This window comes from Hemitrygon akajei, chromosome 25 (assembly GCF_048418815.1).
Source record: "Hemitrygon akajei chromosome 25, sHemAka1.3, whole genome shotgun sequence".
NCBI lineage: Eukaryota > Metazoa > Chordata > Chondrichthyes > Myliobatiformes > Dasyatidae > Hemitrygon > Hemitrygon akajei.
The window spans coordinates 27,655,947-27,725,647 of NC_133148.1; the positions used below are offsets into that span (position 1 = coordinate 27,655,947).

The 69,701-nt window shown below is 51.2% G+C and overlaps 3 protein-coding genes across 4 annotated transcripts; 2 read left to right on the forward strand and 1 right to left on the reverse strand.

Annotated features, from left to right (window-relative positions):
- The first annotated feature begins 5,749 nt into the window (after window positions 1-5,749).
- On the forward strand, window positions 5,750-12,368 carry LOC140716477 (type 1 phosphatidylinositol 4,5-bisphosphate 4-phosphatase-like). Its single transcript, XM_073029240.1, has 7 exons — window positions 5,750-5,921; window positions 7,350-7,549; window positions 7,635-7,741; window positions 8,523-8,634; window positions 8,740-8,792; window positions 9,343-9,433; window positions 11,045-12,368. Exons 1-7 carry the CDS (start codon window positions 5,777-5,779, stop codon window positions 11,186-11,188), a joined length of 852 nt encoding a protein of 283 aa, XP_072885341.1. The 5' UTR covers window positions 5,750-5,776; the 3' UTR covers window positions 11,189-12,368.
- A 2,791-nt stretch (window positions 12,369-15,159) lies between these two features.
- On the reverse strand, window positions 15,160-28,293 carry apex1 (APEX nuclease (multifunctional DNA repair enzyme) 1). Its single transcript, XM_073029243.1, has 4 exons — window positions 27,886-28,293; window positions 27,172-27,380; window positions 24,627-24,819; window positions 15,160-16,437 (listed from the first exon to the last, which is right to left on the reverse strand). The coding sequence occupies exons 1-4, from the start codon at window positions 27,914-27,916 to the stop codon at window positions 15,923-15,925; spliced, it is 948 nt and encodes a 315-aa protein (XP_072885344.1). The 5' UTR covers window positions 27,917-28,293; the 3' UTR covers window positions 15,160-15,922.
- A 213-nt stretch (window positions 28,294-28,506) lies between these two features.
- osgep (O-sialoglycoprotein endopeptidase) lies at window positions 28,507-52,556 on the forward strand. Of its 2 annotated transcripts, none has more exons than XM_073029242.1 (12): window positions 28,507-28,672; window positions 35,199-35,318; window positions 35,960-36,079; window positions 36,662-36,837; window positions 37,163-37,258; window positions 38,580-38,629; window positions 38,862-38,940; window positions 39,410-39,475; window positions 42,104-42,194; window positions 43,649-43,724; window positions 46,719-46,817; window positions 52,369-52,556. In XM_073029242.1, exons 2-12 carry the CDS (start codon window positions 35,204-35,206, stop codon window positions 52,406-52,408), a joined length of 1,008 nt encoding a protein of 335 aa, XP_072885343.1. In that variant the 5' UTR covers window positions 28,507-28,672; window positions 35,199-35,203; the 3' UTR covers window positions 52,409-52,556. The 2 variants fall into 2 exon arrangements, with proteins under 2 accessions (XP_072885343.1, XP_072885342.1); XM_073029241.1 differs by lacking the exon at window positions 28,507-28,672 and adding an exon at window positions 28,771-28,854 and having other exon boundaries at window positions 35,195-35,318.
- Window positions 52,557-69,701: the final 17,145 nt, after the last annotated feature.

Consider the following 69,701-nt stretch of genomic DNA (forward strand, 5'->3'; position numbering starts at 1 on the left):
CAGCCAACTGGCGGGAGTATTCAAGGACATTTTCAACTTCTCACTGCTTTGGTTGGAAGTTACCACCTGCTTCAAAAAGGCAATAATTCCACCAGTGCCTAAGAAGAGTAGAGTGATCTGCCTTACTGACTACCGCCCAGTAGCACTCACAGCTAGTGATGAAATGTTTTGAGAGATTGGTCATGGCTAGAATCAACTCCTGTCTCAGCATAGATCTGGACCCACTGCAATTTGCCTATCGCCACAATAGGTCAACAACAGACACAATCTCAATGGCTCTCCACACGGCCTTAGGTCACCTGGACAATACAAACACCTACGTCAGGATGTTGTTCATTGACTAGAGCTCAGTGTTTAACACCATCATTCCCACAGTCCTGATTGATAAGCTACAGAACTGGGGCCTCTGTGCCTCCCTCTGCAATCAGATCCTTGATTTCCTATCAGAAAATCACAATCTGTGCGGATTGGTGATAATACCACCTCCTTGCTGACGATCAACACTGGTGCACCTCAGGGGTGTGTGCTTAGCCCACTGCTCTACTCTCTCTATACCCATGACTGTGTGGCTAGGCATAGATCAAATACCATCTATGAATTTGCTGATGATACAACCAGTGTTGGTAGAATCTCAGATGGAGATAAGAGGGAGATACAGGAGCGAGATATACCAGCTAGTGTGGAGATGTCGCAGCAACAACCTTGCACTTAATGTCAGAAAGTGCCGATTGTGGACTTCAGGAAGGGTAAGATGAAGGAACACACACCAATCCTCATAGAGGAATCAGAAGCGGAGAGTGTGAGCAGTTTCAAGTTCCTGGGTGTCAAGAATTCTGAGGATCTAACCTGGTCCCAACGTATCGATGCAGCTATAAAGAAGGCAAGACAGCGTCTGAAGAGATTTGGCTTGTCATTAAAATACTCAAAAACTTCTACAAATGTACCGTGGAAAGTATTCTGAAAGACTGCATCACTGTTGTATAGGTTACTACTGCACAGGACCGAACAAAACTACAAAAGTTTAAAATTAGTCAGCTCCATCTTGGGCACTAAGCCTCCATAGTAACCAAGACATAGAACATAAAACATAGAAATTTACAGCACGTTACAGGCCCTTCGGCCCACAATGTTGTACCGACCACACAACTCACTCTAGAAACTGCCTAGAATTTCCTTACCACATAGCCCTCTATTTTTCTAAGCTCCGTATACCTATCTATGTGTTGGCACATGGCCAAGAGGTTAATAGACAATAGACAATAGGTGTAAGAGTAGGCCATTCGGCCCTTCGAGCCAGCACCGCCATTCAATGTGATCATGGCTGATCATCCGCAATCAGTACCCCGTTCCTGCCTTCTCCCCATATCCCTGATTCCGCTATCTTTAAGAGCTCTATCTAACTCTTTCTTGAATGCATCCAGAGAATTGGCCTCCACTGCCTTCTGAGGCAGAGCATTCCACATATCCACAACTCTCTGGGTGAAAAAGTTTTTCCTCAACTCCAATCTAAATGGCCTACCCCTTATTCTTAAACTGTGGCCTCTGGTTCTGGACTCCCCCAACAGCGGGAACATGTTTCCTGCCTCTAGTGTGTCCAATCCCTTAATAATCTTATATGTTTCAATCAGATCCCCTCTCATCCTTCTAAATTCCAGTGTATACAAGCCCAGTTGCTCCAATCTTTCAACATATGACAGTCCCGCCATCCCGGAAATTAACCTCGTGAACCTACGCTCCACTCCCTCAATAGCAAGAATGTCCTTTCTCAAATTTGGAGACCAAAACTGCGCACAATACTCCAGGTGGGGTCTCACCAGGGCCCTGTACAGCTGCAGAAGGACCTCTTTACTCCTATACTCAATACCTCTTGTTATAAAGGCCAGCATGCCATTAGCTTTCTTCACTGCCTGCTGTACCTGCATACTTGCTTTCATTGACTGATGTACAAGAATACCTAGATCTCGTTGTACTTCCCCTTTTCCTAACTTGACACCATTCAGATCGTTAAGGCGTCGGTCTAGTGATCTGAAGGTCGCTAGTTCGAGCCTTGGCTGAGGCTGCGTGTTGTGTCCTTGAACAAGGCACTTAACCACACATTGCTCTGCGACGACACCGGTGCCAAGCTGTATGGGTCCTAGTGCCCTTCCCTTGGACAACATCGGTGGCGTGGAGAGGGGAGACTTGCAGCATGGGCAACTGCTGGTCTCCCAAACAACCCTGCCCAGGTCTGTGCCCTGGAAACTTTCCAAGGCGCAAATCCACAGTCTCTCGAGACTAACAGATGCCTATTATAATTATGTAACTATCTAAGTCTCTTAAAAGACCCTATTGTATCCGCCTCCACCACCTTCACTGGCAGTGCATTCCACGCACCCACTAAGTTTTTCTTGGTGTGAAAAGCTTGGCTCTGACATTCCCCTTGTATCTGCTTCCAAGCACCATAAAACTATATGCCCCCCCCCCCCCCATGTTAACCATTTCATCTTTGGGAAAAAGCCTCTGGCTATCCTCACGATCAATGCCTCTCATCATCTTATACCCCTCTATCAGGTCACCTCTCATCCTCCGTCGCTCCAAGGAGAAAAGGCCAGGTTCACTCAACCTGTTCTCATAAGGTATGCTCCCCCATCCTGGCAACCCCCTGTAAGTCTCCTCGGCACTCTCTCTATAATGTGCACATCCTTCCTGTAGTGAGGTTGGTGCCTCAGAAAGGCAGCATCCATCAGTAAGGACCCTCATCACCCAGGCCATGCCTTGTTCTCACTGTTACCATCAGGTAGGAGGTACAGAAGCCTGAAGACACACACTCTGCGATTCAGGAACAGCTTCTTCCCCTCTGCCATCCGATTCCTAAATGGACTTTGAGCCCATGAACTCTACCTCACTTTTATATATATAATTTCCGTTTTTGCACTATTTTAATCTATTTAATACACACACATATATTTATTGTATTCAATTTACTTACTGATTTTTCTCTCTGCTGGATTACGTATTGCATTGAACTGCTGCTGCTAAGTTAACAAATTTCACGTCACAGGCCGGTGATAATAAACCTGATTCTGTCTATTCCCCTCCATCGATGCTGCCTGACCTGCTGAGTTGCTCCAGTGTTTTGTGTTTGCATTTGCCTCTGAGCTCACTATGATTTGCAACATAAAGCAAAAGGGGAACAGTGAGGTCGGGCTCATGGACCATTCAGAAATTTGATGGCGGAGGGGGGGAAGGGCTGTTCCCCCGCGTTCCCTTCAGGCTCCCGAACCTCCTTCCTGATGGTAGCAACGAGAGGAGGGCGTGTCCCGGTGAGTGAGGGTCCTCACTGCCTCTTGACGATGGTCTCAGTGGTGGGGAGGGTTGTGGCCATCAGAGGCTACAACCTTCTGCAGCCCCTTGTGCACGGGATTCCCTGCCCTAAAATTGGATTTATCATCACCGACACATGCTGAGAATTCTGTTGTTTCGCAGTACAGTGCGGTGCATTAAAAATGTCCATCAGTGACAATAAGTTCAGGTGGCAGGGTGAGGATACGTCTCTACCAGAGGAGGTGTAAGGCATTCCTTCCCTCTCTAGTCTGCAGGTCACCCTTGGGCAAGGAGTAGCACCTGCTTAGCCCCCCCGATCAGGGTCACGTGGGAGCGGGTGATGGACGGTCGTATGAGCAGCCGGTGCAGATCGCAAGTCCTGGTTATGTGACCACTGACTCCAGGCAGACAGTCTCTGAAGGGTATTGATAATGGCTGGGGTCACCCGTCTTCTAACGACACACTGCCCAGAAGAAACTGCTTCTGCGGAGGAACTTGCCAAGAGCAAGCTGGTTCTTGGAAAGACCATGATCGCCCACGTGATACGACGCGGCGCATAATGATGATGTCATATGACACGGTGCATGATGATGATCAGAATCAGATTTAATATCACCGGCCTGTGTCGTGAAATTTGTTAACAATGAAATATATGATAAAATAGAAAAATGGGGGGGGAAGAGAGAGGGTGGAAGAGGGAGAGAGAAGGGGAGGGAGGGAAAGGGGGTGAGGGAGAGAGGGGGCGGAGCTAGAGGGGCAGGGCTGGAGCGAGAGGGGTGGTGTGGAGGTTGAGGGGGTAGTGAGGGGAGTGTGGTGAGGGGGTTAGTGAGGGGAATGGGCAAGTGGGGGGACAAGAGTGGGGTAGATTTAGAGTTTGGGTTAGGTTGAGAGTATTCGGGCAGTAGGCGAATCAGCCCTCTTGTGCTTTTTGATCTTGTCACTTGAGATTCAGTGTCATGCAACCCTGCCTTCTTTGATCTGGCCCGTGCCTTCATTAACCAGGCCCAACATTTGCCTTTCTTGGATCTTGCCCCTCCTGACACAGGTCATCGGGTTGGTGGGGGTGTGGCCGGGGTTAATCAGGATGTGCCTAGGGTTTGTGCCCCTTTTGGACCTTAGGATTAGGTTTGAGTGTTGGGTTGGTGGATGTATGTATGTGGCTGGAAGAGGTAAGGCTGTGGAGTTTTGAGTGGTGAGGTATGAGGTGCTATGGTGGATAGGCTCGTGTGTTGAAGCCAGGTTAATCTGGCACATACCTTTCATTATCGTGGTCCACTTGGTTCAACGAACCGGGTGTGCACTGGGACACATCATCAGTAATGCATCCTCGGATTGTTGGGCGTTTCGGGTCTTTAATCATTAGACTTTCTCCATGAGGCAACCCAGACAGGACTGATCAGGTCCGGCTCGTGTTTATCCCAGGACCAGGATAAGGAAAGGCATGTAATTCTGAGGGTAATGATATTTTTAAACATCATTACCTGGCATCTGTATGCCTGGGATTGCATGGGTTAAATTGACAGTGTTTACAGGGTATTCAGTATCACTCCACCTGAATTTATGGTGAGTTGCTTTCTGTGGACCCAGCCTGGGTTTCACTGATTGGTTCCCTCTTGCCTTTTGGGTATCTGGGCTTTTTTATTGGCGTTTCATGGACCGGGAGAATGAAGAATGTGTCACTGTGGGTGGGGCGGTGAGAGAGATGGGGAGAAGGGGTGAGGGGGAGGAGGAGGGGCTGTGGGGAGAGAGTGGGGGAAAGGAGAAAGGGGGCAAGGGGAAGGAGTGGTAGTAGGAGAGGGGTGAGAGAGACAGGGGTTGAGGGGGTGGTGGAGAGGGGGTTGGTAGTGAGGGGCTGAGAGAGATGGGGATGTTGGTGTGAGATGGAGAGAAGGGGTGAGAAGGGGGTTTGGGGTGAGGGGGAGAGAGGAAGGAGTGGTAGAGGAGGTGGGAGTGCAGAGGAGAGGGGGAAGTGGTGGTGGTGGTAGGGGAGAAGGGGAGGGAAGGGGGTGAGTGGGGAGAGAGGGGAGGTGTGAGGGAGTGAGTGAGAGAGTGGGGAGTAGGTGTGGGTGGGAGGGAGGGAGGGAGGGGGAAGGGTAAGAGGGGTGAAAGATGGGTGTGGTGATGGGGAAGAGAAGGAGTGGGTGGAAGGGGGAGTGGGGAAGGAGGAGAGGTGGAGAGAGAAGGGGGTGAGACAGGTGAGGCAGAGAAGGGAATGAGGGAGAGAGAGGATGAGGGAGAGAGAGGGTGAGGGAGAGGGAGGGTGAGGGAGAGGGGGGAGAGAAGGGGTTGAGGGAGAGAAGGGGTTGAGGGAGAGGGGTGAGGGAGAGAGGAGCAGTGAGACTTTTCCTGTCGCCACACTTTAAAGGGATCAGCTAGCTGGTCTCGCCCACTTTAAAGGGATGGGATCTCTGGGGCGGGGCGATACCGCTGACGTCAGGGGGCGACGACGCGCTGAGGTCATACGCCAGCCGCCATGGCCGGGAGCGGGGAGCGATCGCCGCTGCTGCCCGGCGGAGGGTTGGAGGAGGGCGGCGGGGTCCCGGCCTCGGCCCCGGCCCCCGGCCCGGGCCTCACCGGACTCCCCACCCCGCCCTTCGTGCACCTCTCGAAGCCGGCAGGTGAGGCGAGGCCGAGACTCGGGGTACGGGCCGAGGGGAGGGGGCGGGTCACGTGAGCGTCGGGACCTGGGGGCGCTCAACTCGCCCTCCTCATTAGCCCCACCTTTCCACCCCACGTGGACACGCCCACTACCTGCCCCGCCCACCACTCGCCCCTTCCCCATTAGACCCGCAAAGTCAGCCCAGGGGACCTGCCCCCTTTCTCATTAGCCCCGCCCACTGCACGCTTCTTCCCTTTAGCCACGCCCCCGCGACCCTGCCCCTTTCCTGTTAGCCTCATCCAATCCACCCAGGAGACCAATGGACTTGCCCCTTCCCCATTATCTCTGCCCACTACCTGCCATTTCCCTATTATCTCTGCCACCTCCCCATTTGGTTTTGCTCCTATAGATACGGCTGTGGGGCTGCCCTGTCCTGTTCAGCCCTCCTCCCCCGACTTTATAAACCTGCTCTTTCCCTACGGTCACACCCCTCCAGTGTGGACCCACCCTCCTCTCTGGTGACCCCCGGCTCTCCTATCACTGATTGGGGCCCAGAAGAGATGGGATAGGTGAGGTTCCTGCCACCCGCCCTCCCCCCCGTCTCACCACCTTCCCCCTCCCTTCTCTCCCGTTTCTCCACTTCTCCTTCCTCTTCATCACCTAGGTGTGATACCAGGTGGAGATTGTTCGCCCGTGTTGCCAACGTACAGGGTTGTGGTGGGCAGGACCATGGTTGGAGACCAGGATCAGTTGGATGGGAGGGTAAACAGCCAGAGGTTCAATCTATTCGCGAGTGATGGTAGGCGCTGCAGGAGGGGAGTAGGATGGGAGAATTGGCACTACTGATGCCCACACTGCCTGTACAGTGTGACTGACGTCTCCTGACTCTACTACAATGTAACTGACATCCCTTTGCTTGTATGGAGACTGTGTACAGTGTGACTGACATCCCCTTAGCCTGTATTATCCTGAGACTGTTGTGCAGCGTGACTGACATCTCCTTAGCCTGTACTGTATCCTTTGTATTGTACAGAGACTCTGTAGAGTGACTGACATCCCTTAGCTTGTACTGTATGGAGACTGTGTACAGTGTGACATCTACTCAGACTGTACCGTACAGAGACCGTTGTGCAGTGAGATTTACAACCCCTTCCCCTGTACTGTATATAGCCTGTTCAAGTGCAGAGCCTGCCAGTCTGCATGCCTGTGTTATATGTTGGTTGTTCTGCAGTGCGACTGTTGTCCCCTCTGCTTGTAGTGTATACATTCTGTTCACCTGTAGTGACTGCCATCATCCCCGCCTGTACTGTATGGGCCTGTTGTACAGTGTGACTGACACAGTACTGTACTTAGCCCATTGTTGTGTGGTCTGAAGCCCCCCCCCCCCCCCCCCCAGCCAGTTGCGCGGTGTCATTGACGCCCATCCTGTGTTCCTGTTGTTTGCCAGGTTTCGCGGAGTTCCCCGAGACACCGGCCACGGCCCCCACACTCCTGCCCAGCGAGGACCCCCCGCCCTACTCCCCGATGACCAGCCCCGAGAGTGGCAGCACCCCGATGATCAACTGCCGGGTCTGCCAGTCCCTGATCAACGTGGAGGGCAAGATGCAACAGCACGTCGTGAAGTGTGGCGTCTGCAACGAAGCCACGGTGAGGGCTGCCGCCGAGGTAGGGGGTGGGGGAGCTCATCAAGTCGCGCACCAGGCTCATCCTCCTCTTTCTTTCCTCCGCTCAGCCCATAAAGAATGCCCCCGTGGGGAAGAAGTATGTCCGGTGTCCCTGCAACTGTCTCCTCATCTGCAAAGTCACCTCGCAGAGGATCGCTTGTCCCCGGCCGTACTGGTGAGAGCACCGTTAAAAGTACAGGTATCGGCCTGTGGTGGTGGGGGGTATAGAGAGTGACAGACAGACAGACACGGGTCAGTGTACAGATCTCCCCCTGAGAGACACGGGTCAGTGTACAGATCTCCCCCTGAGAGACACCGGTCAGTGTACAGATCTTCCCCGAGAGACACCGGTCAGTGTACAGATCTCCCCCTGTGAGACCCCGGTCAGTGTACAGATCTCCCCCTGAGATACACGGGTCAGTGTACAGATCTCCCCCTGAGAGACACCGGTCAGTGTACAGATCCTCCCCTGAGATACACGGGTCAGTGTACAGATCTCCCCCTGAGAGACACCGGTCAGTGTACAGATCTCCCCCTGAGAGACACTGGCCAGTGTACAGATCTCCCCCCGAGAGACACCGGCCAGTGTACAGATCTCCCCCTGAGAGACACTGGTCAGTGTACGGATCTCCCCTGAGAGAGAGGGAATGAGAGACACTGGTCAGTGTACAGATCTCCCCCTGAGAGACAACGGTCAGTGTACGGATCTCCCCCTGAGAGACACTGGTCAGTGTACGGATCTCCCCTGAGAGGGAGCGGGAAGGGGAGAATACCGTTCAGTATACAATATAGGGAGAGGCACTGAGATACACCATGTGTGGGGGAGTAGTGATGGACCACGGGGGGGGGGGGGGGGGGGGAGGGGGGAGATGGTGGTCTGATGGGCTCACCTGTCTGGGGTATACACCGCGCTGACTGCTCTCTGTGTTCTGCTCTCTGCCCCCCCCCCCTCCCAGTAAACGGATCATCAACCTGGGGCCTGTGCGTGCGGGGCCCAGCAGTCCTGAGCCTGAGCCCCAGCCTCCTGGGGTCCGCGTCATCTGTGGCCACTGCAAGCACACCTTCCTGGTGAGTGTGAGGGAGGGGATGTGGAGGTGGAGGTTTGGGTGAGGGTGAGGAAGGGCGACGTGAGGGGTGAGGGACAGTCTCATTGGCTCTCTCTCTGTGTTGCAGTGGAGGGAGTTCACGGACCGGACTCTCGCTCGCTGTCCACATTGTCGTCATGTGTGAGTATGACATCGCTCCCCCGTTCGCTGGACCCAAGCCTGAAAACTCCGCCACCCCTTCCCCTTCTCCCCCAAGGCAACTGCCACACCCCTTCCACTCCCCTCCCCTCTCCCTTCCCCCATCCCTACTTGCTCTTACCACTCCTCCTCACTTCCCTCCCCGTCCCAGTCCACCTCTACCCCCCTTCCCTCCCCTTTCTCTCGCAACTCCCCTCCTCCTCCTCCCTTTTTTCCCTGTCTACCCCTCCCTTCCCTTATGGAGCCTCACAGCCACCTTTCCCCCACCCCACAACTCTTCACACCTACCCCCACTCCCCCCAATCCACCTATTACTCCTTGGCTGTCTGTCACCACCCCAAGTAACTCTGTCCCTGCCTATGTCTCTCCACTGTATTCCCATAATGAGAATTGGGAGAGGGATTGATGGGCTAAATGGCCTTCCCCACTTTCAGACCCACTGCTCGCTCTCAGTGCAGCCGTCTGTCCTGACAGGGTTTTCTCCTCTGCTTCCTTTACATCACGCACTGAACTCTCCCCTCTCGTCTCCCAGATCTTCGATCGGGAGGAGGTATCCCCGCAAACGGTGCCTTTGGATTTTCAGCCTCGGATTCCTGTTGGCCGTCGTCTCGGCTGTAGTGGCAGTAAGTGTCCGGTCGTGTGGCCTGTCGAAATTTGATCAATTCTCAGGTATCACTCTATCCTTTCTCGCTGAGGTGTCTGATTAAAACTCTGCACTCTGACCCTGTCACCTGATCAATACTCTGCTCTCTGACCCTGTAACTGATCAATACCCTGCTCATGACTGCACTAGAGTGGGATCTGACCAGGATGTTGTCTGGTGTGGGGCTCCTGGAGAGGCTGAAGATGCCTCCTGCTGAGGTAGGTCTGTGATGGTTGAGGGGAAGGGGCTGTGGGAACTGCTTGAATTGAACTGATGACCTGTCTCCAGAAGAGTCAGTGATAGGTGGGAGGTTGTTTCTCGGACTGTAACCACCCTCCCCCAGAGGGCCCTAGGTGTTCCCTAGGGCTTGGGGCTGGGACCTTTGCTCTTTGCCATCTGTATCGACGACTCAGGACGAGCAGGTTCAAGGCAGGGTTAGTACATTTGCAGATGACACTCCAATAGGTGGTGTCGTTGACAGTGAAGATAGTTATCTGGATTTACAGAGGGACGTTGATCAGCTGGGTGAGCGGGAAATGGAGTTTAATTTGGATGAGTACCAGGTGTTGCACTTTGGTGGGGGGGGGGGGCAAATGGGGCAGGACTTTCACAGTGAACGGCAGAGACCTGGGGAGCGTTGTAGAGCAGAAGCACCCAGGAGTACAGGTACATTTTTCCCTGAAAGTGGAGTCACAAGTAGACAGGTCTTGGCCTTCATCAGTCAGGGCACTGAGTGCTGGAGTTGGGACGACATGTTGCGGTTATAAAAGGCGTTGGTGAACACAACATAAGAAATAGGAGCAGGAGATGGCCATCTGGCCCGTCGAGCCTGTTCTGCCATTCAAGAAGATCATTGTTGATCTAACCATGGACTCATCTCCACCCACCTATCTGACCTTTCCCCGTAACCCTTAATCCCTTACTGTGCAAAAATCTATCCAACCTTAAATGTATTTACTGAGGTAGCCTCCACCGCTTCATGCAGAGAATTCTCTGGGAAAAGCAGTTCTTCCTCTTCTCCATCTCTACTCCCTCAAGTCTTGAGGCCGTGTCTCCTAGTTCTAGACTCGCCTACTAGTGGAAACAACTTTCCTGCCTCTATCTACCTTTCATAATTTTTTCTGTTTCTATGTTTGAGGCCTCACTTGTGTTCAGTTTTGGTCGATGCCATTAAGCTGGAGAGAGAGCAGAAGACGTTGCCAAGACTCGAGGGACTGAGTTATGGAGAGGGGTTGAACAGACTGGGACTTTATTCCTTGGAGTGTGGGAGACTGAGGGATGATCTTTTGGAGGTGTATAAAAACACGAGTCTTTCTCCCCAGGGTTGGGGAATCAAGAACCAGAGGTACAGATTTAAGGTGAAAACGGGATGATTTAACAGGAGCCTGAGGGGTGGCCCGCATATGGTATGAGCTGCCAGAGGAAGTGGTTGAGGCCGGTACATTAACAACATTTAGGAGACACTTGGACAGGTACATGGACGGGAAAGGACGGACAGGCTCAGTTGGGAATCTTGGTTAGCATGAAGCATTTGGGCCAAAGGGCCTCTTCCCCTGCTGTGTGATCTTTGACCTCTGAATCTGCTCTGCAGGCGACGACGTGGAGGAACGCCAGACACTACCATGGGATCTACGCTGCCTGGGCAGTGCCCATCACCCTGAGCGTCTGTTGCCTGGTGCGGGCCTGCTACTGGGGCTGCATGAGGGTCAGTCACCCCATCCAGAACTTCTCCTGATCAGAGAAAGGGCCCCGGACCCTGGAATCATCGGGAAACTGCACATCCTAGACGGAGCCACTCAATGCACTGAGGAGCAAACTGACGGACTGAGGGACCACGCAGCCATTTTCCAAGGAGCCTGTGTCCAGTGACCCGTACTACAGTCCAGTGTCCGGTCACCCCCTCGTTCCCCACCCTGTCTGGTGACCTGCACTACACCCGGGATCCAGTCACCCTCTCTCCCAACCCTGTCCAGGGACTCATTCCCCCCCTCACTCCCCTGCCCAGTGTCCAGGGACCCACACTACAGCCTAATTTCTGGTCACACCCCCCCCCCCCCCCCACTCCCCTTCCTGCCCTGCCCTGTGTCCAGGGACTCACACTTCAGCCCAGTGTCACTGGGACTGTGTCTCCCTCTCCCCCAGACCATTCACCCTGGCCACTGTAGAGTTCGGCCTGTCCCAGCTTGGGGCAGGTCTTGCAGATGGACCGTGCTGTGCAGGTGGGAGTTCTGTCCTCGTGTGACACCCAACCCAGGACAAGGGAATGGGCAGGCACAGGCCTATCCGCTGCGCGCAGAGTCGTGGGATCGGTGTTTCCCCATGGCAGATGCGGGTCTGTGTGGCTGGAAGGTATCATGGGTAATTGGCGCTCCTTTAAGGGTGTCTGGCTCCTATTGGTTGATCGGTGTGTATCTGTCTTCCCCATTGGTGGATCGACGTATCTCTGTTCCCCCATTGGTAAATTTGTGTATTTCTGTGCCCCATTGGTGGATCAATCTATCTTGTCTCTCTTCCCCCTCTCACCCCCCCCCATCCAATGGTGCATTGGTTTCTGTCTCCCCATTGGTGGATTGGTCCACCTTTGTGCTCCTTTGGTGGATCAGTCTACCTCTGACCCCCCTCCCCATTGGTGGATTAGTCTACCTCTGCTCTTCCCCCCACCGATTGGATTGGTTTATCTAACTCCCGATTGGTGGATCAGTATTGCCCTCCTTCCCCCCCCCCCCCCGTTCCTGTGGGGTGAGGGGGTGGGTGGTGCACTCTATGGTACTGGACTGAGCTGTGGCACTGGGTTTGCACACAGCTCCTTCGCTTGTTGGATCACACTAATCACTACGCTTGCTGTATCATGCCTTCTATTTAACAGTGGAAATTAATTTTATGTTGATTTAACAATAAAGGGTAAATGATTTTAACCCTGGTTTGGAGCGCTGTTCCGTTTTAGACAAGACAGCATAGGGATGGCGTTCAGCCCATGGTGTCACCACCAAATCCCTTCTTCCTGCATGTCTATAACACCTCTATCGTGTCTGGCCCCACCATCACCCTCTTTTGAACTTACCCCCTTCAACTTAACCATTGCCCTCCTGGTTTTGACATTTACGCCCTGGGAGAGAAAACCTGCATGTTGCAGATCACCCCTCATTCCTGTCTGGCCCCCTCACAGCAGTCAGCAAATCAGGTTGGTCAGTCTGTGCCGAGCTCCCACTCCATCCTGGGCTTCAGGTTCTTCCTGCTGTCTAATTAGCTGCAGGAGTTGTGTCCTTTGGAAGGTCAAACTCAAAGACACAGGATTTAAGGATTTTTAGCAGTGTGGAGGAAAAGAGCAATCTTGGGCTTCACGTCCAAAGATCTCTCAAAGTTGCAGCGCAAATTAATATGGTTGTTAAGAAGACGTATGGTGTGTTGGCCTTTCTTAGTTGGGGGACTGAGTTTTAAGAGCTGCACTACAGCCCAGTCTCTGGTTTCCCCCCCCCCACCCTGTGTCCAGGGACACACATTACAGTCCAGTGTCACTGGGACCCTGTCTCCCTCTCCCCTAGACCATTGTAGAGTTCGGCCTGTTCTAGCCTGTAGATGGACTGTGGCGTGTAGGTGGGAGCTCCCGGATTTCTGGAGCTCTGTCCTCATGTGACTGGATCACTCACCCAACCCCGGACAAGGGAATGGGGTTCAAGAGGTAATGTTACAACTTTATAAAACCCTGGTTAGATCACACTTGAGAGTATAGTATTCAGTTCCAGGTGCCTCATTATAGGAAGGATGTGGAAGCTTTAAAAAGGAGGCAGAAGAGATTTGCCAGGATGCTGTCTGGATTAAAGATGGCATGGGAGTGTAGTGGTTAGCACCAAGCGCTACAGTACAGGCATCCTGGGTTCAATTCCTGCTGCTGCCTGTAAGGAGTTTCTATCTGTGTGGGTTTCCTCCCACAGTCCAGACAAAGCAGTTGGTAGGTTAAATGAGGAAATCTGCAGATGCTGGAAATTCAAACAACACACACAAAATGCTGGTGGAACGCAGCAGGCCAGGCAGCATCTATAGGGAGAAGCACTGTTGACATTTCGGGCCGAGACCCTTCGTCAGGACTAACTGAAAGGAAAGATAGTAAGAGATTTGAAAGTAGTGGGGGGGGGGGGGGGGAAATGCGAAATGATAGAAGACCGGAGGGGGTGGGGTGAAGCTAAGAACTGGAAAGGTGATTGGCAAAAGGGATACAGAGCTGGAGAAGGGAAAGGATCATGGGAGGGAGGCCTAGGGAGAAAGAAAGGAGGAGAGCACCAGAGGGAGATGGAGAACAGGCAAAGAGAAAAAAAGGGGGGGGGGGGGAGAAACTAAATATATCAGGGATGGGGTAAGGAGGGGCATTAACGTAAGAGAAGTCAGTGTTCATGCCATCAGGTTGGAGGCTACCCAGCCGGTATATAAGGTGTTGTTCAGGTTAACTGGTTACAGTAAATAGTCTCATGTCTCATGATAGAGTGGACAGCCAGAAGCATTTTCTCAGCATGGGGAGGGTATAACTTTAAGGTGACGGGAGCATAAGGGTGTGGGATTTAAGAGGCAAGTTTTCTCCCCAACAGAGTGGTGGATGCGTGGAACACGCTGCCAGGAGTGGTGATAGATCAATTAGAGACAGTGACCTACTCCGAGATCAGTCTAACCCTCCATTTTACCTTCACCCCCTGTTTACTAACCCTCCATGTGCCTATACATAGCAAATGAACACACTGATTCCGCGTCTGTGGGACGTGAGAGGGAACCAGGTCACCAAGTCACTAGGCATGTGAGGCTATGTCTTTGTTTGATGCCTCAATCTGTTAAGGGGAAGGAGTCAGAATGATCACCTCCATGACTGTGCATTAGCCTCTGGCATTGGACTGTCCACAGATGGAAGCACCCCTTACACAGACTGAATAGGGGCTGCCTCCCACACCTCTGCTCGTGAAAGTGGCTGGAGGAATTGTGATCGAGACACAGCCACAACTGAAAAATAGTGTCACAGGTAGACTGAAGGGGGGAGTTGGGATGTCATGGTGCGATTGTACAAGACACTAGCGAGGTCACACTTGGAGTATTACATTTGGTTTCGGTCTCCCTGCTATGTATTATAGGAAGATTGGGCAGGCTAGGTCCTTTTTCTTGGGAGATTAGGAATCCACATAGGCTTATGATGGGTATAGACAGCATGAACACATTTTTTTTCCCCCTCCAGGGCTGGGGAAATCAAGAACTAGAGGGCACAGATTTAAGGTTGGAGGAGAGAGATTTAATAGGAACCTGAAGGGCAACTTTTCTTTTACACAAAGGGTGGTATTTATGTGGAATGTCAGAGGAAGTGGTTGAGGCAGGCACATTAACAATATTTAAAAATTCTTGGACAGGTACATGGATAGGAAAGGTTCAGAGCAAGGGTTCTCAAGCTGGGGTCCATGAACCCCTTGCTTAATGGTATTGGTCATGACACAAAGTAAGTTGGGAACCCCTGGTTTAAAGGCATACGGCCTGAATGCTGAAGGGTTACTGCTCTGCATGAATGCAGTCCTCGCCAAGCTTTGCTGGACAGTTCTGGGCATTGCTTTGTGGCTGGGGGAAGTGGGGGTCACATTTAAAATCGATCTAAAGTGCTTAAAACCGTCAGCATTTGCAGAGCGAGGAGCAATGAATAGTTTCTTTTCCATTCACACACACACACACATACACGAGACATTTCTAAAAATGGGTCTGTTTTATTAACGTGATCCGGTTCCAAACACATTTCAAGCAAAAGCACCACTGAACAGCACCCGGTGCTGAGTTACACCACAGTAGAGGGGACGTCTCCACTTAAACCAGGACCTTGCTCTCCCAGACAGCCTCCCCGGACCACAGCCGCAGAAATGCAGCTCCTGTAAAACGACGTTTCAGGAAAAAAACCCAGCCGGCATGTTGCTTAAAAGAGGTGGCGAGATCAAACCCAACGAGGAGAAACTTGTCCAAACGCAGGGACCTCCATTTCAAACTATTCCCTGAGGCAAACCATACCCCAACCTCATGCCCAAACTGAACCCAGGATACCCCACCCCCACCTGTTCCCAGGGTAAACTGTACCCCAAGTGGTAAAGCCACAGCTGACCTGGGCATGATTCTCTTGGCCACCTCCTTTCAACAATACGAAGGTCTCCCAGCTCTGGTGCTTGAACGGGAGTGATGGGGAAGGGTCGCTGGGTGATGGAGGGGTCTCACAGGGTGACTGGACACTGGACAAACCCCGGCATCCCTGAGGGGGAGGGGTGATGGATGGATGGGGTCTACCTCAGCAGGACGGGGAGGGCGGTGAGGCTCTTGGAGATCCATTAGCAGGACGGAGGTGTCGGGATGATGGGAAGTTGGTGGCAGAGGCCACTAGGGCCTCAAGGTAACGGGAGGCTGACGGGGACAGATTGGGGCCTCAGAGGGCCATCAGCAGGGCGAGGCGAGGTTGGCGGGGTTCTCAGAGAGCCATCAGCAAGGTGATGGGACAATGGTCAGACCCCAGCGCCTTGGAGCGGATCTTGCTGTCGCACAGCTGGGGGAGCAGAGCCTGGGACAGCAGGAAGTAATCCAGCCGCCAGCCCACGTTCTTGGCCCGGCAGTTGCCCATGAAGGTCCAGAAGGTGTAGGCATAGGGAACGTCGGGGTTGAGGTGCCGGAAGGTGTCCACGAAGCCCTCGGACAGCAGGGTGCTGAAGCCGTCCCTCTCCTCCTGGGTGAAGCCAGCCGACTTCTTGTTGCTCTTGGGGTTCTTCAGGTCGATCTCCTGGTGGGCGACGTTGAGGTCCCCGCAGACGATCAGTGGCTTCTTGCTCTCCAGCCCCTTAAGGTAGGCAAGGAAGTCCTTGTCCCATGTCTTGCGATAATCCAACCGCACCAGCCCCCGGCCAGAGTTCGGTACGTAGACCGTGACCAGGAAGCACTTGCTGAACTCCGCGGTGATGACCCGGCCTTCCTCATCGTGCTCCTCGACTCCTAGCAACCGGGCAAAAAGGCACAAGGTGATTGGCTCACAAGCACCATTACCAGGGCAAGGACTGGCTCCCAAGGACTATTGCAACAATTGGGACTGGGTGCACAGGGTCGAAGTGAAGCCGGGACTAAACCCGCTGACCCTGATTCAATTCCACTCTCAGTCAAGTGTTTCTGCACATGCAAGACAGAGTGGGAGTGTGTGAGGGGAATTGGTGGGAAGGGGCGGGGGGGAACGGTGGGTGGGGAGGGAGTGAGGAGAGTGAACGAGAATGTGGACGTGTATTGAGCAGCATTTAGCGAGGGATCTTGGTCGGCTGGATGTGTGTGCAGAGGAAAGGCAAATGTAGTTTAACATTCGGGGGTGAGTTCGCAAATAGGATTCATAATTGGCTCAGTCGTAGCAAGTAGAGTTAGACTGGAGTCCCGCATCTAGTGAAGTTGCACAGGGGTCAGTGCTGGGTCTTTTGTTGTCTATAATCCATATCAATGATTGGGGCGTGAATGTACAAGGTATGGTTAGTAGTAACAAAGACAAGAACATCTGGAGATGCTGGAAATCCAAATACTGGAGCAACTCAGCAGGCCAGGCAACATCTGTGAAAGACAGTGCAAGGTTGACGTTTTGGGACAAATCCTCTCACCAGGACCAGGAAAAAAAAGATGAGAAGTCAGAGTAAGCAGATGGAGGAGGTGAGGAAGAAGTACAAGGTGATAGGTGAAATTGGGAGAGAGGGAGGGGTGAGGTGGAGAGCTGGGAAGTCGACTGGTGAAAGAGATAAAGGGCAGAGGGAGGTAATGGGCAGGTAAGGAGATATGGCGAAAGGGAACGGGAATAAGGGAATTTTACCGGAAGTTCAAGAATTCGATATTCATGCTTTGGGTTGGAGGCTACTCAGATGGAATATAAAGTCAAACACGAGGAAATCTGCAGATGCTGGAAATTCAAGCAACACACACAAAATGCTGGTGGAACGCAGCAGGCCAGGCAGCATCTATAGGGAGAAGCGCTGTCAACGTTTCGGGCTGAGACCCTTGAGACCCTTTGTCAGGACTAACTGAAAGGAAAGATAGTAAGAGATTTGAAAGTAGTGGGGGGGGAGAGGGAAATGCAAAATGATAGGAGAAGACCGAAGGGGGGTGGGGTGAAGCTGAGAGCCGGAAAGGTGATTGGCAAAAGGGAAAAGCTGGAGAAGCGAAAGGATCATGGGACGGGAGGCCTAGGGAGAAAGAAAGGGGTTTAAAAAGGACTAATTCTGCTAGACAGAGGAGAGTGGTGGTAGAGGGGAATTGGTTAATGGTTGGGTTCCATGGCACCAAAAAGCAAACACGAGGAAATCTGCAGATGCTGGAAATTCAAGCAACATACACAAAATGCTGGTGGAACGCAGCAGGCCAGGCAGCATCTATAGGGAGAAGTACAGACGATGTTTCGGGCCAAAACCCTTCGTCAGGACAACGCTTCTCCCTATAGATGCTGTCTGACCTGCTGCATTTTGTGTGTGTTGCTGGAATATAAAGTGTTGCTTCTCTAACCTGAGCGTGGCCTCATCATGGCAGTAGAGGAGGCCAAGGACTGACATGTCAGAATGGGAAGTGGAATTGTAATGGGGGCCACCGAGAGATCCTGCTTTTTTCGTAGGTGCTCGGCGACGCAGTCTCCCGATCAACACTGGGTCTCACCGATACAGAGGAGGCCACAGCTGGAGCACTGGATAGAGTAGATGACCCCAACAGACACACAGAAGTGTCGCCTCACCTGGAAGGACTGTTTTGGGGCCCTGAGGGAGGAGCACTTGTTTTGCTTGCCAGGATAAGAACCAGGAGGGAAAGATGAGCTTGGTGGTGGGATCCCACTGGAGATGGCAGAAGTTACAGAGAGTAGTGGGCTGGATGCGGAGGCTGGTGGGGTGATAGGTGAGGGCAAAAGGAACCCTATCCCTGGTGTGGATGGGGTGAGGGCAGCGTTGATGGTGGAGGAAGGAAAGCCCCGGCTTTGGAGGAGGAAATCTCATTAGTTCTGGAATGAAAAGCCTCATCCTGAAAGCAGATGTGGCAGAGATAAAGGAACTGAAAGAAGATGGCAGTTTTACAAGTGACAGGGAGGGAAGAATCATAGCTGTGAGAATCAGGGGGAAGGTCCGCTATTTGAACACCGGGGAAACTTTCGATGATTAGTACCCAGTTTACAGATGACACTATAGTGTTATAGACAGTGAGTAGAAGGTTATGAAACCTGACAGGGGTATCTTTTCAGCAGGTTATGTGCTTGGTCATACGAGCAGCCGGTGCACATCACAAGCCCTGGTTATGCGAACACTGACGCCAGACAATCTCTGAACAGTATTGATCATGGCCTGGGTCAGCCGTCTTGTGAAGACACTGCCCAAAAGGCGGCCAAGCCACTTCCGTAGAAACCTCTGCCAAGAACAATCATGGTTATGGAAAGGCCACGATCGCCCACGCCAAACAACAGGGCACACTGTGACGATGATGTCGACTGAGGATTGGCAAACGGTTTTCAATCCAGTGTGAGGTGTTACATTTTGGGAGGTCAAGTCGGAGTAGGGCACTCAGAGTGGACGGTGGGACCCTGGAGAACGTTAGGGAACTGAGGTGCCTCAAAGTGCAAATGCATCGCTCCCTGAAAGAGTGGTGAAGAAGGTATTTGTCACGTCGGTCTTCAGCACTCAGGCACTAAGAACATGACTTTGGACGCTATTTTGTGGTTGCACAAGAATTTGGTGAACCCACAATCATAGTGTTGTGTACAGTTGAGTCTTGCTACAGGGTAGATATTATTAAACTAGAAATAGTACAGAAAAGATTTACCAGGATGGTGTCTGGACTGAGTTACAAGGAGAGGTTGTGCAGACCTGGACTTTATCCCTGGAATGTAGGAGATCGAGGGGAGACCCGATAGGGTATACAAGGTCACGATGGGCACAGACAGGGTGAAAGCACAGATTCTTCTCCCCAAGAAGGGGATGCTAAAAACAGGGCAAAGGTTTAAGGTCAGAAGTGAGAGATTGAAAAGGGACATCAAGGGCAGCTTTTCCACACAGAGGGTGGTGCACATTTGAACCGAACTGCCAGAAATACTGGTTGAGTCGGGCACATTGGTAACACTTGTAAACCTTCCAGGTAGATCCATGGATAGGAGAGGTTTAGAGGGTCAGGGGCCAAGCATGGCCAGATGAGAGTAGCTCGCTGTGTGGCACAGTCAGACAAGAACCGGTTTGGTCGAAGCGCCTGTCTGCGTTCTGTGTAACTCTGTGACTGAGGGTGAGGTGTTGCATTTTGGGAAGACAAACCAGGATAGGACTTCCCCAGTGGCCCTGGGGAACTTTGTGGAACGAAGGCACCCATGAGCAGAAATACACGTTTCTCTGAAAGAGGAGTCACAGGTGGTGAAGAATGCGTTTGGCACGTTGGCCGTCGTCAGTCAGGACATAGAGTACAGGTGTACGAGATGTGGGCGAGGCCGCACTGTCTTCAGTTTTGGTCGCCCTGCTGCAGATAAGATGCTATTAAGATGGAGAGAGTGCAGAGGGAGTTTATGAGGATGTTGTCGGGGTCTGAGGATCTGAGTTACAGGAGGAGGTTGGGTCTTTATTCTTCAGACTGATGGGTGACCCTGGAGAGGTGTATAAAACCACAAGGGGCACAGACAAGGTGTATGCACACAAGTCGCTTTTCCCCACGGTTGGGGAATCAAGAACTAGAGGGCACAGGTTTACGGTGGGAGGGGAGAGATTTAATAGGAACCTGTCGGGCCACCTTTTCACCCAGAGTGCGGCCTGTATCTGGAACAAGCTAACAGTATTTCAAAGACACGGGCAGGTACATGGATAGGAAAGGCTTAGAGGGACATGGGTCAAACGTAGGCAGAGGGGCCTGTTCCCATGCTGTGTCCTTCTCGCTGAGGGAATGGGCTTGCTGTGCTATAACCCCTGCACGTGGAGTGTCTTCCTCCCTGACCCACAGAACCCAGAAGCTGATTTACAGGGAGCTCCTCACCCATCTGATCTGAACTAGTCTGTGTCCTTTCACCTCTCTGAAGAGTTGTACAGATACTTTGCCCTAGGCAATGTAGTGGCAAATCCCCTCTGCTCCTTCCCCTGGACAATCACCTCCTTTCTATAGAACTGTACACGGTGCCCCATGAACCAAGGCTGGTCCCTGTACACCTTCACCCACCTCACTGCCTACCTTAAGAATGCCCATTTTGTGTTAAGCTACAGAATGGCAGTGATTAGCCAATCACGAGCAGCAATTGGTCGACCAGGTTAAAACAAAGGTAGCGATCGATCACCTAGGGTTATATAGCATGACATTAATTGGTTGAATGGTGTTATAAAGAATGGCAGTGATTGGCCCATCGGGATGAAATAGCCTGGTAGTGGTAAAGTTTAAGGGAATTGGGGGAATTTTCAGATTCCTGTAAATCATGGGTTAAGTACCGACTATGTCCGTGTATTTTGTGAGTAACTGCAGCGTGTTTGAATAATGTCTCATGGCTGCTTCTTTGGAGCAAGATAAGGGTTAAAGTTCACACAGATCCACATACGATGTCTCCTGATTTTTCACACCTTTTGGGTTCGACAAAAGGCAGTACCTGATGGAAATTAGACAGTATGTTCCTTTCTTAATTAAAACATAAATTGGTGGATGTTCTTATATTTGGCTCCAATAAACCAGGTAGGACATTCCTTTCTTCAATTAAAGTGGATGGAGTGTCTATCAAACTGATTGTTCTTTCGTATCAATAGTCCATTGACTTGGCTGGAATGTTTATCAAACTGATTGTTCTTTCGTATCAGTGGCCTTATAAATTGTAGCAGTTCTGGAAGGCGAACAGTGAACTTGTTGAACCACCAGAGGGATGAAAATGCTTCTCCCCTGATATCGGGACAAAGTTTAGTCGCCGGATGAGCTCGAAGAAATAAACTGGTGAAAGGATAAGTAACAATCTTTTGTGCTGTCGTTATTTGATCTGGCAAATTTACGTTTATATTTGGTGCCGTGACTCGGATCCCAACATAGGGAACGTCTCTCCGGGCCGAGTAAGTGACAGGGGGCTTGAATCAAACACAATTGAGAGGCAGGATGCCCCGAGGTAGTTTACCTCCGGCTACTCGTGTCCGACCGAGCATTCTGTCTCTCACCCACTGAGACCGGTACCTTGACGGGATCAGACGACCCATTTGGATACAGGATTTAAGGTAAGCAGTTGTCTCCTTTACGTAGCTGCGGGTGACAGGATATGGCCGGTTGAAATTTGATGTTTCGGAAAAGGGGTTGTGCATGCCTCAAGATACGGCCAGTTGAAATTTGAAAATGATACGAGACCGGCAGCCCAGTAAAATCCTCACTATGGTAGTGGAAATATGGCCGGTCGAAATTTAATGAGACAAGTTCAGGGCAAAGGAGGAAAGGCCTCCAGAGTAGGTAAGAGTTGTTTTTTTGCGAGTATTAACGGAAAATAGGCTAGCAGTTTTTGTGAGAATTAAAGTCTGCGGGTGACAATGGGTATTCTGTATTGTTCTTAAGGAAAGAGTCGGGACTGGGGACCCTGGTCAGGAGAGGTGTCCACTGCTACCTGACGGATTTGACCATATCAGCTGCCTCCTGATAATAACGGCTGGTTGAAATTGATTACGGCGGGGAGGCAGGCTGGCTAAATTTCTCACCCAGTGGCATAAACAGTGACTATTTTTTGGCTCGTGCCCAGGCCCTTGTGTTGTGTATTTTGTGCCTATCAGCTGTTTGCCTCGTTGGTTTGTCTGTGTTCCGTGTATTTGTGATTTTAGCTACTTGCTTTGCTTTATACAGCACTTTGGTCGACGTGGGTTGTTTTTAAATACACTTAATTTGACTTGACAAATAAAAATAACCGGCAGAAAGGGACAGGCCCTTGATACAGCTGGAAAGGGAACTCCCCTTCAAAGTATGTGTAAGCAAATACCAGATAAGGACAAGGATCTTCAGATGTTAAGTGCTGCACTAACTAAGCGACTGGGAAATGATACATGGCCCCTGGGTGGAACTTGGGATATAACCTCTTGTGAACAAGCAGTAAATTTAATTTGGAAGAAAAATTGCGCTAAAAAGTGGGAATTATTGATTAAAGAGTGGGAAGATAGAGCCGATACTAAGTGGAATACCACCTCACCGGCCAGCTGGAGGAATAATGCATGTGATAGAGGTATGTACGGCAGAAGGGACTCCCAAGGGTTGGGAGGCACTGAAGGCAGAGTGTGAGTGGGTAGATAGGCAACGAAAGAGAGCAGGAAAGGCAGCATAAGCAGGCAAAGGCTGATATGGACAGACAGGAAGGATTAGAACGACGACAGTGGAAAACCCTGAGGCCTGATCGGGATCCCGTGCCCATGTCTGGCATATCGACTCTTTTTGATGATTCGGAAGATACCGATAGGGATGAGGAGTGGGGATGTTACCCTAGGCTGCCACCACACCAAGCCCCTGAATGGTCGAAATGTGGCGCAGCGAGTGAAGATAATTCCCAGAAAACAAACCCAGAGGGGATCCTGGCCAGGAGATTCTGGCGAGGGGAAGTCTGAACTTTGTGATAAACTTGGAGGAATCCAACTGAGTCCCCAACAGCAGTGCCCTATTAGGCAGTTGCCCAATCCCTGAGCAGGTGAGGGGGGCAACCAACCACCAACGATTTAAGAATATGTCCCCTGTAAACCCCAGGAGATGATAATGATAATGAATCAGGCCCCAGATCATAAGGAGAAACCAGCCCAATTTGCTCAGTATGTTCGAAGTACTATTCTGATGTATAATGCCACTCCCCAGGACCTGTTTGGACTATGCTGCATGATACTGTCACCTGAAGAGACAACAAAGTGGCAATAATGGTTAATGATGATTTTAATTACCCTAACGGGACCTGCCCCTGTTTCGGGAGGCTCCCAGGCTAACACTTTTCTGTCCCTCTACCATACCTACGCTAAGCAAGTAGAACCGGGAACATGCTGGGTACGTTTTGTATCATGTAGAAGCAACAATCTATTCTGAAAAGTTATCATGTAATGATAAAAAGGAGGGAACGATAAAGTTTAAGGGAATTGGGGGAATTCTCAGATTCCTGTAAATAATGGGTTAAGTACTGACTATGTCTGTGTATTTTGTGAGTAACCGCAGTGTGTTTGAATAATGTCTCACAGCTGCTTCTTTGGAGCAAGATAAGGGTTAAAGTTCACAGAGATCCACATAAGATGTCTCCATATTTTTCACACCTTTTGGTTTTGACAAAAGGCGGTACCTGATGGAAATTAGACAGGATGTTCCTTTCTTAATTAAAACATAAATTGGTGGATGTTCTTATATTTGGCTCCAATAAACCAGGTAGGACATTCCTTTCTTCAATTAAAGTGGATGGAGTGTCTATCAAACTGATTGTTCTTTCGTATCAGTGGCCTTATAAATTGTAACACTTCTGGAACAGTGAACTTGTTGAACTGCCGTAGGGATGAGAAAAATTGGGCTTGTCTACACTGGAATTTAGAAGGATGAGAGGGGATCTGATTGAAACATACAAGATTATTAAAGGATTGGACACGCTAGAGGCAGGAAACATGTTCCCGATGTTGAGGGAGTCCAGAACCAGAGGCCACAGTTTAAGAATAAAGGGTAAGCCATTTAGAACAGAGTTGAGGAAAAACCTTTTTCACCCAGAGAGTTGTGGATCTGTGGAATGCTCTGCCTCAGAAGGCAGTGGAGGCCAATTCTCTGGATGCTTTCAAGAAAGAGTTAGATAGAGCTGTTAAAAGATAGCGGAGTCAGGGGATATGGGGAGAAGGCAGGAACGGGGTACTGATTGTGGATGATCAGCCATGATCACAGTGAATGGCGGTGCTGGCTCAAAGGGCCGGATGGCCTACTATTGTCTAGAACGCTTCTCCCCTTAAGTCGGGACCAAGTTCAGTCACCGGCTGAGCTCGAAGAAATAAACCGGTGAAAAGATAAGTAACGATCTTTTGTGCTGTCGTTATTTGATCCGGTAAATTTACGTTTACAGTAGTGACTGGTCCATTGAGGTTATGTACAGACTGGACACTGCACATAAGTATGGACAGACACAAAGGCCCACGGGGGTTCATACACCGGAGGGAGGCGGACGAAGGTTCACAGTGCCACTGAGAGGGCAGCGGGATACTCACCGATTCCGAAGGTGACGTTGAGCGGTTTGGTCTTGCAGAGCATCGCCACACCACTGTAGCCGTCCTTGGTCTGGCAGGAGGCCCAGTACTGGTGGGGGTAGTCGGCCAGGTCCTTCACCTGCTCAGGCACCTGCTTCTCCGAGCACTTGGTTTCCTGGAGGCACAGGACATCCGGATTCTCGGAGCAGACCCACTGCGAGAGGTTGAAATGGGGACACTGAGAGCAGATCCCAGTGTGCATGATGCACTTCACTGTAAAACTTCGATGTTCACGTAACAAGTAAAACCGGTCTCTTATCTTTTATACCCCCAGCGCAGCGCTACCTCAGGCACTGCCTTCCACGCCAGCCCTACACCGACGCCAACCCTCCCCAGTCGCAGCAGATTTTGTCGTTGCAGAAGTAGAAAGGGCGAGCTGGGGGAGGTGCAGGTTGGCCAGCCTGATATCAGTAGTGGGGAAGCGGCCGAAGGGAATTCTTGGACAGACATGAGTCTGATTAGGAGTCAACGTAGTTTGGTGTGTGGGAAGTCATGCTCGACGAACCTTATTCAGAAGGGGTGAGCAGACAGGTAGACACGGGCAAAACTAAATGGACGCCGTCCGGTTGGACTTCGGCAAGGCCCGTGACCAGGTCCCGCTCGGTGGGCTGGTCTGGAAGGCCAGGTCCCATGGAGTCCAGGGAGAGTGAGTTAAAGATGGATTCGGAAAAGGCTCGGAGGTAGGGCGGTGATTGCAAGTTGATTCTTGGAACAGAGGTCGGTGATGAATGGTGTGCTGCAGTTGATGTTGGGACCCTCGCTATCTCTTTCTTATGTCAATGATTTAAATGCGAGTGGCTACGGTTTGATCAGTAATTTTGTCCTCCAATGGACCACAAACTTGTCGTAGGGTTTGGAGGCTCGCGTGCCTCAATGACCCGGAGACCTGTGTTGGCTGGAGTCAGGGACCTGTGGTTTGGCTCCTGGTAAGGTCACCCACACCAAAAAGGTCAAAGGGTAGAGGTCAGACTAAGAGTGATCCAACAGTCAGCTCAGGGTTAACAGCCCCTGATGGGTCAAAGTAGTTACAGAAGCAGTAAAGAGGAATCCTTCTACATCTGTGAGTATTGGAGAATAAAATTGCATTGTTCGCTGTGTAACCAAAACTATGTAACCAGCCTTGTGTTTGTTATTTGCTATGTATCCAATTTATTAGCCAGAATTAAATCTCTGTATTGTCTCTGTACTATTGAACACATCAGTGACTTAAGAATGTAGCTAGCCTTAAGAAAGTAGCTAACAGTGAGAAACCAGCCTTATATTTACTATGTATCCAACTTATTAGCCAGAATGTAATCTCTGTATTGTCTCTGTACTATTGAACACATCAATGCCTTGAGAATGTAGCTAACAGTGAAAATAAGCATGTAGAGATAATGGTGGTAGACGGGATCGTGGAGTGGTGTGATGGTATGGGAACCAGTCAAAGCCAGGAAGGGGGACACGTGTTCCAGGGAGTAGACTAGAGCAAGTATGGGCTATGGGGTGGTGTGATGGTATGGGAACCAGTCAAGGCACTGGAACAAGTATATGCTAATGCGACTAAGATAAGAAATTACTATAAAGAATACTGTGAACTGGGGCTCTGCGGACAATTAGTGACACGCTCATTAATTGTCTCAGCTTTTGTTTGCAAATAAAGGCTTAAACTTCTCGAAGAATCTTCTGCGTCTCCTGGTTATTTCAAGAAACCATGACGAGTAACAGTACCACAGAGATTGAGGACCTTCATTGCTGCCCTCTGCCCCAGCAGCCTAATGGGCTGAAAGCAAGCAGGCCAGTAACTCTGTGGGTGGCAGGGACTTAGTGAAGGTGATCTCAGAGGGACTTTGATCAGTTGGGGAAGTGGGTTGAGGAATAGCAAATGGATTTCAGTACCATCGAGTAGGAGGTGATGCATTTTGGAAAGTGTCCTCATACCACTAACAGTAGGGCAATAGATGCAGAAGGACCTATGAGTACATATGTGAGAGTCGAAGTAAATTAAGATGTGCGTTTCTGAAAGAGGTTGGGGGTCGGTGCAGAAAAAATGTGATTTAATTATGTCGGGGTTAAAGTCAGTAAACAAATGTGATTTAATTATGAATGCAGAAGCCCTGACAAGATTAACTGTTTGTGGAATCATTGAAGTCCTGAGATATGGACTATTGTTTTACAGAAATGTGTAAAAAAACAACTCCAAATATGGAATGGGAAAACACTGTGTACCTCCCGAGTCAGGGAGGGGAGGGGTAAGGAAGAAGGATAAAACCTGTAGCCCTGTGAGTTTCAGGGTTCCCTTCTCTGAAGGCACCCAGCTCTGCAGAACTGTTAATAAACTTTGTTTCCTTGAATTTGTCTTGAAGCCATTATTCGGGAGCGTGGCTCGTTTCTGACACATAGTTCATTGAAAATGGTGCAAATGGCATTTAGCCTCTGTCAGTCCACGCACTGAGTACAGTGAATTCACCCGACCCCCCTACCTCCAAATATCTATTAAGATCCACGTTCACTGGACCTCCCCTACCTCAAGGCTGTTCTTCTTGACCCAGGCCCGCAGCCCGTCGACGTTCCAGGAGCAGATCCTCAGGTTGCTGGGCTGGCCGTCCTGGGTCAGTGATTGGTCCGGACTGTCTTCGAAGGTGCCGGTGCCATCAGGGGGGGCTGGGGCTGGGGCCGGGGCCTCGTCCTTGTTCTTGGTCTTGCCCGAACCTCGACCCTTCTTGGTAGGAGGTTCTGTGGAAGGTTCAGAGGGTAAAATAATAGCAGGAAAAAAAATAGGGGAGAAGGAGGGGCAGAGAGGGAGGTAGAGGAATGGAAAGGGAGGGGTGTGGGGGAGAAGGGAGTGGGAGGGAGAGGCAAGGGGGTGGGGTGGGGGTTTAAGTGGGGTGGGTGAGTGGGGAGAGGATAAGGAGGTGGGGGAGTGTAAGTGGGATGGGTAGGGTAACGGGGGTAGGTGGGGGAGTGTATGTGGGGAGGGGAGAGTAACGGGGTGGGGTAGGGTGGGGGAATGTAAGTGGGGCGGAGAGGGAAAGGGAGTAGGGGAGTGTAGGTGGTGCAGGGAGGGAGACGGTGTGGGGTAGGGAAGGGGTGGGTAAGAGGTGTAGGATGGGGGCGGGGAGGGTAAGTGGGGTGATAAGGGGTGTAGGATGGGGAGGGGGAGTGTAAGTGGGCCGGGGAGGAAGAGGCGGAGACCTGGGTTATGGGGAGTGGGAAAGTCCGGGGACTGTTCCCCACCCACCTGTCTCCGCCTCCTGCCGCCGTTTTGGCATTGTGCAACTGCGGGTGGTTCCGAGGAACCGGAGCAGGAGACCAGAGATGCGGAACAGAACTGAAGCGGGGCCGCCGAGCGGAGACGGGGGTAAATCAGGTCCGGCCACGAGGTGCAGGCAGCTCGTCTCCCCAAACAGCGCCGCTCCTGGGAACCTCCGCCATCCCCCTCTCCCGGTCCTCCGCCGACAGCGCTCCCCCTCTCTCCCGGTCCTCCGCCGACAGCGCTCCCCCTCTCTCCCGGTCCTCCGCCGACAGCGCTCCCCCTCTCTCCCGGTCCTCCGCCGACAGCGCTCCCCCTCTTCTCCCGGTCCTCCACCGACAGCGCTCCTCCCCCCCCGGTCCTCCGCCGACAGCGCTCCCCCTCTGCCGGTCCTCCGAGGGTTTTCGAAAGATACCACCTCCCCTCACTGCCTCACTTCACTAACACTGTTCCTCTATCACTCATCTACCCACATTGCACCAGTTTTGATCTCCACCGACACTGCCCCGCTCCCCCGCGGTCCTCCACCGACACTGCCCCGCTCCCCCGCGGTCCTCCACCAACACTGCCCCGCTCCCCCGCGGTCCTCCACCGACACTGCCCCGCTCCCCCGCGGTCCTCCACCGACACTGCCCCCGCTCCCCCGCGGTCCTCCACCGACACTCCCCGCTCCCCCGCGGTCCTCCACTGACAACTGCTCCCCGGTATCGGAAGTTTCGGTCCGTGTCAGCCGGAAGTACGAGCGGCGGAAGCCAAGCCGCAGCGTGGTCGGCAAGTAACGGGGCGTCGGGCCGAGTGTTCGCGGCGGGGGGACCGGGGAAGGGGTCGAAGGGGTTGGGAGAAAGAGCGGGGCGGAGCATGGTGGCGAATAACCCTGAATCGCTTCTGCCTGCTCAACCATGTGCTGGTCTGACAGCCTCCGCGGATGGGGTAAAGCGTGAAGTAATTCCCTTCAAAGTAAGACTTATTATCAAAGAACATACGTGTCAGCATAGATTCATTTTCCTGCGGCCATACTCCGTATCCATGAAAGGCCGCCCAACAAAGGCGTTCAACCGGAGTGCAAGAAGACAACAAACTGTGCAAATACGAAAGGATTAATAATAATAAATAAATAAGCAATAAATATCGATGAAAAGTCCTTGAAAGTGAGTCCATTGTTTGTGGAAACATTTCAGTGATGGGACTTGTGAAGTTACCCCCCCCTTTGGTTCAGGAGCCTGATGGTTGAGGGGTAGTAACTGTTCCTGAAGCTGGTGTTCGGAGTCCTGAGGCTCCTGTACCTTCTTCCTGATGACAGCAGCAAGAAGAGAGCACGTCCTGGGTGGTGGGCGTCCCTGATGATGGATGCTGCCTTCCTGGGACAGCGTTTCACGTAGATGTGCTCAGTGGTGGGGAGTGCTTGTCTCAGGATGGGCCCGGCCATCAACTTGTTTCGTAGGATTTTCCGTTCAAGGGATTTGGTGTTTCCATGCCAGGCGGTGATGCAGCCAGTCAATATGCTCTTCGCCACAGAAGTTTTTGGAAGTTTCTGATGTCGTGCTGCATCTTCGCAAACCTCTGTGGAAGCTGAGGCGCTGCTGTGCTTTCTTCGTAATTAGACTTGCGTGCTGGGCCCAGGACAGGTCCCCTGACAAGGAATTTAAAGTTGCTGACCCTCTCCACCTCAGATCCCTCCGATGAGGACTGGCTGATGGACCCCTGGTTTGCTCCTCCTGAAGTCAGTATCAGACTCTTGGCCTTGCTGACACTGAGTCGGAGGTTGTTGTTGTGGCTCCCCTCAGCCAGGTTTCCGGTCTTCCTCATACGTACTGATTCTTCACCACCTTTGACTCGGCCGATGACATTGGCCTGGTCAGCAAACTTCAAAGCTTTGGAAGGCGGAGTTAGTGGGAAGATTCTGAGCAGTGTGGAGGAACGGAGAGATCTTCGAGACAGCTTAGGTTGTCCTGCAATTTGATAGGGTGGCTAAGAAGGTTTGTGGTGTGTCGGCTTTCATTAAAGATTAGCTTTATTTGTCGTTTTGTGTCGATACCAACGCAGTCAAAGCATGTGCTGGGGGCAGCCCGCAAGTCCCATCGTGCTTCCAGCAGCATCATATGGCATGCCTGCAAATTTCTAACCCTAACCCGCACGTCTTTGGGACGTGGGAGGAAACTGGAGTTCCCCGGAGGAAACCCCCACGTACAAATTCCTTTCGGACAGCGGCGTGAATTGAACCCGGGTTGTTGGAGCGGTAAAAACATTGTGTTAAGCCTAACCCTAGTCAGTGGGGGGGGTTTGAGTCCAGGAGCCTTGAGGTAATGCTGCAGCTCTATAAAACTCCGGTTAGACTGCACTTGGAATATTGTAAATGCAGGAGTGTCTGCAGATGCTGGAAATCCAGAGCAACACACTCAAAACGCTGGAGGGCATCAGCAGGTCGGGCAGCATCTGTGAGAATGAATGAACAGTCGACGTTTTGGACCGAGACCCTCCTTCTGGGATATTGTGCTCAGTTCTGGTCCCCTTGTTATAGAACATAGAATAGTACAGCACAGTACAGGCCCTTCGGCCCACAATGTTGTGCCGACCCTTAAACCCTGCCTCCCCATATACCCCCCACCTTAAATTCCCCCATATACCTGTCTAGTAGTCTCTTAAACTTCACTAGTGTATCTGCCTCCACCACTGACTCAGGCAGTGCATTCCACACACCAACCACTCTCTGAGTGAAAAACCTTCCTCTAATATCCCCCTTGAACTTCCCTCCCCTTACCTTAAAGCCATGTCCTCTTATTCTGAGCAGTGGTGCCCTGGGGAAGAGGCGCTGGCTGTCCACTCTAGCTATTCCTCTTAATGTTATGGGAAGGGTATGGAAGATTTGGAGAGGGTGCAGAGGAGATTCACCCGGATGCTGCCTGGATTAGAGAGCGTGTCTTATGAGGAGAGGTTGAGTGAGCCAGGGCTTTTTTTTCTGGAGTGAAAGAGGTGACTTTATAGAGGTACAGAGGGTTATGAGAGGCATAGATAGAGTGCACAGCCAACACCTTTTCCTAGGGTTACAAAGGAGCACAATTTTACGGCGATTGGAGGGAAGTATAGGTGGGATGTCAGAGGTTGGCGCCCTTTCTAATGCCTCCGCGTCTTCCCGTAATGGGCTGGCCAGAACTGAGTGGAATACGTCTGACCGGAGCTTTATAAAGCAGCAACGTAACTTCCCGACTCAGGAATTCAGTGCCTCGACTAACAAAGGCACGCGTGCTGAATGCCTTCTTTGCCACGCTCTGGACCTGCGTGGCCGCTTCAGAAAGCTATGGGCGTGGAGCCTGAGACCCCTCCATCCTGTGCATTCGGTCTCCAAAAGTGCAGCGCCTCACGTTTAAAGTCATACAGAATAGAAACACAAAATGCTGGTGGAACACAGCAGGCCAGGCAGCATCTATAGGGAGAAGCGCTGTCGACGTTTCGGGCCGAGACTCTATCCTTCTTACCCCATTTGTTTGCCTGTTCTCCATCTCCCTCTGGTGTCCCTTCTTTCTCCCGAGGCCTCCCGTCCCATGATCCTTTCCCTTCTCCAGCTCTATCACTTTCGCCAATCACCTTTCCAGCTCTTAGCTTCATCCCACCCCCTCCGGTCTTCTCCTATCATTTCGCATTTCCCCCTCCCCCCACTACTTTCAAATCTCTTACTATCTTTCCTTTCGGTTAGTCCTGACGAAGGGTCTCAGCCCGAAACGTCGACAGTGCTTCTCCCTATAGATGCTGCCTGGCCTGCTGCGTTTCACCAGCATTTTGTGTGTTTGAATTTACAGCATCTGCAGATTTCCTCGTGTTTGCAGAATAGAAACAGGTGCTTTGGCTCAAAGTTCAAAGCAAATTTATTATTTAAGTACACTATGTGTACGTTACCAAATACTACCTTGAGATTAATTTTCTTGCTGGCATTTACAGGAAAAAATTTAAACTCAGTAGAATTTTATTTAAAACTATGTAAGCAGACAGAGGTTGACAAACTTACGCACAAAATGAAAAAAAGTGTACAAATAAAAACAATGCTGAGAACATGAGTTGGGGTCATCAGTACCGATTTCGTGGGGCAGTGAGCTCGTCGCTTCTGCCCGTGTTTGGCCCACAGTCCTCCAAACCTCAACTACCCACGGACCTGTCTGGAGGGCTTCTAGATGTTGCCAATGTGCCCGACTCAGCCAGTGTTACTGGCAGCTCGTCCCAAGTGCGCACCACCCTCTGCGCGAATAAGCTGCCCACAAAGCCCCTTTTAAATCTCTCACCTCTGACCTTAAAGCTTGGCACTGTTGTTAGCGTACCCTCCGTGGGGGGACATGCCTTCGCCCTGTCTGTGCTCATCATGACCTTCTGTCAGGTCACCCCTCGATCTCCGACGTCCCAGGGAAGTGAAGTCCTGGTCTGCGTAACCTCTCCGTATAACTCATTCCTCCTGGTAATTATTTTCCTCACTGTTTCCTATAACCTGTACACGATACTGCGAGTGAGGCTGCAGCAATGTCTTGTGCAACTGCCGATTAACTTCACAACTCCTGTACTCAGTGCCCTGAAGGCCAACGTGCCAAATGCCCTCTTCACCACCCAGTCTATGGTGCCATTTTTAACGAACTATGCAGGACTCACCGCACCAGCTTCAGGAACAGTTACTACCCCTCGGCCATCAGGCTCTTGAACAAAAAGGTATAATTACACTCACTTGCCCCATCATTGAAGTGTTCCCACAACAAATGATCTCATCTTAAGGACTCTTCATCTCGTTGTTTATTGCTATTTATTTATATTTGCATTTCCACAGGGTGATCTGATTGCAGAGGGGAACAAACTGTTCTTGGATTGTTGAGTATGGGTCTGGAGTTTCTGTACCCCCCTCCCCGATGGTGGTAACAGGTTGAGGGCATGTTCCGGACAGCGATGGATTCCGGCTTCTCGAGGCATCGCCTCTTGAAGATGGCGGGGAGGGCTGTGGCCGTGGTGAAGCCGTTTGAGTCCGCAACCCTCTGCGGTCTCTTGCGATCCTGTGCATCGGAGACTCCACACCAGGCTGTGATGCGACCAGTTAGAATGATCTCCCCCGTACTGTACGTCTGCCGAAAGCTTTAAGGTCCCCACTGAGGCGGGGACGAGTTCACGAACAGCAGCGCCTTCTCAACCGGAGGGTGGATCACTGAGGGAATTAAGGTGGTGGGAGATAAACATTGCAGAGGGTAATTGTGTATTAATTAACCAAAAAGATTCTGGGGGGCATTAGAATAATTGAAGTAGTCTCTTCGGCCCATTGAGTCTATGCTGGCCATTTTACGCTAATTCAACTGCCCCACCCACACACTCTTAAAAATTAGCGTTATTTGTCACGTGTACATGGAATTGAAACATACAGTGAAATGAGCCGTCTTGCTCCAAATCAAATCCGCGAGGATCGTGCCGGGCAGCCCGCAAGCGTTGCCATGCTTCCAGTGCCAACATAGCATGCCCACAGATCACTAACCCGATTTGTTCGTTCTTTGGACTGTGGGAGGAAACCGGAGCACTCGGAGAAAACCCATGCGGTCACGGGAGAGAACGTTCAAACTCCTTACAGGCAGCGGTGGGAATTGAACCCTGATTTTACAACAGGCGCGGTAAAGTGTTGCGCTAACCTTGACGCTACAATGTCGCCTAAGGTGCTAGGGGGCAACTTACGTTGGTCAATCTATCCAGCGGAGCATTAGGATGTGAGAGGAAACTGGAGTGGGCAGGGAGAGCATGCAAACTCCACACGGACAGCGTCGGAGGCTGGGATCGAACTCGGGTCACTGGAACTGTGAAGCAGTGGCAGGGCTGTGTCACGGCCTGCTGTCTCTCAATACGTATGCCGAGGTGTGTGAGGGGTAGTAAATCAAATCGAGTTTAATTATCATCGAACCAGACATGGATACGGCAGAACGAAACAGCGTTCCTGTAGGGGCCAAGGTGCAAATCATGCACAGCACATTCAAAATAGAGAGCAAAAAAAACCACATACGTAGCCCAAGACCCTGAGCGACGTGCCCCACAAATTGATGGTGCAGTTCTTGCCGCTGCAATCCAGCCTGTCATTCCGCCGATCGAGCACTGGAGGGCAGCACCGGGAGAGGCCAGCCCCTACTGCACCACGGCCAGCGTTTCCTCTCCGGACTGCTGCTGCAGCAGCCAAGCCCGCGACTTGGGGCCTAGTCCTCGCTCTAGCCGAGGCTATGCGGCTTCCCCGCCACCTGTCGCAACACAAAACAAGGGAAGCAGGCCTGCGGGATCTTCCATTATCGTTACAGAGAGGCTGTTCGGCAGAGATGGGCCAGGTCTGTGTGTACAGGAGTTGGGACGCTACACTGCAGTTGTACAAGTTGTTGGCGAGGCTGCACTCGGAGAATTGTATGCAGTTTTGATCACCCTGCTGTAGGAAAGTGTGCAGAAAAGATTTACTGACATGTTGCCTGGACTTGGGGTACCGAGTTACAAGGAGAGGGCTTTAGACCAGAACTTTATTCCCTGGCACGTAGGAGGTGGGAACCCCTGACCTAGAGTAACAGATCCCCAAGGGCCTGAGGGAGAGGTGATATAGACCAGGACTTTATTCCCTGGCACGTAGGAGGTGGGAACCCCTGACCTAGAATAACAGATCCCCAGGGGCCTGAGGGAGAGGTGATATAGACCAGGACTTTATTCCCTGGCACGTAGGAGGTGGGAACCCCTGACCTAGAGTAACAGATCCCCAGGGGCCTGAGGGAGAGGTGATACAGACCAGGACTTTATTCCCCGGAATGTAGGAGATTGAAACAGCTAGAAACAGCTCCCCAGGAGTGGATTACAGACTGGGACATTATCCAGCGGATCTGGAGGTTTATGTATAGAATGACAGAGGTAGATAAGGTCATGAGGGTCTTAGGTTGAAACTCAGAGTATTTCTCCCAGGGAGAAGGGTTAGTAAGAACAAGTGGGGAAAGGTGGAAGATCAGGGGTGAGAAGTTTAAAAGGGACATAGGGCAACTTCTTCGCCCAGAGGGTGGTGCGTATTTGGGATGACCTGCCAGGAATGGTGGGTGAGGAGGGCAGTTCAAGATTGGAAAGCCATCTAGCTGTGGATAGGAGGGGTTTAGAGGGCGATGAGCTAAACGCGGGGAGGTGGGACGAACTCACTGGGCATGGCTGAAGGGCCTGTTTTCGAGCTGTATGACCGTGACAGCTCTGACCAGCAACGAGGAATAACTCAGACAAAGGACAATGAAAAAAAGAGAGGTGCACTAACCTTTCCTTCACCAATACTGTTGCTGTCCAGGCAGTCACCATGACAGTTGTGATCGGGTTCGAGGGGAGTGCCAACAAGATAGGCGTTGGGATCATCAAAGATGGCAAGGTGCTCTCCAACCCAAGGAGGACGTACATCACACCCCCGGGACAAGGTAGGCAACAGCCAGCTGCAAATCTGGGCTGACGGCAGGCTCCCAGAGGAGGTTTCCGGGGGGTTTGTAGAGAGAATGCCCCTTTACAGCTTGGAATTGGGTCTAGGGGATCCGGGAGGTTTATACCCAGAGTAAGAGATCCCCAAAAAAGCTGGGACACAATACAAAGGTTCGAGAGGTTTATATATAGAATAAACAATCTCCGGGAATGGCGTACAGGCTGGGATCTGATCCAGGGATTTATATGTAGAATAACAGATCCCCGGGAGTGGGTTACAGGCTGGGATCTGATCCAGGGGTTCAGGGGTTTATATATAGAATAACAGATGCCCGGGAGTGGGTTACAGGCTGGGATCTGATCCAGGGGTTCAGGGGTTTATATATAGAATAACAGATGCCCGGGAGTGGGTTACAGGCTGGGATCTGATCCAGGGGTTCAGGGGGTTTAAATATAGAATAACAGATCCCTGGGAGTGGGGTACAGGCTGGGATCTGATCCAGGGATTTATATGTAGAATAACAGATCACTGGGAGTAGATTACAGACTGGGATCTGATCCAGGGGTTCAGGGGTTTATTTATAGAATAACAGATGCCCGGGAGTGGGTTACAGGCTGGATAAAGTGTTCTGATTTGTTGAAGGTTTTCTCCCGAGGGACACAGCTAAACATCACCGGCAGTGCGTGCTCGATCTCACGAGAGAAGCCTTGGACCAGGCAGGCATCACGCCAGAGGACATCGACTGTGTGGCTTATACCAAAGGTAAAGGGGCAAAAGTTGTGAACACAGTGGTCCATGCAGTGGAGTGGGTGGTGAGCTGTGATTGGTGCAGAGTCGACGGAGGGTTGTGATTGGTGGGGAGGTGGGCAGGCTGGGCCATAATTGGCAGGGACTGTATGTGAGCAATGATTGATGGAGAATGGACGAGAGACTGTGATTGGTGTGGAATGGATGACAGACTGTGATTGGTGCAGAGTGGGTGATGGACTGTGATTCATGAGGAGTGGGTGACACTGCGATTGGTGGGGAGTGGGTTGTGGACTGTGATTGGTGAGGAGTGGGTGACAGACTGTGATTGGTGGGGAGTGGGTTGTGGACTGTGATTGGTGAGGAGTGGGTGGCGGACTATGATTGGTGAAGAGTGGGTGACGGACTGTGATTGGTGGATGTGGACGATGGATTGTGATTGGTGGGGTGAATTTGTTGGAAGATACAATGCTCGGGATGTTTCAGATCTGGGGATGGTGGGTGTTGTGTTGGCTTGTGACAAAGTGTTGGGTGTGCGAATGTGGGGTCTTGTCTGGAACATTCCCATTGATCTGAGGTGCTCTTTGTCCGTGACAGGGCCAGGGATGGGGGCCCCCCTGGTTTGCGTGGCGATCGTGGCCCGCACCTTGTCCCAGTTATGGAAGCGGCCCCTCCTGGGGGTGAATCACTGCGTCGGGCACATCGAGATGGGCAGGTTGATCACAGGAGCCTCCAATCCCACTGTCCTGTACGTCAGTGGCGGTAACACACAGGTACCCAGCGAGGGTCAGGGGTCACGGTGTCACAGGGGTCACGGGGGTGGCGCACCAAGGGTGTCGGGGAGGCTGGGGAACAATCAGGTGATGGCATATGCTGAGGAAGTTGGGAGGGGGAATCACAGGGATTCAGAGGGACACATTGAAGAGGTTGGGGAGGGGGAAATGCAGGAGTCAGGGGGGGACAGACAGACTGGGGAGAAGGAACAGACTAAGGAGGTGGGGGGGAGGAGACAGATTGAGGTTGATGGGGAGGGGAGACACACTGGACGAGCTGGTGCTGGGGAACTGTGATCACCCCTCCCCTCCCCCTGTACTCCAGGTCATCGCCTACTCCGAGCAGCGGTACCGGATCTTTGGGGAGACGATTGATATCGCGGTGGGCAACTGCCTGGATCGGTTTGCCCGGGTACTCAAGGTGCGTTTGTATGTCGGGGGCAGACCCACGCAGAAACCACCCCCAGGGACCTCCTCCACCATCCCCCCTTCTCTCCCCCATCATCCCCTCTCCCCATCCCATCCTCCACCATCCCCTCTCCCCTCCCCTCCTCCACCTTCCCCTTCCCTCCTCCTACCGCTCCCCTTCACCCCCTCCCTCGTTCCTCCTCCTCCTCCTCCCTCCCCAGGGAAACCCCCTCCCTCTCTCCCTCTCCCCTGCGGACGGACCCTTGCCCCTCTACACTGCCCCTCCGTTTACCCCGATGGTGGGCGGTCTCGCGTTTAAGCACGGGTTATTGTTGGGTTGGTACAAGGGAAAAGCCACTCGTTGCAGGAGCACGGGCACGTTGGACCTTGGAGGGAGGAGTGAGGGAGGTTCACAGGGAGGTCCTGAGGGAGCGGGAGGAGGGACCAGGATGACGATTCCAATGTGGTGAGGAGGGTGCAGGGCGGGGTAGGATGGGAGAAAGAGGAGGAAGCAGGACTTAATGCTGTAAGGTGGGGAGAGGGGAGGGAGGAGGAGGGAGGACAAGGACGATGTTATGGAGGAGGAAGAGGAGGGATTGAGATGCGGAAGGAGGTTGAGTTTGAGCTTATGAGGGGGAGGGAGGAGGGTTATGGAGGGAAGAGAAGGGTTTGAGGTTAGGAGGAGGAAGGAGGGTTTGAGGTTATGAGGGGAGGAGGATTTGAGTTTATGAGTGAGGAGGTAGGAGGGTTTGAGGTTATGGGCAGGAGGGTTGAGGTTATGAGAAGGGAGGAGGATTTGAACTTATGAGTGAGGAGGAGGGTTTGAGGTTATGAGGGGGAGGGAGGGTTATGAAGGGAGGAGAAGGGTGTGAGGTTAGGAAGAGGGAGGAGGGTTTGAGGTTATGGAGGAGGAAGAGGAGGGAGGAGGCTTTGAGATGAGGAAGGAGGTAGGGTTTGAGGTAATGGGGAGGAGGGTTTGATATTATGGAGGGAGGAGAAGGATTTGAGGTTAGGAGGAGGGAGGAGGGTTTGAAGTTCTGGAGGGAAGAAAGTTTGAGGTAATGAAGGAGGGAGTGGGAGGGTATGAGGTTAAGGGGAGGGGTGGAGTGTTTGAGGTTGTGAGGGAGGAGGAGGAGTGTTTGAGATTATGAGAAGGAAGGATGAGGGTTTGAGTTTATGAGGAGGAGGGAGGAGGATATGAGGTTATGGGGAGGAGGGAGAAGGGTGTGGAGAATGAGATGGGAGAGAGGAGGGTTTGCAGCTCTGAGGGGAGGAGGGAACCACACTTTACGACCGTGCTTGAGGTAACTCGGTGACGTCTGCTGTCTCTACAGATCTCCAACGACCCGAGCCCGGGATACAACATCGAACAGATGGCCAAGCGGTGAGGACCGGGCGCTGAGACAGACTTCCCCACCCCGTGGGGGGAGATTACACCTGAAACACCCCTCCTCAAGTTCCCCACACCCCCCAACGTATCCTCCCCAACACATACTGAGACAGTGACACACCCTGTTCCCCCCCCCCCCCACACACACACACACACACAAACACTGACTCTGACCTGTATCTCACAGGACCCCCGCCCCTCTCATGGACTCTCTGCTTCATTTCAGGGGAAGGGTCTTCGTCGATCTGCCCTACACAGTGAAGGGAATGGACGTCTCCTTCTCGGGAATTCTGTCTCACATCGAGGTGGGAATCTCAGGCTCCAGAGTGTCCGTCCCCTCCCTCTCTACGTTCTCACTACTCTGTCCCTCTCCATCTCTACCCCTTCTCTGTCCTCAACCCCTTTCAGACCCCCGTCTGCCTCACTCTCTTCCCCCTCTCCCCCTTTCCATCCCCACCCCCTCTCTCTGTAGCCCCCCTCTGTCTTCCTTGCCCTCTTCTCCATCCCCCTCCCCCTCTCCGACTCCCTCGTTGTTTCCTCCATCCCCCCATATCTCTCCCTCTTTTCCCCCCTCCATCTCCCTCCCCTGTCCCCCTCTCTCCCCTCTCGTACCCCTCCTTCCATCTCTCTCTCTCTATCTGTCTCCCTCCTCCTCTCCACCCCTCCCACTCCCCCTTGCTCCGTCCCCACCCCCTGTCCCTCTCCGTTCGGGGTGCTCGGCCGCTGGATGGCTGGGTCTGTAGGTATGTGGGACTTGCCTTTTTTCTGTTTCAGGACGTTGCTGTGACGATGATGGCGTCTGGGAAATGTACGGCCGAGGATCTCTGCTACTCCCTGCAGGTACGGAGGGCGCGCCGAGCTCGGGTCACAGAGTCTCAGCCGTAGAAACGGGCCCCTCGGCCCCTCGAGCCGCCGATCTCATTTCATTCTCTGCACACTCCCCTCGTCTTTCCCCCCGCCATACACTGGTGGGACCAGTCTCGAGATATCGTGTCCGGTTCTGGCTGTGAGTTGGCGTGAGAGGGGAGAGATTTAGAAGGGACCTGAGGGACAATTTCACTACCCAGAGGGTGGCCCGCAGATGGAAGGAGCTGCCAGAGGAAGTGGTTGAGGCAGGTACATTAACAACTCACTTGGACAGTCATGGACGGGAAAACTTGAGGGCAGTGTTCCCGAACTTCATTATGCTGCGGGCCAGTGCCATTAAACAAGGGCTCCAAATGTGGTCCAGAGCTTGGGTGGGCACTGTGCTAGCATGGATGGATGGGCCGGATCTCCTGTTACCATAATGTATGCCTCTGTGACTCCAGAACAGCGGCCAATTAGCCCACTGATCCCACGCATCGGTGGGACGTGAGAGACGGAGAATCCTGGGGAAATCCACTGGGAGAGTCAGCAAACTCCACACAGACAGCGGTGGAGGTCAGGATCAGGTCTGAGGCGGTAGCACTACCCGCTGTACCCCCGTACTGTCCAGTGGAATGGAGCCACGGAACAAGGGTCAGGTGATTGGGATAGCCATGGGCAGGGTCGGAGATCGGTGACAATGTGACACCCTGTGTCATATTCCCTCATCTGAACGGGTCCTCCTCGACAGTCTTCAGACGTTGGAGGGTAAGGTAGCATTAGAAGGGAAATTATTGCTGATAAGTGAGCAAAGGGACCTCGGTGTACGAGGGTAGGACACACTGAATGGTGTGGAGTGTCGAGGGACAGGGGGACCTCGGTGTACGAGGGTAGGACATACACTGTGAATGGTGGGGAGTGTCGAGGAACAGAGGGACCTCGGTGTATGAGGGCAGGACACACACTGTGAATGGTGGGGAGTGTCGAGGGACAGGGGGACCTCGGTGTACGAGGGTAGGACATACACTGTGAATGGTGGGGAGTGTCGAGGAACAGAGGGACCTCGGTGTATGAGGGCAGGACACACACTGTGAATGGTGGGGAGTGTCGAGGAACAGAGGGACCTCGGTGTATGAGGGCAGGACACACACTGTGAATGGTGGGGAGTGTCGAGGAACAGAGGGACCTCGGTGTATGAGGGCAGGACACACACTGTGAATGGTGGGGAGTGTCGAGGAACAGAGGGACCTCGGTGTACGAGGGTAGGACATACACTGTGAATGGTGGGGAGTGTCGAGGAACAGAGGGACCTCGGTGTACGAGGGTAGGACATACACTGTGAATGGTGGGGAGTGTCGAGGAACAGGGGGACCTCGGTGTACGAGGGCAGGACACACACTGTGAATGGTGTGGAGTGTCGAGGGACAGGGGGACCTCGGTGTACGAGGGTAGGACACACTGTGAATGGTGGGGGGTGTCGAGGGACAGGGGGACCTCGGTGTACGAGGGTAGGACACACACTGTGAATGGTGGGGGGTGTCGAGGGACAGGGGGACCTCGGTGTACGAGGGTAGGACATACACTGTGAATGGTGGGGAGTGTCGAGGAACAGAGGGACCTCGGTGTATGAGGGCAGGACACACACTGTGAATGGTGTGGAGTGTCGAGGGACAGGGGGACCTCGGTGTACGAGGGTAGGACACACACTGTGAATGGTGGGGAGTGTTGAGGGTCAGAGGGACCTTGGTGTACAAGGGTAGGACACACACTGTGAACGGTGGGGAGTGTGGAGGGACAGAGGGACCGCGGTGTACAAGGGTAGAACACACTGTGAATGGTGGGGAGTGTCGAGGAACAGAGGGACCTCGGTGTACGAGGGTAGGACACACACTGTGAATGGTGAGGGGTGTCGAGGGACAGGGGACCTTGGTGTTTGAGGGTAGGACACTGAATGGTGTGGAGTGTCGAGGGACAGGGGGACCTCGGTGTACGAGGGTAGGACACACACTGTGAATGGTGGGGGGTGTCGAGGGACAGGGGGACCTCGGTGTACAAGGGTAGAACACACTGTGAATGGTGTGGAGTGTTGAGGGACAGGGGACCTCGGTGTACAAGGGTAGAACACACTGTGAATGGTGGGGAGTGTCGAGGGACAGAGGGACCTCGGTGTACAAGGGTAGAACACACTGTGAATGATGGGGGAGTGTCAAGGGACAGAGGGACCTCGGTGTACAAGGGTAGGACACACACTGTGAACGGTGGGGAGTGTCGAGGAACAGAGGGACCTCGGTGTACGAGGGTAGGACACACACTGTGAATGGTGGGGAGTGTTGAGGGACAGAGGGACCTTGGTGTACAAGGGTAGGACACACACTGTGAATGGTGGGGAGTGTCGAGGAACAGAGGGACCTCGGTGTACGAGGGTAGGACACACACTGTGAATGGTGAGGGGTGTCAAGGGACAGGGGACCTTGGTGTTTGAGGGTAGGACACTGAATGGTGGGGAGTGTCGAGGAACAGAGGAACACTGAGGCACTACCTGGTTAAACTGTCGAGCTGGGGATATTGAGGGGTGGCTGCATTAACTGGTGAACTGACGTGAAGGTGACCATATGCTTTCAGGAAACTGTCTTTGCGATGTTGGTGGAGACGACTGAGAGGGCAATGGCACATTGTGGATCAGAGGAGGTGCTCATCGTTGGAGGGGTAGGATGTAAGTGTGTCAGGGTAACGGGGCAGGGCCACGTCAGACACACACTGGGAGCACCGTGTACAGTTCCTGTCTCTGTATCCCTGGGTCAGACCCACATTGGGAGCATCGTGCACAGTTCCTGTCTCCCTATCCCTGGGTCAGACCCACACCGGGAGCACCGTGCACAGATTTCAGTTTCTAATCTGCGGTAATTTCTGTGGAACAGTTAGTGGAGAAGGAGGTCACCGTGCACAGATTTCAGTTTCTAATCTGGGGTAATTTTTATGGAACAGTTAGTGGCGAAGGAGGTCACCGTGCAGAGATTTCAGTTTCTAATCTGGGGTAATTTTTATGGAACAGTTAGTGGAGAAGGAGGTCACCGTGCACAGTTCCCATCTCCGTATCCCTGGGTCAGACCCACACCGGGAGCACCGTGCACAGTTCCCGTCTCCGTATCCCTGGGTCAGACCCACACCGGAAGCACCGTGCACAGTTCCTGTCTCTGTACCCCTGGGTCAGACCCACACCGGGAGCACCGTGCACAGTTCCCGTCTCCGTATCCCTGGGTCAGACCCACACCGGGAGCACCGTGCACAGTTCCTGTCTCTGTACCCCTGGGTCAGACCCACACCGGGAGCACCGTGCACAGTTCCTGTCTCTGTACCCCTGGGTCAGACCCACACCGGGAGCACCGTGCACAGTTCCCTTCTCCCTATCCCTGGGTCAGACCCACACCGGGAGCACCGTGCACAGTTCCTGTCTCTGTACCCCTGGGTCAGACCCACACCGGGAGCACCGTGCACAGTTCCTGTCTCCCTATCCCTGGGTCAGACCCACACCGGGAGCACCGTGCGCAGTTCCTGTCTCCCTATCCCTGGGTCAGACCCACACCGGGAGCACCGTGCACAGTTCCCGTCTCCCTATCCCTGGGTCAGAGCCACACCGGGAGCACCGTGCACAGTTCCCGTCTCCCTATCCCTGGGTCAGACCCACACCAGGAGCACCGTGCACAGATTTCAGTTTCTGATCTGGGGTAATTTTTATGGAACAGTTAGTGGTGAAGGAGGTCACCGTGCAGAGATTTCAGTTTCTGATCTGGGGTAATTTTTATGGAACAGTTAGTGGTGAAGGAGGTCACCGTGCACAGTTCCCGTCTCCCTATCCCTGGGTCAGACCCACACCGGGAGCACCGTGCAGAGATTTCAGTTTCTGATCTGGGGTAATTTTTATGGAACAGTTAGTGGAGAAGGAGGTCACCGTGCAGAGATTTCAGTTTCTGATCTGGGGTAATTTTTATGGAACAGTTAGTGGAGAAGGAGGTCTCTCAGGGTGAGGGGGGATTATAAGATAGTGGGTTTTTTCAGAGGAGCGGTGGGAATCCCTGGCTGAGCTGAGGCACGGATTCCCAGGGTGCAGTGGGTGTGGGCAGGTTCAGACGTCGGTTTGTGTGACGTGCACCTTCCGGTTTTCTGCAGGTAACCGGCGCTTGCAGGAAATGATGGGGGTGATGTGTGAGCAGAGGGGAGCCCGGCTCTTTGCTACCGATGAGAGGTGAGTGGTGGGAGAGGGGGAGAGCACGCACACAGTGCCCAGATCTGTATCACCACCCATCCACACCGTCCGGAGCCCCCTCTGCCTCGGGGGGGGGGGGGGATTCATCTGAATGACTTTGTGGATGTCTCTATGTCCACCACCCCCTCAGGCAGATTCCACCCACCCTCAGCTGAAAACATTCCTCAGCTCCACTCTCTGACCTAAACCTCTGTCTTAATTATAAACACCTCTGGTGAAGGGGGAAAAAATTCTCTTATCTGCTTTCTTCGTGCCTGTTATTAATTTTCACGCCTCTAACTCTGGTCTGAGGAAAGCAAAATACAGTCCCTTGTCACTGAGACACCCCGACCCGGGCACCTTTGTGGGGCATCTCCTCTGCATTCTCTCCATTGCAGTCCTTAATAACAGAATGGCGATCAGGACTGTCCATACAGCTCTTGCTGTGGCCTAACCGTCATTTAAAAAGGTTATACTGTAACCTCCCAGCTCAGATTGGTTAGAATTGGTTTATTATTGTCACGTACCGAGACATAGTGAAACTTGTCTTGCGTCCTGTTCATACAGTTCTGATTACTACACAGTGCACTGTGCTAAAACTATAACAGTGCAGAATAAAGTGTAAAAGCTGGCAAAAATAAAGTGCAGTGGAGGAGAACAATAAAGTACAAGACCATAATGAGATAGATTGTGAGGCTAAGAATCTATCTAGAAACATAGAAAACCTACGGCACAATACAGGCCCTTCGGCCCACAAAGTTGTGCCAAACATGTCCCCACCTCAGAAATTACTTGGCTTACCCATAGCCCTCTATTTTTCTAAGCTCCATGTACCTATCTAAAAGTTTCTTAAAAGACCCTATCATATCTGCCTCCACCACCATTGCCGGCAGCCCATTCCACGCACTCACCACTCTCTGCATAAAAAACTTACCCTTGACATCTCCTCTGTACCTACTCCCCAGCACCTTAAACCTGTGTCCTCTTGTGGCAACCATTTCAGCCCTGGGAAAAAGCCTCTGACTATCCACACGATCAATGCCTCTCATCATCTTATACACCTCTATCAGGTCACCTCTCATCCTCTGTCACTCCAAGGAGAAAAGGCCGAGTTCACTCAACCTATTCTCATAAGGCATGCTCTCCAATCCAGGCAACATCCTTGTAAATCTCCTCTGCACCCTTTCTATGGTTTCCACATCCTTCCTGTAGTGAGGTGACCAGAACTGAGCACAGTACTCCAAGTGGGGTCTGTCCAGGGTCCTATATAGCTACAACATTACCTCTCAGCTCCTAAATTCAATTCCGCACCAATACACCGTACGCAGAGTCAACCTGTGCAGCTGCTTTGATAGTCCTATGGATTCGAAACCCAAAGATCCCTCTGATCCTCCACACTGCCAAGAGTCTTTAATTAAATGATACTATATTCTGCCATATTACTTAACCTACCAAAACAAACCACTTCACAATCATCCGGGTTGCCTGCCATCTTATTGAATATGAGGTCTGTTCATGCTAACAATGGGATAGAAGCCATCGCTGAGCCTGGAGGGATGAGCTTTCAGGGTTTTGTATCTTCTGCCCGATGAGAGAGGGGAGAAGCGAGAACGTCCGGGGTAGGTTTCTCTGAACTCTTTGAGACGTGCAGACAGAGTCCACGGAGGGGAGGCCGGTTCCCGTGATGATCGGTCACGGGCGGAGCTGCTGCCACTCCGAGCCGTGGCGCACCGAGATCGAATGCTTTCGTCAGAGTCGGCGGAAACGTGCTGAACTTCTTCAGCCTCCTGGGGAGAGCAGAGATGGGGCTGAACTTCCTCGGCTGAGACACCAGTGAGGTTGGAACCGTCGGTGGCGTTCACGCCCAGGAACTTTCTGCTCTCAACCCTCTCACTGCCCCTCTTTGAAGTGAATGACCAGCTCCTTTGTTGACATTGATGGGAAAGTCGTCATCATTGACGCCCCGTCACTAAGCTCTATCTCCTTGCTGTACTCTGATTCCACTGGCCCAGCTAATATCCTGTGTGCCTTCTTCACCACCTTGTCTGCCAGCAAATGTCTACGGGTGTACAGTGGAGAGCATCCTAACAGGCTGCATCACCGTCTGGTATGGGGAGTGGCTATTGCACAGGATCGAAATAAGCTGAAGACAGCTGTAAAGTCAGTCAACTCCATCACGGGCGCTAACCTACATGGTACCCAGGACGTCTTCAAGGAGCGATGCCTCAGAAAGGTGGCATCTGTCATTAAAGACCCCAGGTCGTGCCTTGTTCTCATTGCTACCATTAGGGAAGAGGTGCAGGAGCCTGAAGACACACACTCAATGATTCAGGAACAATCCACATTTCTCTAAAATGTTACAATTGAACCCGTACCCACCACTCATTGCATACGCGCACCACCCTGTGAGTGAAGTTCTCCCTCAGATCCCCTTAAATAATTCACCTTTCACCCTTAACCTATGACCCCTAGTTCTAGTCTCATCCAACCTCAGTTGAAAAAGCCTGCTTGCATTTACCCTATCTTTACCCCTGATAATTTTGTGTACAACATCTTCTACGCTCCAGAGAATAAAGTCCTAATTTATTCAACCTTTCCCTATAACTCAGGTCCTCAAGCCCGGCAAAATCTCTGTCAATTTTCTCAGCACTTTTTCAGTCTTATTGACATCATTCCTGCAGATAGCTGACCAGGACTGCACACCATACTCCAAACCTCACCAATGTCTTGTACAACTTTAAGATAACATCCCAACTCCGGTACTCAGTGCCCTGATTTATGAAGGCCAATGAGCCAATGGACCCCTTTGTTCTACCACACAGCTCGGTGCCCTACCATTCACTGTGCAAGTCATACTCTGGTTTGTCCTCCCTAAGTGCCGACCCCTCTCATTTATCTACATCGAACTCCCGTTTGCCACCGTTCCTCTGTCGTGCCTCTCCTCTGTCCCGTCCTATCCTTGCGTCCGCCTCAGCCTGCCATTGATCTTCACAGGTTCTGTATTGACAACGGTGCCATGATAGCCCAGGCGGGCTGGGAGATGTTCCGGGCAGGGCAGGTGACCGCGCTGGAGGACTCCTGGATCACTCAGAGGTACAAGCGCGCCTCCCTTGCCCGCCCGTCCCCGGCGGGGAATTCTCTCACCGAGACGATGTGTGATACGCGGTTAGATGGGATTCAGCCCATTGAGTGCATCCTCAATCTCATCAACAAATCCCCCACGAGTTTGGCACCTGTCAGAACACCCGAACAACCTCGGCTCCAGCAGCTTTGATCCCGACCTCCGGCGCTGTCCGTGTGGAGTTTGCACATCCTCCCTGTGGAGTGCGGGGGAGGGGCGACGGGAATCTGGAGAGAGTGAACTGTCAGTCTGGGTGTTGGAGAAATGGTTTTACAGACACTGGGTAAAAATCCAGTCGGGATGCCGGGGTTGGGCTCACCCCATTGCAGGAAGGGTGTGGGGGCTTTGGAGAGGGTGCAGAAGAGGTCCTGTCCTGCCCACTGGGCTGTAAATGGTTAAGTGCCTTGCTCAAGGACACACACGCTGCCTCGGCTGGGGGCTGAACTAAAAACCTTCAGATTGCCGGCCCAAAGCCTTAACCACTTGGCTCAGAGAGAGCGAGTTACAAGGGGAGGTTGGAGAAACTTGGGTTTTCTCTGGAGTGCTAAAGGCTGAGGAGGGATTTGATAATTTTTATAAAATTTTGGGAGGTATAGATAGAGTAGATGGCCGGTATCTTTACCCCAGGGTAAAAACATCTAACACCGGAGGGTTTTGTATTTAAGGTGAGAGGCGGCTAGTTTAAAGGCGATGTGCGGGTCAAGTGTTTTACAGAGAGGGGTGGACTGTGCTGCAGGGGTGCTGTTGGAGACAGAGACAGAACTGTGCAAAGGTCTTAGGCACAGATATATAGCTAGGCTGCCTGAAACTTTTGCACAGTGCTGTATTTGTCAACGTGGAGCGGAGAGCGAGTTTGTAAATCTGGCGGGAGCAAAGGATGTTGGGAATGGCGAGGGTGGAGTGCCAAGGGAGGGATGAGGGACAGGGGGCAGAGAAGGAGTGCCAGGGGATGGGGGGGGGGGGCGGGAGGGAGGTGCAGACACTCCCAGCCCTGAGACACCAGGCGAGGTCGTTTGATTCCAAACAATCGGTTTATTGATCATCACAGAATGTCTGTCTGGTGTTTCCCGCTCCCTCTCCTCTCCCTTCCCCTTTTCCCAACCATGATTCCCCTCTCCCTGCCCCCCTTTCCCTACCTCAGTCCACAATAGAGACCCAGAATCAGGTTTATCATCACTCACATAAGTCGTGAAGTTTGGAATTTTTTGCGACAGCAGTACAGTGCAATACATAAAATTACTACAGTACTATGCAAAAGCCTTAGGCATCCTGGCTATATATATGTGCCTAAGACTTTTGCACGATGCTGTGCAACAGTTAGCAGAGGTTAATAGACACATGAGCAGTCAGGGAGTGGAGAGATAAGGACCCTGTGCTGGCAAATCGGATTAGATAGATTGGCATCCTGGTTGGCACGGACTTGATAGGCTGTAAGTGGATTCAGCAGCCTTGTGGTTGAGGCACAGGGGCAGGAACAGGCCACTCGGCCCCTCAACCCTCAGCTCCTGTTCTGTGCCAGCTTGCCCAAACCTCCCTCCGTTCTCCCTAAATACCCGCCTCACCATGATCCACCTCCACCACACTCTGGAGTGGAGAACGCTCCAGCATCCGTTTAATTCTGTGGAGGGGCAGGTAGTGTTGAGGAAACAGGTAGACTGCAGAAGTACTTGGACAGATTAGGAGAATGGGCAAGAAAGTGGCAAATGAGATACAATGTCGGAAAATGCATGCTCACGCATTTTAGTAGTAGAAATAAACGTGCGGACGATTTTCTAAAGGGAGAAAATCCAAAAATCTGGGATACAAAGGGACTTGGGAGTCCTTGTGCAGAACACCCTGGTTAACTTGCAGGTTGAGTCGGTGGTGAGGAAGGCAAATGCCATGTTAGCATTCATTTCAAGAGGTCTGGAATACAAGAGCAGGGATGTGATGCTGAGGCTTTATAAGGCCCTGGTGAGGCCTCAACTTGAGTATCGTGAACAGTTTTGGGCCCCTCACCTAAGAAAAGATGTGCTGGCTTTGAAGAGGGTCCAGAGGAGGTTCACAAGGATGATTCCAAGAATGAAAGGGTTACCATATGAGGAACATTTGATGGCTCTGGGTCTGTAATCACTGGAATTTAGAAGGACAAAGGGGGGATCTTATTTAAACCTTTTGAATGTTGAAAGGCCGAGACAGAGTGGATGTGGAAAGGACGTTATCAGTAATGAGAAGAGGATATGTCCCGGATGGCCAGTGCCTGATGCTTTCTCGAGACACCGCCGTGACGCCCTCGATGTTGGGGGAGGTGTGCGGCCCCGATGGAGCTGGCCCAGCTTATGGCCCTCTGCAGCCTCTTGCGGTCCGGGGCATCGGAGCCTCCAATCAGAATGCTCTCCACCTGCAGATATTTGGTGACGTGGCAAATCTCCTCAAACAAGCTGTTGGCCCGCCTTCTTCGTGATTGCATCAACGTAGGGCCATCCTCCAATCCCTCAGCTTTGAATGACCGTCCTTAGTCTTGTAACCACTTCCCACCAGTCGAGAGCCTTCCGCCAGCGGGAACCTCACGACACCTACCCTCTGGGCCTTGTTCCAGTGTTGTCAGCTCTCACCGTTCTAGACTCTAGAGCAGACGTTCCTTTAGCTGCACACGGGATGGAGTCTCGGACTGGCAGATCGTTTGAGTTCACTCAGCTAATGGGGGCTTTGCAGACTGAGACTGTCCTGACCGAATTTGGCCAGAGGGCTTGTAGACGACTAAAGCTGGTGGTGCGGCAGACAGTGAAGAACGTGATCCAAGGTTGCAGCAGGGTCTAGATCGATTGGGGAAGTGTGTCGAGGACTGGCAGGTGGAACTTAACCAGGAATTTTGATCAGTTTAACCAGGGCCTTCCCCATGCTCAGTTCATGGGTAAGGCCCTGGAGAGTGTTGTAGAACAAGGGCGACGAGCACACGGTTCTGAAATCGGTGACGCAGCTGGACGGGGTGATGATGGAGGCACTTGGCGTGCTTTCTGTTTCCCTGCTTTTCTGCAGTCCTGCTGAAGGGTCTCAGCCCAAAACATCAACTCTACTCTTCTCCTAGATGCTGCCAGGCCTCTGAGATCCTCCAGCGTTTTTTATCAGTCAGTGAACCGATCTATATATCAGTGAGTGGATCTATATATCAGTCAGTGAACCGATCTATGTATCAGTAAGCAAATGGATCTATATATCAGTCAGCGAATGGATCTATATATTGGTCAGCGAACTGATCAATATATCGGTCAGCGAACAGATCTATATAACGCCAGAGTAAACGTCAGACATCCGACAGCCTTCTCTCTGTCTCTGTACCTGTTGCAAACCGGCCTTAGGGATGATTCCAATTTGCACCAAGAAAATGCTGATTTTTGAACCCTTCACAAGTCCAACAGAATTTTCGCCCAGTACTTGCCCATCCTGTAGAGGTTCCAGCCTTTCCTTCTTATTCCTCGCGCCCTTTGGCCTAGGCACATAGTTTAGTCTGAAATAAATCTATTATCAAAATACATATACATCACCATATACAACCCTGAGATTCATTATCTTGCAGGCATACTCAATAAATCCAATAACCGTAATAGAATCAGCGAAAGACAGCGCCCAACGGGACAGACAACCAGCTTGCAAAAGACAACAAACTTTGCAATTACAAAAAGAAAGAATTAACAATGATAATAAATAAATAAATATCAAGAACACGAGATGAAGAGTCCTTGAAAGTGAGTCCATTGGTTGTGGGAACAGTTCAGTGATTGGGAGAATGAAGTTATCCCCCCCCCCAGTTCAAGAGTCTTCATCGTCCTTGTGTCTCAGTCTACGGAGCAGGTGGTGATGCTGGAGCTGACAGTCCCATGGGAAGATCACTTGGAAGAGGCCTCTGAAAGGAAGCTATCTAGGTATGCAGGACTAGTCAGCGACTGCCAGCAGGCTGGATGGAGAGCAAGGTGTCTTCCAGTGGAAGTTGGTTGTAGGGGATTCGCAGCCCGTTCCTTAGCCAGAGCCTACAGCAATTTGGGCATCGAGGGAGAGAGGAAGAGGAGAGCCATCCGCAGTACCACCGATGCGGCAGAGAGGGCCTCGAGGTGGCTGTGGCTCAAGAGAGGGGAGTCATGGAGTCATGTGTAGCTAGACATCTGGACACAAGCTGGGGTCTGATCAGCCCCGGCTGGGTCACCTGGAGAAGGGTGTATGATGTTGAAAGACCCGAAACACCTGATGATGTGTCCAGAAGCATCAGTAGATGTACGCACACAGCTGATGGTTGAGGGTAATAACTCAAAACAGAGGCAGCAGGTCATTAAGGAAGAAAACATTCTTCACCAGTATCTCATTTCAAGGGTGTGTGTCCACGCAGACCTTAACGGTATTCCCACATTCCAAACCGACAGCATTTCGTCGTACAAACGCCCATTTTGTGTTAACACGAGGAAATCTGCAGATGCTGGAAATTCAAACAACAACACACACAAGATGCTGGTGGAACACAGCAGGCCGGGCAGCATCTATAGGGAGAAGTGCTGTCGACGTTTCGGGCTGAGACCCTTCGTCAGGATCTCCCTTTGTGTGTTGTTCCCATTTTGCGTTGCTCTCTTTAGGTTACCCAGCGGGGAATCAAATTTAACTCCTTCCTCACGGACTGGTATGCTTAACAAGCTCTTGGGCAGGTACATGGATAGGAAAGGTTTGGAGGGGCATATGAACAGAGATTCTGCAGGTGCTGTAAATCTTGAGCAACACACACACAAAATGCTGGAGCGATTCAGTGAGTCAAGCAGCAACTATGGAGGGGAATAAACAGTCGACATTTCGGGTCGAGACCCTTCATCAGGACTGGACAGAAAGGTGGGTAGAGGCCAGAATAGGGTGGAAGGTGTACAGGCTGGGAGGTGATAGGTGAGACTAGGTGAGGGGGAGGGTAGGTGGGTTGGGGAAGGGGGGATGTAAAAAGCTGGGAAGAAAGGATAGGAGAGATGATGAGGGGGTAGGAAGGTGGGTTGGGGAGGAGGGGATGTGAGAAGCTGGGAGGTGATAGGTGAGACCAGGTGAGGGGGAAGGTAGGTTGAAGTAAGAAGCTGGGAGGTGATAGGTGGAAGAGGTAAAGGGCTGAAGATGAAGGAATCTGATAGGAGAGGAGAGTGGGCCATGGGAGGAAGGGAATGAGGGGAGTGGGATTGGCGGGTGAGGGGAAGAGAAAGAGGTGAGACCAAAACCAGAATGGGGGGGGATAGAAAAAGAATGGGGAGGAGATGTATTTGCCAGAAATTAGAGAAATCGATGTCTTTGCCACCGGGCTGGAGGCTACCCAGACGGAATACAAGGTGTTGCTCCTCCAACCTGAGTGTGGCTTCATCATGACTATCGAGCAGGCCGTGGACTGACATGTCGGAATGGGAAAGGGGAATCAAACTGAAATGGGTGGCCACCAAACGTGAGTAGCTGGGGCTGGGATTGACGGCTTGGTCGGCATGAAGGAGAGGGTCTGAATGGCCTGCTTGACCCTGTGCTGTTCCTCGGCAGGTACCGGACGGATGAGGTGAAGGTCACGTGGCGGGAGTAGCCCCGGGCCCTGAAGTAGCGGCAAGTCGACGCGTGAGCGGGGGGGAGGCGACGAAGGATGCAAATCACTCTCTGTCAGCCGGTCTGCGTGGATGAGGCTGGGGGCCAGGACTGCGCTCGGTTTCAACAATAAAATAAAGCTCCAAACAGCCAGTGGGGACAAAATGGTCTTTCTCACCGATCTCAGCCAATCCAGGTGGTACATCTGCAGATGGACAGCCATCCTAGCCAGTCAGCAGAGAGAGATGCTGGTGGGCAGGATCATTCCTCACTCTCTCCGGAAGTGACCCTCAGTGTCGCGTGCATCTGTGTCCCTCAGTTAGCGACCTGTCGTAGAAGACGGAGGGGTGGCACGGTAACGTAGTGATTAGCGCAATGCTTTGCAGTCACAGGCGACCCGGGTTCAATTCCCGCCGCTGACTGTGCGTTCAATTCGTGACCGCGTGGGTTTCCTCCGGGTGCTCCGGTTTCCTCCCGCAGTCCGAAGATGTACCGGTTGGTAGGCTTTATAAATTGCCCTTGATTCGGCTGGGATTAGATCTGGGGAACTGCTGGGTGGCGTGGCTGGAAAGACAGAGACAGAGGGACCCGTGGAAGACACGGGCAGTATGCCGGACTTCCTCAGTGAAAGGCAGGGTGCTGACGAGCGTTGTAGGACGGGGGACCTCGGAGCCGTTTCAGGTGTTTGGCACGTTACCCTTCGTCAGTCAGGGTGCCGAGTTCAGGAGTTGGGAGGTTAGGCTACGTTGCAGTCGTACAAGACATTGGCTAGCGTGCACTTGGAGATTTGCATTCAGCTCTGCTCGCTCCGGGAAAGCGTACAGCAGAATGTTGCTGGGACTTGGGCTGAGTTACTGAGAGAGGGTTGGGCAGGTTAGGACTTTATCCCTTGGAGTGGAAGCTGAGGGCTAATCTTATAAGAAAAGCATACAACCACGAGGGCCACAGACAGGGTGAATATCCACGGTGTTTTCCCCAGGGTTGGGGAATCAGGACAGGGGCAACGTTTTCACCCAAAAGGTGGTCCGTGTCCAGAACGAACTGCCAGAGGAAGGTACATGAGCAACATTTAAAAGACACTTGGACGGGTACATGGATAGGAAAAGTTGAGGGTCTGGGCAAATGGGAGTCTTGGTTGGCCGAGGGGTCTGTTTCTGTGTTGGGTGACTCTGTGACTGTGATGATTCAGGCATTTCTGATGGAAGAATTTTCCCCAGGGTGAGAGTTTCGTCTTTTGGAAACAGAAGAAAAAAAAACATGAGGCGGCCTCAGGTTTCAATATTATTCACCATATGGGTCCCTTGTCAACGTGGAGCTCCCTCAGTGTGATCCTCCCCCATTAATGTGGAGCTCCCTCAGTGTGATTTCCCCCCCCGTCAATGTGGAGCTCCCTCAGTGTGATAAACCCCCCCTGTCAATGGGGAGCTCCCTCAGTGTGATAAACCCCCCCTGTCAATGGGGAGCTCCCTCAGTGTGATAAACCCCCCCTGTCAATGGGGAGCTCCCTCAGTGTGATAAACCCCCCTCATCAATATGGAGCTCCCTCAGTGTGATACACACCTCCTCAATATGGAGCTCCCTCAGTGTGATCCTCTCCCCGTCAACGTGGAGCTCCCTCAGTCCGATCCTCTGCCCGTCAACGTGGAACTCCCTCAGTGTGATCCTCATCAACGCAGAGATCCACTTGCAGGTTGCTGGACAGTGTCACACGTGTGAAGTGTGTTCTGTGTGGTTAGTGTAACGGTCCCTCCGTACTTTCCTGATAACAGGACAGTCTCTCAGTATGTAACAGTCCCTCCGTACGTTCCTGATATCGGGACAGTCTCTCAGTATGTAACGGTCCCTCCATACGTTCCTGATAGCAGGACAGTCTCTCAGTATGTAGCAGTCCCTCCGTACATTCCTGATATCAGGACAGTCTCTCAGTATGTTCCCCAGATACTGTGCTGCTCCCTCAGTTTATTCCCCCGATTATAAGGATCCCTTGTTACTCTCACCCTCTCTGTCTCTCAGTGGCTGCCTCTGGGTCCCTTGTTCCCTCTCGCTGCTCTCTGAGACACATGCACTTCTCTATTACTCTCACTCTGTGCCCCTCTTCCCTCCCCCCATCCTACACCTACCTTATGTTTCCTTTCTGGACCCAATCTCCTTCATTCTCACCCTCCAAAGAATAAAACAGCATAGTACAGGCCCTTCGGCCCACCGTTTGATGCTGACCTTTTAACCTGCTCTAAGATCAATCTAACACTTCTCTTCCGACTAGCTCTCTTTTTTTCCTTAAGCCTTGTGACTATCTGAGAGTCTCTAATGTATCTGCCTCTACCCCCACCCCTGGCAGTGTGTTTCGCACACTCACCCCTCCCTGTGTTAAAAAACTTACCTGTGACATCCCCCATTCACTTTCATCCAAATCATCTCAAAATGACACCCCCTCGTATTAGCCGTTTCTGTCCTGGGAAAAAGTCTCTGACTGCCCACTCTCTCTGTGCCTCTTGTGGCCCTCTATCGAGTCACCCCTCATCTTACTTCTCTCCAAAGAGAAAAGCCCGAGCTCACTCAAATTTCCTCATAAGACAAGCTCTCTAGTTGAAGCAGCATCCTGATAAATCTCCTCTGCACCCTCTCTAAAGCTGCCACATCCTACAATGAGGTGACCGGAACTGATCACAATACTCCTAGTGCGGTCTTAGCGTGTTATAGAGCTGCCACATTGCTATTGAATAATCCCCCCCCCCAACACACCACTTACCTTCTTAACCATCCTGTCAATCTGCGAGGTAACTTTGAGGACTCAAAGGTGCCTCCGTTCCTCCACACTGCGAGGGATCCCGTAAATAACCCTGTACTTTGCCTTCGAATTCGACCTCCCTCACACTTTCTGAATTAAACTCCATCTGCCACCTGTCTGCCCACCTCCACATCCCACCAACGTCCTGCTGTTAACCTATAACAACCTACCCACAACATCTCCAAAGTTTGTGTCATTCGCAGACTTACTGAACCATCTTGTGCCTCTTCACCCAAGTCGTTTGTAAAGATTCCCAAAGAGCAGGGGTCTCCAAACCACTAGTCGCCGATCTCCAGGCATAACATGTTGCCGAGCTACAGCCTTTAGTGGGCAAGCCAATTCTCAATCTACAGTCCTAGTGGATTCCACGCCTCCTGACTTTCTGAGTCAGCTTACTAACGCCTTACTAAAATCCAGACACACCACGTTTACTGGTGGTCTTTTTCAATAATGCCATCTCTCTCACACTGTCATGGTCCGGTCCGTGAAATCCGCATTCCGGGCCACCGTCCGGGCCGTGGACTCCGGACTCCGGGTCTTCTGGCTGTCCTTTGTTTCAGTTGGGCTTAAACATTGGCACCTGATTCTCGTCTTGGGGCTGGGATTATAAGTGGCCCTGGGATGGCGTATGGTGGCTGGTTTGTCTCGTCGGTACCCCCTTGGAGCAGCCCTTCGTGATCTCCAGGCCTGGTTGGAGAACCACCGCTTCATGGAGCCTTCTTGTCTCTAGTCGGAGTATTCATCATGGTATGAATTTGGCCGTTTCCGGGGCCAGCCAAGGTTGCTGGCCGCCCCGAGACTCGGAGCCACCCCGGAATGAGCTCCCTTCCCGTCCTCGCCTCCGTTGGGTAAGTCAGGCCGTCTTTGCCGTTACCCTGAGGCAGGACTGTTCTCTCCCCCTCCCCATCTGAATCCCTGACAGTTTCCTCGGCGGTTTACCTCGACAGTCATCCTGCCCCGGCGTCCAAGGAAGGGGCCCGGCCCTGCGCTCTAAGAAGGAGTGCCTCGTCCTGCCCAGGAAAACCTTGTCCAGTCCTATAGCCACGTCATGTCTTCGCCCAGTTCCGGGGTCCGAGCCCGAGGCAAGACCCAGCTTCTGGGTCCTTGTCCAGTCCTATAGCCACGTCATGTCTTCGCCCAGTTCCGGGGTCCGAGCCCGAGGCAAGACCCAGCTTCTGGGTCCTTGTCCAGTCTCTGGCTCGGAGTCCACGCCCAGATTCCGAGTTCCCAGTCCCTTGTCCTGGTCCCGCTTTCCTAGCCAAAGTCCCAGCCCAAGTCTGTGTTCCAGTCCCGCCCGACCCGTCCCGAACTCTAGTCCGGCCCAGTTCCCAGTACTTCAGTGTCTGCGTCTTGCATTTGGGTCCGTTCCCAACGCCCCCCATGACACACACATGCACACAACCCAACATTCTTAAGCTATCGCAGATGCGCCGTTGCGCATTTCCTGACTGGTCGCATCGCGGTCTGGTACCGCCATTCCGACGCAGTGGAACGCAAGAAGCTGCAGAGAGCAGCGAACTCCGCCCAGAACATCAGGGGCGCGTCCCTCCCCGCCTCCGGGAGTATCTACAGGAGGCGCCGCCTCAAGCAGGCGACGTCCACCATCGAAGATCCCCACCACCCAGGCCAGGCCACCTTCTCGCAGCCCCCATCGGGCGGGAGGTACAGGAGCCTGAAGCCCCTCACCACCGGGTTCAGGAACAGCCTCTCCCCTTCAACCAGTTGGTCCTTGAACCAACAAGCACAGCCCCGATCGGCGCCTCAGTACAGCCACACTAGGACACTTTTATTTTCTGTTCCAATTATTTTCTCTAAAATCTGTCCACGATTTGCTTAGGTTGCATTCATTAGGAATGTTGGGTACTTGTGCGCTTCCGAGGCGGCGGCTGGTTTTTATTGCGCCCGCGCATGCGTGGTCCTGTGCCGACGACCATCTCCGTTATAAGCACAGGCAGGCTCTCCCGAGGTCCCACACCCTCGTCTCCTGTCCTCACCCAGCCCGCGATCTCCGTCCCGTCCTCTGTCTCAGATTCTCTCCCACTCGTCCACCTGCTCTCCCGTCGATTTCCTCTACCCCGCTCCTTCCCTCCCGCTCCTTCCCTCCCGCTCCTTCCCTCCCGCTCCTTCCCTCCCGCTCCTTCCCTCCCGCTCCTTCCCTCCCGCTCCTTCCCTCCCGCTCTACCCCAGGGGTTCCCAGCCTAGGGTCCACGCAACCCTCGGCTAATGGCAAGGGGCCCATGGCATAAAAAAATCGGAGCCCCTGTTCTACCCCTCCCCTTTCCTCTTGCTGGGTACTGCAAGCACTGCTGGACGGCTGTTATAACGGGCAGTCGGTGTGAAGGGCGTGGGAGTTAAATTGTAAAGTGAGCTCCCTTGACTAGATGCCCTAAATTGATTTGGTTGAGTCTATCTTTAAAAAAATATTAATGTCGGAAATACTGCGCCGGTCTGGCGGCAGAAGATTCCACTCTCTTGTTGACCTTGGGAGTACTGGTGGCAAATCTTGGTGAATGAGGGGGTTTCCAATATATCAGGTCCAGTTTGCTGTCGAGCTGAACTGACCCTGTGATGAATTCGGATGTGTGATGGAGTGATGTTGGGAACTCCTTTGAAAATGGAGGTTAACCGTAGTTAACGTCGGTTTTCGGGTGGCTCCCACTGCAGGTTAGAGACACTGGATTTCCCGCTGTAATAGCACAAAGCCAGCAGCGCGGCGTTGGATTTTTTTCGATGGAGTTGTTGTTAGCTTGATGGGGATCTCATATGGCCGTGAAATACTCGAGCTTTGGACGGACGAGTGTCTTGTATGCCGTGACCTTGACGGATTTACTACACAGGTGGACGCTTCTTCGCAGGATACCCAGCATTTTGTTTGCGTTGGCGGTAATCTGATTGATGTGGCAATGCCCAGTGAAGATCCTTTGCTAATTTCAACACCAAGATATGGGTGGTGGGTAACTGGTTCAAGAATCTTTCCTTTCATGTTATGTGTCGTGTTGGTTGGTTTAACTTTGTGACTGACATGCGTGGCATAACATTTCGATGAGTTGAAGGACATTTGCTATTGAGACTCCCATTGACATAATGGATCAATATCGTTTTGCAGCAGCTGAGCATCTTGGTCAGTTTTTATCTCACGGTAGATTATGCAGTCATCTGCAAAGAGTCTGACCTTGGACTTGACTATGTTTGGCAAGTCGTTGATGTAAATGAGAAAAGGTAAGGGTCCCAACACGGTCCTCTGGGGCACTCCGGATGTTGCTGGAGATTCAGGGGACTTTGCCCCCTCGAGAAGCAGACGCTGCTGTCTGTTGGTAAGGAACATGTTTAACCAATGTAGAAGGCTGTTGTCAATGCCCACATGTTCAAGCTTACGTAGCAATCTCTGGTGGGGGACCGTGTCAAATGTCTTGCTGAAGTCGAGTATGATCAAATCTGCTTGGCTTCTGTCGTCAGGGATCTTCGCTAAGTCGTTGATCAACCCTGCAAGTTGCGTGTCACAAGATCTGCCCTGTCGGAATCCATGTTGGTGGTCAGGATGGACATTGTGTCTGTCCAGATGCTCCATAATGTGACGGTGAATAACATGCTCAAGAATTTTACAAGGGGTGGAAGTGAGTGAAACCGGTTTGTAATTTCCCCGGATTTGTGAACTCGCCCTTATAAATTGGAACGACATTCGCTTTCAACCAATCGTCCGGTAATGTCCCAGTATCAACAGACTACTGGAATATCTTTTGCAAAACGGGAGCTAGACTAGAAGCACAACTCTTCAGAATCATGGCTGGTGCTTTCTCAGGTCCGGGTGCTTTCTCAGGTCCGGGTGCTTTCTCAGGTCCGGGTGCTTTCTCAGGCTGTAATTCCTCGAGAAGCTTCTTAACCCCTGTTACAGTTAGAATGAGATGAGGCAAGTCTGGGGTATTGCTGGGATCTAAAGCGGGGAGTTCATTCAAGTTTTCCCTTGTGAACACAGAGCAAAACTGCTGGTTAAGTGCCTGTGCTTTGTCTGCAGCGAGAGAAACAACGCGGCCCCCGGATGAGAGAAGAAATTCCAAAAACCTCTTGCCTTGTAGATTTAATAAAACTCCAGCAGGGTTTGGTGTTGTCACTCTTTAAGCCTCAGCTATTACCTCATTAACACACTGATGGTGAGCTTGCCTGATGTTGCTATCAGTAAGTCAGCGCGAGGATTTAAACTTTTGCCCGTCTTCACTATGACCGGATTTCCTAGCTTTATTATAGAGTCTTTGATTTCTACGTGTCACACGCTGGGTGGACTAAGTTGAACCTGGAAGAGCTCATTTTAGAGGGGACATACTTGCCAATTGCTGCTTGAAGGACTTCTTGGAAGTTAGACCAAAGAATATTAACACTGACCGATGCTAGATATTCCTTAGCTGGTGACTGGTCGAAATCACTAACAAGTTTTGCAATTCCACTGAAATCTGCTTTCCTGTACAAAAATATTTTCCTTTGGGGGGGTTAATTAATTTCACAGTAAGCATTGCATTTACAACAACATCATGATTGCTAATCCCTGCAGTGACATGGTGATTTACAACTAAAGCTGGATATGACACAAAACATAAGTCCATTCCTTAGCTATATTAATAAACCAATCCCACGTCATTCTCTCCCAACCCCCTCAGCTCCCCCAGATTCAACTACCTCAGATTTTACCCCCCTCACACACAAAAGCAGGTGATTGATTACATTAACTATCGAGCCCGTACGTGGTTGGGACGAGGGAGAACATTGCAGCGCCCGAGGGAAACCCACGAGCATGAAGGGGTTTCCAGTATGAAAGGTCCAGTCGAGTTGAACTGACCCTGTGATGAATTTGGATGTTTGATGGAGTGATGTTGGGAACTTCTTTGAAAATGGAGATTAACCGCAGTTTAGTACGTCGCTAAGGAATAGCGTCAGAGGTCAGGGTCAATGGGCACAGCTGAGGCACACGGTGTGGAAAATTTATCAAGGAAGTGGAAACAGAAAATAATAATGGAGTTAATTATCATTATTGCCGAATCATATCATCCTGGTTACGGGATCTTCAGGCAAAGGAACCCAGGCGCGGAGTAAACTCGAGATAGAAAGTAACGACAAGGATTTATTCGAGTAACACACGGAACCCAGCGATAAGCGTTAGTCATGGCGAATTTAAATAGTGCATATAGAACAGGAACCCGGTGCGAACCAACATCAAAACTTAATAATGTAAAAGCATGATGCACGAGAAAACCGCGTTCAAAAGACAAGCGGTACGAAAAACACTAAAGTAAAACTTAACGACCAAACTAGTCACTTTGACAAGTTCTAGTTAAAAGGAATCGACGAAGGTCAGGTGCGTCGGGGGGGCCGAGGCCCGATGCTCTCCAGCGCCCCGCACTGGTCCCAAGGCTTCATGACAGCCTTGTCGAACTGCGCTGCCGTCCTCGGAGGTGCGTAGATTTTGCGCACTTAATGCCCCTCCTTTCTTTAATACTCTGGTATGTTACCGTTCACAGAGGTGGTCCTACGCTCGTTCCTCGATATTCCCCACCAATCGCGGTGTGTGGCCTACCCTTGTACATCGAGGTCCCTCTGTTCCTCAATATTCTCTAGGCCCCTACCATTTATGTTGAAAACCCAACCCTATCAATCCTGCCAAAGAGCGTCGTCTTCAGTTATGGGGACTGAATTTCACCTGTCATCGCTCCAGCCCCTCACAAAGGGATTCATCTGATCATGATCCGCCCTCTTATCAATATCAGATCCGTGAAAGTTGCCTCACAGGTAGATAGGGTAGTTAAGAAAGCTTATGGGGTGTTAGCTTTCATAAATAGAGGGACAGAATTTAAGAGACGCGATGTAATGATGCAGCTCTATAAAACTTTAGTTAGGCCACACTTGGAGTACTGTGTCCAGTTCTGGTCGTCTCAGTATAGGAAGGATGTTGAAGCATTGGAAAGGGTACAGAGGAGATTTACCAGGATGCTGCCTGGTTTAGAGAGTATGGATTATGATCGGAGATTAAGGGAGCTAGGGCTTTACTCTTTGGAGAAAAGGGAGGATGAGAGGAGACATGATAGAGGTGTACAAGATATTAAGAGGAATAGACAGAGTGGACAGCCAGCACCTCTTCCCCAGGGCACCACTGCTCAATACAAGAGGACATGGCTTTAAGGTAAGGGGAGGGAAGTTCAAGGGGGATATTAGAGGAAGACTTTTACTCAGAGAGTGGTTGGTGCGTGGAATGCACTGCCTGAGTCAGTGGTGGAGGCAGATACACTAGTGAAGTTTAAGAGACTACTAGACAGGTATATGGAGGAATTTAAGGTGAGGGGTTATATGGGAGGCAGGGTTTGAGGGTCGGCATAACATTGTGGGCCAAAGGGCCTGTAATGTGCTGTACTATTCTATGTTCTAATAACTATCAGTTTTCCTGTCAATTCTAACTCGACAATCAGATTGAATTTGCTGATGTAAGGCTCCTAGCACAGATCCCTGTGGGGAAACCTCTGGTCACAGTGTGTGTCCTACCCTTCTACACTGAGATCCCTCTGTCCCTCAACACATTCACGGTGTTCAATGACAAAGCAACTCCCCATCCCGCCCATCACTCCTTCTGTCTCCTGTTACCAGTTTTGGACCCAATTCTCCAGGCTCACCAGACTCTCACTTTTAATGAAGCTCATAGAGAAGTTTAGAAAGACTCTGAGGAGAAACGATTTGACCCTTAGAATCGGAACTAAACGGACTGCAACAGCCACACTGACCTCATCAACAGGCTTTCTTTCAGATATTCAACCAAAGAAGCCAGAATGAATTACCCTCCACAAATCTATGATGGACATCTTTGATTAATCCTTTATTCTCCAGCCCACCGCCATTTTCCCGATGTTTTTCCTTCTGCTGACTTTAGACTAACCGGTCATTCGTTACTGTACCTGCAGCTCCCTTTCATGAATCCAGAGTTTGTGCCGGGGGACTGGACTGTTTCAAATATGTATGGAAGAGCTTTTCTCTGTACTGTATTGATCTTTCTGCTGGACCAGGGGAAATGCAGTCACGGACGTGGTTGGAATAGGTCATCATTCTTTCGGAGATACCTGATTGCAAGTGGCTGGAGCTGAGCCCTAGCCTCAACCCCGCCACCACCCGGGGCCCTGGTTTCCTCTCACGTCCCAACACCTAATTGGATGTTTGATGGTGACTGTGGATCCCACCCCCAAGCTCCATCTCGAACATGATCCCACCCCTGAGCACAATCTCCAGTGGGATTCCACCACCAATCATGATCTCCAATGGGATCCCACCACCAAGCTCAATCTCCAACATGATCCCACCCCTGAGCACAATCTCCAGTGGGATTCCACCACCAATCATGATCTCCAGTGGGATTCCACCACCAATCATGATCTCCAGTGGGATTCCAGCACCAAGCACCATCTCCAATGGGATCCCACCCCCAAGCACCATCTCCAATGGGATCCCACCCCCAAGCTCCATCTCCAACATGATCTCACCCCTGAGCACAATCTCCAATGGGATCCCACCACCAAGTTCAATCTCCAATGGGATTCCACCACCAAGCTCAATCTCCAATGGGATCCCACCACCAAGCACCATCTCCAACGAGATCCCACCATGCAGCATTATCTCCAGTAGGATCCAACCCACAAACACCATCTCCCACGGGATCCCAAGCACATCTTTTCCTCCCCCCACTTTCTGCTTTCAGCAGGGATCGTTCTCTACGCGACTCCCTTGTCCATTCATCCATCCCCACTGATCTCCCTCCTGGCACTTACCCTTGCAAGCAGAACAAATGCTACACCTGCCCCAACACCTCCTCCCTCACTACCATTCAGGGCCCAAAACAGTCCTTCCAGGTGAGGCAACAGTTCAACTCTGAGTCTGTTGGGGTCGTCTATTGTAATGGTGCTCCCAGTGTGGCCTCTTGTATATCGGTGAGACCCAATGCAGATTGCGAGACTAATTTGCCGATCACCCTACACTCCATCCTCCAGGACAAGTGGGATCTCCCAGTGGCCACCCATTTTAATTCCACTTCCCATTCCCATTCCAGTAGGTGCATCCATGACCCTCTCTACTGTCATGATGAGACTATATTCAGGTTGGAGGAGCAACACCTTATATTCCATCTGAGTAGCCTCCAACCTGATGGCATGAACATCGATTTCTTGAATTTCTGGTAATGCCCCCCCATCCCCCATCCCTTTTCCCCCTCTCACCTTATCTCCTTGCCTGCCCATTGCCCCCCTCTGGTTCTCCTCCCTCCCCTTGCTCTTTCCTCCATGGCCTTCTGCCTATCAGATTACCCCTCCTCCAGCCCTTTATCTCTTTCACCAAACTTCTCAGCTCTTAACTTCATCCCTCCCCCCCTCCCCCCCCCCCCCCCGGTTTCACCCCTCACCTTGTGTTTCTGCCTTTTCTTCCCCCACCTTCTTACTCTGACTCCTCATCTTTATTTCTCCAGCCCTGCTGTAGGATCACAGCCCGAAATGTTGACGGTACTCTTTTCCCTAGACGCTGCCTGGCTTGCTGAGTTCCTCCAGCATTGTGTGTGTGTTGCTCGGATTTCCAGCATCTGCAGATTTTCCCTTGTTTGTGAGTGGATTTGACTGGACCGTTTCTGTAACATGCGATTCTAAACAGTGAACAAGTTGTAACTCTTGCTACAATTCTATTGTTTTTGCACCTCTCCTGTCATTTCTTCACACGTCTGCTGCTGCATCTCCTCCTTGCTGTTGGAAAAGCCTGTGCTATGCTAGTGGAGAGATCCACCTCCTTTCCTCTAGGGTCTGTATTCCTTGGAGTTTAGAAGAACGAGGGGTGATCTTATTTGTGCGTGTAATATTCTAAGGGGGATCGATAAGATGGATATTGGGATGTTTCTCAGTGACAGTCAAGGGGCCATAAGGCCAAGGAGCAAAATTAGGCCTTTCGGCCATTTTGTCTGCTCTGCCTTTCCATTATGGCTGATTTAATATCCCTCTCAATCCCATTCTCCTGCCTTCTCCCCGTAACCTTTGACACCCTTACTAATCAAGAATCTATCAACCTCTGCTCTAAATATACCCAAATGACTTGGCTTCCACAGTCGTCTGTGGCAATGAATTCCACAGTCGTCTGTGGCAATGAATTCCACAGTTTCATCACCCTCTGTCTATAGATGTGAGGCAAAGCCACAGTGAAGCCATGGACCCTCTACAGATTACAGAGGAGGAGGTGTTTGCTGTCTTGAGGCAAAATAGAGTGGATGAATTCCAAGGGCCTGACAAGGTGTTCCCTCAGATTCAATGGGAGGCAAGTGTAGAAATTGCAGGGGCCTTAGCAGAGATATTTAAAACATCCTTAGCCACGGGTGAGGTGCCAGAGGATTAGAGAATAGCTAATTTTTTTCCCCCGTTGTTTAAGAAAGGCCGTTTAAAAAAAAAAATAAACAGAAAATTATAGGCCGGTGAGCCTGTCATCAGTAGTGGCAAAGTTATTGGAAGGTATTCTATGAGACCAGATATATAAGTATTTTGATAGACTGGGACTGATTAGGAATAATCAACATGGCTTTGTGTGTGGAATGTCATGGTTAGCCAACATTGTAGAGTTTTTTGAGAAAGTTACCAGGAAAATTGATGAAGGCAAGGCCTTCATGCCCCCTTGGTGTTGTCCAGGTGAACTTCAGCAAGGCCTTTGACAAAGTCCCACATGGGAGGCTGCTCCAGAAGATTCAGTCACTCAGCGTTCCAGATGAGGCAGTAAATTGGATTAGACATGGGCTTTGTGGAAGAAGCCAGAGATTGGTAGGAGGCCTGTGACTGGTGGTGTGCTGCAGGGACCGGTGTTGTTTGTCATCTATATCAATGATCTGGATGATAATGTGGTTCACTGAATCAGAAAATCTGCAGATGACACCAAGATTGGGGTGGAGTGGACAGCAAGGAAGACTATCAGAGCTTGCAGTGGGATCTGGACCAGCCGATGAAATGAGCTGAATAGTGGCAGATGGGATTTAATGCAGACAAGTGTGAGGTGAATGGTGGGGCACTGAGGAGTGTGGTAGAACAAAGGAATCTGGGAATACAGATCCATAATTCCTTGTAGGTAGCGTCACAGGTAGACAGGGCCGTACGTAAAGAATGCTTTTTGGCACATTGGCCTTCATAAATCACTGTATGGAGGACAAGAGTTGGGATGTTATGTTGAAATTGTATAAGAAGTTGGTGAGGCCTAATTTGGAGTATTGTCTGCAGTTTAGTTTGCCTACGTACAGGAAAGATGTAAATAGGATTAAAAGAGTATAGAGAAAATTTTCAGGGATGTTGCTGAGAACATGAATTGTAGGGAAAGGTTGAATAGGTTAGGACTTTATTCCTAAGACTGAGTGGAGTATACAAAATTATGAGGGGTATAGATAGGGTAAATGCAAGCAGGCTTTTCCCACTGAGGTTGGGTGAGACTACAACCAGAGGTCATGGCTTAAGGGTGAAAGGTGAAATGTTCCAAGAGAACATGAAGGGAAACTTCTTCGCTCAGAGGGTGGTGAGAGTGTGTTCTGAGCTGCTGGTGCAAGTTGTGGCTGCAGGGTTGTGCCAATATTTGAGAGAAATTTGGATAGGTACTTTGATAGGAGGGGTGCAGTTTTGAAGGGACTAGGCAGATTAATGGTTTGGCATGGACTAGAAGGGCCAAATGGCCTGTTTCTGCGCTGTAGTTTTCAATAACTCTAACAAAAATATTCCTCCTTATCTCTGTTCTCAAGGGACATCCTTGTATTTTGAGACTATGCCCTCTGGTCTGTTACCCCCCACTATAGGAAATATCCTCTCCATGTCCACTCATCTAGGTCTTTCAATATTCAATGGTTTTAATATAAGATCCACCCCACCCCCCCAAAATTCCGACTACAGACCCAGAGCCAACAAACACTTCTCATGTGTTAACCCTTTCCTTCCCAGGATCACAGGATAAAGAGCCGGCCATTTCAAACCGGGTAGAAGCTTCTGTCTTGGGTTATAGTGAATATCTGGAATTCTCTGCCCCCGACTCTGATAGGGGGTGGGTTGCAGGATACACTGAAGGTGGAGATGGATAAATGTTTGAAGAATTAAGGAATTAGACAGGCCTGGAAGGAGAGTTGAATCAAGAGTAGACCATCCATGATCGTATTGAATGAAGGGGCAGGCTTCAGGGGGCGCGCGGTGAATCCTACTTCTTGTGTTCTTAATATTCCTGTTCATTACCCCATTAATCAAAACCGTGACACTGACTTTTACATTTTCCTTGTCCGTGCCTTAGCTATTGCAGCCATATCTTATGCCCACGTTCTGATCAACACTGCCTGTTGCCTTGTGTTAAAATAGATGCGATTTAGCCTGATATTCTAGAATAGAAGCAGTTTTATTGCCATGGACATACGTTGTGAAAATCTGTCTCATAGCAGCAGTACAGTGCAATATGTAAAACATACTCAAGTTACAATATGAAATTGAAAGTATAAATAGGTAGTGCAAGAAGGGAGCAACATAATGTGATGGTGTTCAGACAGCTGATGGTGAAGGGGAAGAAGCTTTTCCTAACAAGTAGAGTAGGTGTCCAAGCTCCTGTACCTCTTCCCTGATGGTAGTAATAAGCGGGCATATCCTGGGTGGTGGGGGACCTTATTAATGGATGTCGTCATTTTGAGATATCACCTTTTGACAATACGTACAACAAGCTGGAGGAACTCAGCAGGTTGGACAGCATCTGTGGAAACGAGCGGTCAACGGATGCTGTCCGACCTGCTGAGTTCCTCCAGCTTGTTGCAGGTGCTGTTTTGACTACAGCAGCTACAGTGCACTTTGTGGTTGCCCTTTGACGATGTCTTTGATACCTTGGAGGCTAGTGCCCACGATGGAGCTGGCTGAGATTACAGCCTTCTGCAGCTTTTTCCAATCCCGTGCAGTGGCCCCTCCGTACCAGACAGTGATGCAACCAGTTAGAATGCTCTCTGGGGAACATGTGTAAACATTTGCTAGTCTTTGGTGACATAACAAGTCTCCTCAACTGGCCTGACTTCTTCATAATTGCATCAATATATTGGGCCCAGGATAGATCTTCATGCTGACACCCAGGAACTAGAAGCCACTCACCCTTCCACCGCTGACCCCTCGATGAGGACTGGTGTGTGTTCCTTTGACTTCCCTTTCCTGAAGCCCATAAGCAAGGACTGAAGTTGAGGTGCAAGGTTGTTTGAACGTCACTCAATGAGCTGATCTATCTCACTCCTGCACCCCTCCTCATCACCATCTGAGGTTCTGCCAACAACAGTTCTGTCATCGTTGAACTTATAGACGGCGTTCGCAATGTGTGTCTAGTCACACAAGGTCGAGAGAGTAGAGCAGTGGGCTAAGTGCTCATCTTTGAGGAACACCTGTGCTGACGGTCAGCAAGGAGGAGAAGTTTGTTACTGAATGGTCTCTCGATGAGGAAGTTGAAGATCTAGTGGCAGAGGGAGGTACAGAGACCCAGGCTTTGGAGCTTGAGGGGATGACCATTCTGACCATTATCTTATGTCTGCCCTCCCTACGTGACTGACTTCAATATCTGACAGCCTCCCCCGATTGTGTCCCATTAATTTAACCCCTTCATGACTGGCAAAGGTGTTGGAACCGTTCCACCCAGTACTTCACATACCAATAACTTATTTCTGTCTCCCTTCTATCTGCTCTCAATATACCAGAAGAGTACAGCACAGGAACAGGCCCTTTGGTCCGTGATGCCTGTGCTGACCATGGCCACCTGCTTCCCAACTTTGTCTTCACTGGTGTTACTTGGCTGGTGCAGCTGATGGTTATATTTGAGTTATATTTAAAGGTCACCAGCTAGTCAAATGGAGACGGTATTAATTACTCATTAATGCCCGCTCGTTCTGTTTTCCTGACTAGTTTTATAATAGAGGAATCAGAGGACAATTGTTTCATTGTGATTCGCTGGGAGTGCTTTCTTTCAGATTCCATGACCTACATTGTGATGTTGGTTGATGGAGGTATTTAAAACAAAATATTTCCAGAGCAGAGTGTGGGATGGCTAAATCGGGGACAACTTCAGGTAGGAAACATTGCTAAGTGTTCAAGGGAACTACAAACTTTGATTCCATGATCCCTCTGTTCCTCAATGCTCTATAGAACCCTATCATTTATTGGCATTGGTTTATTATTGTCACATGTTCAGAGGCACAAGCACATTGGAAAAATTTGTCTTGTCTAATCTTCATCAGACAAAATCATGGCACAGTTGTGGGTTCCAGTGTGTTGGGAGAAGAACTCCAGGAGTAGGGTTAATGAAAGACAGTGAACCACCTACAATGGGGATGCAGTGGCCACACGGTGGTCATCTGAATGCCTAAAAATTCAAAATGATGCACAGATGCACATTAGTGCAAACAATTCGATATCTGATTCTTCATGTCTACATAATGGTCTCCTTATCTTTTCTCTTGTTATTGTCTTTTATTTACTTTCTGTTGGCTTTTTAAAAAAACCTCTAGCTTTCCACTATTGTTTTTGCTATGTAATATGCGGTCTCTTTTGCTTTTATTCCAGGTATTTATCTGCCTTCAGTCACTTCAGCTTCCAAAGCTTTTTCTCCTTGGTAACAGCAATGCCACCCAGTTCTGCCCCAACACTCGCATTTCTGGCATTTTGCTAGTGTCTTCCACGGTGAAGACTGATGCAAAATGCTTACTAAGTTCGTCAGCCATTTCTTTGTTCCCCAGCATCATTTTCCAGCGGTCCAATATCCATTCTCGTCTCTTTTATCCTTTAGACAGTATGTCTGAAAAAACCTTTTGTATCCATTTATATTGTTGGCTAATGTACCTTTATATTTAATCTTTTCTCTCTCTGTGGTTTTTTAAAGTTGCCTTCTGTTGGTTTTGAAAAACTTCCCAATCCTTTACCTTTTTGAGGATTTTTGCTATAATATATACTCTTCCTTTCCCTTTTATGATGTTTTGGTCTTCCCTTGTCAGTCACAGTTGCCTCATCTTTCCTTTAGAATACTTCTTCTTAACTCTACCCACAAGGATTCTCTACCTTCTGATCCTATGTCACCTCTTTCTAAAGATTTGGTTTCATTTTTTTTTTTTACCAACACAGCCACCCCACCCCAATCTGCCTACCGATTCGCGTATCCTTGGATGTTAAGCTCCCAACTGTGATCTTTTAGCCAGGGATCAATGATGCCCACTAATTTCAAACTGCACGACAAGATAATCTACCTTATTCCATATAATGTGTACATTCAAATACAACATCTACAACCTATTCCTTTTATCCCTACTTGTTAAATCAGCTTTCTTGCCTTCAACCCAACCATCTGCCGCCCTGCTCCTGTGGTTCCCATCACTCTAGCTTAAACCCTCCCAGAAGAAGTGAAGCGAGGTGAGGGAAGAAAATATGTCGATGTGTACGGAGATGGGGATAGAGAGAGGGCAAACAAGAGGGAGATGCTGAGGGAATAT

Bases quoted from the DNA above. Each gene is read 5' to 3' on its own strand.
- LOC140716477 (XM_073029240.1), top strand. From the start codon at position 5,777: ATGGCCGGGAGCGGGGAGCGATCGCCGCTGCTGCCCGGCGGAGGGTTG. The intron at 5,922-7,349 runs GTGAGGCGAGGC...GTTGTTTGCCAG, and splicing joins GCACCTCTCGAAGCCGGCAG to GTTTCGCGGAGTTCCCCGAG. The intron at 8,793-9,342 runs GTGAGTATGACA...CTCGTCTCCCAG, and splicing joins TGTCCACATTGTCGTCATGT to ATCTTCGATCGGGAGGAGGT.
- osgep (XM_073029242.1), top strand. From the start codon at position 35,204: ATGACAGTTGTGATCGGGTTCGAGGGGAGTGCCAACAAGATAGGCGTT. The intron at 38,630-38,861 runs GTGAGGACCGGG...GCTTCATTTCAG, and splicing joins ATCGAACAGATGGCCAAGCG to GGGAAGGGTCTTCGTCGATC. The intron at 39,476-42,103 runs GTACGGAGGGCG...ATATGCTTTCAG, and splicing joins ATCTCTGCTACTCCCTGCAG to GAAACTGTCTTTGCGATGTT.
- apex1 (XM_073029243.1), bottom strand. From the start codon at position 27,916: ATGCCAAAACGGCGGCAGGAGGCGGAGACAG. The intron at 27,381-27,885 runs GTGGGTGGGGAA...AACCTTCCACAG, and splicing joins GCGGCAGGAGGCGGAGACAG to AACCTCCTACCAAGAAGGGT. The intron at 24,820-27,171 runs GTAGGGGAGGTC...AACCTCTCGCAG, and splicing joins TCAAGAAGAACAGCCTTGAG to TGGGTCTGCTCCGAGAATCC.